The sequence below is a fragment of the Terrapene carolina genome, unplaced genomic scaffold, assembly GCF_002925995.2.
Source record: "Terrapene carolina triunguis isolate 2854851 unplaced genomic scaffold, T_m_triunguis-2.0 Scaffold33723, whole genome shotgun sequence".
Taxonomy (NCBI): Eukaryota; Metazoa; Chordata; order Testudines; family Emydidae; genus Terrapene; species Terrapene triunguis.
Window position 1 is genome coordinate 5,015,646 of NW_020698074.1, and position 72,089 is coordinate 5,087,734.

The window sequence follows — 72,089 nt, forward strand, 5'->3', positions numbered from 1 at the left end:
CACTCGTAGAGGTAGCAGAAACAATTGATGATGCTCAAGCAAAAAGTGAAGCTGAATCGCTGGCTATTCAAATGAAGGATTATAAATTTTTGGTTTCTCTAGTTTTCTGGCATGATTTACTTTTTCAAGTGAATTTTGTGAGCAAAGAGCTACAGAGTGATACAATGGATATTTCTGCAGGAATTTCTTCATTCGAAAAGCTTTGTATCTGGTTAAAAATGTACAGAGAGAAGGGTTTTCAAGAAGTGTTAACTGGTGCCAATGAACTTGCCAAAGATCTAGATGTGACTCCAGTATACCAGACTAAACGCTTGCGCAAACGAAAAATACAATTTGAGTACGAGTCTGCAGACGAGCCTTTTTCTGATCCAAAAGAAGCTTACAGAGTGCAATGCTTCAATCAAGTGTTAGACAAAGCTTTACAGTCACTTGAACCAAGGTTTGAACAGTTACAAAAGCATGAGAGTTTATTTGGATTTTTATGCAAATTCAAAAATCTTCCCAAGGAGACCATACGAAAATCTGCTGCAGACCTGGAACTCGCATTGACAGATGTGAAACTAGTGCAGGAAAACGAACAAGTTTCAACTGTAAAATCAGTTGACATAAATGGCTACATGTTTTGTGAAGAACTGGAAGCGTTAAAGCCAATTCTTTCATCTGATTGTAGAAACCCCGTAAAAATGGTTCAATTTCTTGCATATAATAACCGATCAACAGCATTCCCAAATTTATTTATAGCAATTCGAATCTTCCTGACTATTCCGGTAACTGTAGCCTCAGGAGAGAGGAGCGTCTCGAAGCTAAATCTAATTAAAACATATCTGCAATCAACAATGCAGGAAGACCGACTAAACAAATTGGCAATCATGTCAATTGAATGCGAAGTAATGAAGAGCTTAGAGTTAGGCAATATACTGAAAGATTTTGTCGAACAAAAAGCAAGGAAGATAAAGTTTTAAAAACATATAGGTGAGGTGTACAATAAAGTTCCTCTTAATGAACTTGATATTTATAATATATGACACAATGTATGTAATATATAATGTTGTTATTATTTATATAACCATGGAAAGTAAATACATGGAAGAAATGAGAGGGGTTTTTTTAAGTGTTTTTTTTTTTTTAGTCATCCCAGCCGGGGCCCCGTCGAAACTGTTCGAATTGGGCCCCACACTTCCTAAAGCCGACCCTGGCTGTGGGCTCATGCAGGGCCAGCTCTAGGCACCAGCATCCCAAGCATGTGCTTGGGGCGGCACTTTTCAAGGGGCGGCACTCTGGCTTTTTTTTTTTTTTTTTTTTTGCTTCGGGTGGCAAAAAACCTGGAGCTGGGCTCATGCTAGGCGGAGTGGGTGTGCCTCTGCAGACAAGATCAGCCCCTGAAGTTCTTTTCCACAACTTGCCATAATTCACCACCAGATGTCAGGGTAGAGATCATCCTGACTCTGCTTACATGAAGATGAATGGAAAAATGCTAGTGGACAGGTAATGGTGCAAAATGCTGTATTATTTGCAACATTGGTAGTAAGTTTTTGTTTTGTACTAACATATTAGGAAAGTTAACATCACTAGTGTTCAAATTTTTTAAATGTATTTGCATCAGAAGGTGGATATGAAAGCATCCCTTCTGTTTTCTGTGTCTATATAGTAATGACCCATGTCAACAATCCAGGGGAGGTTTAACTGTATATTGTCCTTTTTTTGTTTGTTTGTTTGTTGTTGTTTTTTAGTTGTTGGTTGACTTAAAGTCAAAGTGGAATGTTTTGGATCAATCACAATTCAAAATGCAAAATGCCCAAACAGGCTTAAATGTCAGCTATTGTATTTTTCAGTATTCCACTTCCACAGTAATTATCATTTAATTCCACTGTAAATGGCAGCAGTCATATCTTTTAAATGGTATCACTGAGAGGAACAATTTCAACAGTTTCACTGCTCACCAATTTCATGTTTTGAGTAGTGGAAAATGCCATGTTTTAACTTTTCAGTGAAAAGTCACCATAGTGCTAGGAAACTATTGGTGCCAACAGTGCTCAGAGGAGCAGCCTTTAATCTGTGCTGAATTACTCTGAGGCAGAAATGGCCCCCAGATGGCTCCAGGCTGGGGTAGTGGAAAGGTGGCTTGGAGCCATCTCTTCTTCCATACTTTGGGTACTGTGCCAAGCAGAGCTCAGCTGGACCAAATACCTGACCTTTGTACAGTAAAGCTTTATAGGCTGAAGTCTTTAAGGTTGAAAACCTTAAGATCATAGAGTGTGCTCTAAGGCCTAGATTTTCAAAGGGACAATTTTCAGTCTCTCAATTTTTGAGTGCCCACCATGAGATACCTTAAGGGGCATCTGATTTTCAGAGGGCAACTACTCAGCAGATACAGATACCCTGTAAGGTAGCTCAAGCTGACCATCCAGAATCACAAGTCACTCTTGAAAATCTTGGCCTACATTTTATCAAACATTTAATACACAGTTGCTGAAGGACTTTTAAGCACTGCACATATTCTTGTGGGGATTAGATTCTGCATGTGCAGAGCTTGCTTTGTAGCTAAAGGTGTTATGTGCTTGATGTACTTTACGTGGCTTTCTTTTCCCCTCTCTTAATTTCCTTTTTTCCTTTTTGAAAATTTTGCCTTTTCTTTTAAAAACTAGGATAATTACAGTACAAAATATCCATTAATATTGCAATTTTAAAAGGTTCTCAGGGTTACATGAATCTGTCTCCTGTCCACACAAAGAGACAGCTCCTCACTAGCATCCATCAGCAAAACTGTACTGAAATCAATGGAGCTACATTGATTTGCACTGGCTAAGGAGCTGGCCTATGTAATTTTTTCTTCTTTTTTTTAAAACGATGCATCTTGCTTATTACACTGCTGTGTTAAGAGGTTAGATGGATATCTTAAAAAAGTGGTTTTCAACCTTTTTTCATTTGTGGACCCCTAAAAAAATGTGCATGGAGGTGCGGACCCCTTTGGAAATCTTAGAAATAGTTTGCTACGGGCCATGGAACAAAGGTTGAAAACACTGTCTTAAAATATGCAGGATGTCCAACTTGGCTGAGTTGACATTACTGTGGAGACTGTAACTTTTTACTCCCACTGAGGATCTGACCGTTAATTTTCTGATTTCTTAGGCTATGTCTACACTTTCTTAAAATGCTACAGTGGTGCATCTGTTGTCTACACCGGGGTTAGGCATGGTCGTGGTTTGGGAGCGTGCGCGGGGGCATTGTCCCCCCAAACAGAGGCAAGGTGTGTGGAGAGGGGTTACACAGGGTCATGTGCCACTTCCTCTCCCTCTCCTGCCCTGATTTCTGTGAGCACTGAGCTGCCCTGCAGGGCTTGCATTGCTTGGCCTGCTGGTGTGTGTGTGGGGGGGGACTCTGTCCTTCCCGTGCTGTGCCTCCCGCACCCCGGCATGTTTCCTCCTGGGTCCTAGTGCCTGCCCATTTCCTATACAACAGGGAGTGCCAGCAGGGGGGCAGGGCAATGGTTGGGGTGGGGGGAAGAGATAGTGGGCAGTGGGAGGGGGCAGGGTGAAGAGAAGGGAATGGGGCAGAGGACAATGGGCAGAGGAAAGCGGAGGGGATGGGGAAGGGAAGGGGATGCAGGAATGGGCAGGGAGGAAACAGGCCTGGCATGTGGCATCCTCTCCGCAGCAGCGGCCGCAGAGGCAGCAGAGCAGCGACATCACTGCAGCAGCTGGTGCCAGAGTAACCACCAGCCAGCCAGCAGCAGCTGGGGCTCCCCTGTTAAGCCGTCCCATCCCCCTCCCCAGCACCAGCAGCCCAGGTATCCAGCCCAGGTGGGGGAGAGAGCCAGTGAGCCATGGCTACATGGTGCACATGTGTGCATGGGCACACCTGTACTTTGCACCCTCCCCCCCAAAAATATAGCAGTCAAACGACACCTATGGGGTTTAGTCCATAATTTTTCACCCCCGAGTGATGTAGCTGCGACAACCTAGCTTTTTAGTGTAGACCTGGCCTTAGTGTTTAAACTCCTAAACTTAGCATGACATTACTACAAGATTTTGTATTTTAATAAGAGTATCTCTGCTTACTTTTTCTTTGTGAATAATGGCAATGCTGTAATGGCATTCTAAGCCCCATACATGGAAAAAAATTAGCCCTGTTCTGTGTGACTTGCATTCTTTAACAAGTGTGGACCTGTAATACTCTCAAGAGAGAAGCAACCTTTTTCGTGCAGCCACTTAATTGTAAATAGCAAGATAGGATTCTGGATACTTGCGAGTCTATGGCCACTTATTGTGTTTTCTTTTTTACCTCAGCACAGCCCTTTGAAAGAATAACAGCCTTTTATTTGTTATTGAGCCATGTATTATTCTCCACGCTGGAACAGAGTATACAATGTGAAGAGTTCAAAGTTCTAATCTAGTAGTGGTATAGTGCTTTTAGCTTAGCCCTCCATAGTCATTTATACTGAAAATGCATTGAAATGTCAACTGCATGGAGCACATACTGGCATCACCAAACATAAGAATCATTGACCTCAGCGACCCCTTGATATAAGTGTATAGCAGAGAAATCATTGTGGGGTTTGGTTTTGTTTTTTTCCAATATGTGGTGTTGCTGTTGAACTAACAGCATTGTCTTGACTTACTGCAATGTACAGTTCTATTGGTGAAATTAAAAGCAACGCCTGTGAGTCGGAAGACTTGTCACTGTCAACTTTGCCAGTGGTTCTTAATGGAAACTTGAACAAGTCACTTCACCTTTCTGGTTCCTTAGTTTCCCCATCTGAAAAATGGACATAATGAGGTTATTTATCTGCCTTTGTAAAATGTTCCAAGAATCTCAGATGAAAGGCATTATATCATCTATACAGTCAAAGCAGAGATAAGCCTAAACTACAAAATTCAGATCTGGTTCTAGATGTGAACTTTCCCCAAGTTTGGAGGTATTCTGGATCCAGAATTTTGTTTCTGCACTGATAAAGACAGCTCTCAAGTTAGGATCCTGATTAGAATTCTCACAAAGATCAGGATTATTTTAGATACCTGGTTTTGGTTCACGCTCATCTTTAGCACAATCTAGTGGAATCTCTATATAAAGCACTTTTTCCTACGTCTCTGATGCTATGATGTTCTATTAAATATCTGCAAGTATGACTAACATGTCCTAGAGATAAAGGATTGCATTATGGTTTTAAAAAATGTAATTAAAATGGCATATCTTTAATCCTAATCCTGTGATCTTTATCAATCACGTGTGTGTTTTTTTTTAACTGCCTTTCAGCAACCCAGTGTAAACATGGTGCAGTGTATGATACCTGTGGCCCTGGATGTGTCAAAACATGTGACAACTGGAATGAGATTGGTCCATGCAATAAGCCATGTGTTGCAGGTTGCCACTGTCCAGCAAACTTAGTTCATCACAAAGGAAGATGCATCAAGCCAGTCCTCTGTCCACAACGGTGACATTAGTTCTATCTCCAAGGACTATAATGTTGGTATCTTTGATACCTTTGAAGCTCACAGCCAATGAAGGACTGCGCTGTTTGTATGCAGATTCTGCATACTACACACATACTCAATGTTTGTGTATATATGTGTGTGTATGTATATGTATATTTATGTGTCTATATATACACACACAGGCACATATATACATTTATTTATATATACACACACAAATTTATATACATTTATTTATATATAAATGTATACTGTGTGTGTGTAAATACACATCTGTACATCAACTATAAATACAGCATATATATATATATATATACACACAGAGAAATATACATCATTTATGTAAACAATAGAAGGATGAATTATTTTATGTATATTTTTTGCTATAAAGTTTATGTATTATTTGTAGGATCCTAATCTGTAAGCCATTTAAGTCATTGTACAAATAAAACAGGTGTTTTTAATACAATATAGTGGCATGAAAACATTGGATGACTTTGCCATTGCATAAACTTGTAGTTTCCCAGGAAACTTTTCTAGGGCCATAGCATTGCCAGACTGGATTATCTTCAACAGAGAACCTGGATTTACAGTTGTACAGGAAACATGTTTCTTTGGAGATGGAGGATTTATCTAGGAATATTTCATGTGTACCTCAGAGCTGTCTAGTGATTGGTGACAGTGTTTAATGGTGCAGAGAAAGCTAGGGATTGGATTTTATGCTTAATTGAATCACTGTATAAAATGACATCCAAAACTGGATGGGCCAACTGCCAATAAAGAGAGATTTGGTTTTGGAACAGAACCAAAGAATCAATGGCCAGATTCTCAAAAGTGTTCAACATGCAGCAGCTCCTATTGAAAAACTGACCTCTTATCATTTAATAAATTAAATATCCTATATATGTTGTTATATTTGGCATTAACTGGGAATGAACAGTAAAGAACCAGGAAAAAAAACTTTAGCCCCCTTACCATGTTTTAAGCCACTGGTTTTGTTTCATACATTCTTAGAAATATTATTGGATAAACAAAACTTAAATATTGTGAAGTAAGATGCAATTTGATTTTTCTGCAGCTTGATACTTAAAATAACATTGGCTCCCATTCTTAGTAACGCATTTCATTGGTCAGCATGTTTAGAACCCAAAGGCAAATTCTCCCAAAGAATAGTGTAGAAAATGTTAAATGATAAATGCCGGCAGCTCACCAGTTTCATCTATCTTCATGAACAAAGGGTATGTATTCACTACCGGCAGGATCGGCGGGCAGCGATCGATACAGCGGGGATCGATTTATCGCGTCTAGTCTAGACGAGTGGGGATCGATTTATTGCGTCTAGACTAGACGCGATAAATCGATCCCTGAGCCCTCTCCCATTGACTCCTGTACTCCAGCTTGGCAAGAGGCGCAGGCAGAGTCGACGGAGGAGCGGCAGCAGTCAACTCACCATAGTGAAGACACCGCAGTAAGTAGATCTAAGTATGTCGACTTCAGCTACGTTAGTCACATAGCTGAAGTTGCGTAACTTAGATCAATTTCCACCCCCCGCCCCACCCCCCCAGTGTAGACCAGGCCTTATAGATTTGTGAAGTTTGCTTGACTGCTGAAATCTTCCCAATGGAGATGTGTATTCCACCAGACATCATAATTTATGCTGTACAGCTCTCTCAAGCTGGGGGGTATGGGGGTGGGGAGTTACACTTCCCTTGCCATGGAAACCTCCAGTAGGGTCTGATCAATGGGAATCTTCAGTAGGCATTCGATGTGAACTTATAATGAAGTCACCTTTTTTCCCCACAGCGTTACTTCACTATAATTGAAACTTCTCTAACTTGAATTGAAATTGCACTTCATAATGTCTGGGGAAAAAAATCAGGACTTTACTCTACTTCTCTTCAACAGAAACTTCACTGTGTCTGAATTCACCCCGAGTAAAAGGGCGTAACAGTTTCTAGTTATATATGGTTATGATGGTGTCATGGGTGGAGCTATTTGGTAAGCAGATCTAACACAGCATAATCATATGCAAAATTCTATATACACTAGTGTTAAACACAGCTGGGTCAATAATTCCAAAAGTTTTCCATGAATGTTTGTCTAAAACTTTTTAAATTTGACGGTCACTTCATGAGCACTCCATGTTTGTTTTTTCTGTGAACATTCAAGTGATTCAGTTTTATGGGCAAAAAAGGTTTATGGAAAGCAAATTTTAAAGTCTCACATACAAGTATTTGTGGAAAACCAAACTGTAAATGTGCAAGTGCTCATCCAATCAGGACACAGAAACAATACTGTGTGACTTATCTAACCAATCACACATTGTAGCAATGCTGCTGAAATCCAGAATGTTTGCAATCAGTCTATAGAGTAAAAAGATGAAATGACAGTTGCTAACAAATTTCAAATATCAATTAAATCTGAGGAAATAGCAATCTGTTTGGGATATTCCACAGCGGGGTGGGAGTGGGGCTAAATCCATTGAACATGTTATTTGCCCCGCTTTAGTATTAAGTGTTTTTTTTTTAATTTTTACATATCCATCAATAAAACTTACTTAAAAATGAACAAAGGTTAAGCAGAACACACACAAACTGCTCATGGTGAATATTGTGCATCTCCTGAGATTTTTCACCAGGTTTTTGTTCTGAATGATCATGATGAATGAAAGGTAAAGAGACATGTCCTCAGTTGCTATATGTCAGTATAGCTCCACCGGTAAATAAAGCCAGGCCTGTTTACACCAGATGAAGCCTAGGTGTGGCCCAAAGTTTCTGTGAAAAAACGAACTCTTAGGCTAGACTGTTTCAGTTTGGACCCTGAGCTGGGTATCAGCTCAGATACATCGTAGCTTAGCTTTGCTTTGTTATAGCTTCCTAGTTCATTACACTCTGGGGCTGTAGGGTACCAATGGTTCCTTTGCCTAGCACTCAAGGGAATGGTAGGGCTGTACTGTGCCCTGCTCATGGGGGTAAAGAGGCTGCCTCCTCCTCCCCTGAGACCCATGCATGATTGGACAGAGTATCACTGCTAAGGTTCTATTCAGCAGAAATTCCACATAAACATTTGTAATGCCCTGCGCCCAGCTGAGGAATTCAGCATAAATATCAGCTGGGAATTCAGAAGCTATTTACCTGTCCCCTTCCTCCCAAAATATTATAGGGTTGCAGTCTTGACTCGCTTGAAGTCAATAGCAGAACTCCCATTACTTTCACTGGAGCAAGGATTTCATCACAGATGCCTCCTTAATAGAGCTACTCAGAGGTGCTGAATTAATTTTACTCCTGCCATCCTTCCGCTGTGAAATATTAATCCTGATACACTAGAGCTGGAAACTTCTGGTATATGGCTATAGATATTATTTTTGTAATTTGCCAAACAGATCTAGCTTTAATATGCCATGATTCATAGATTCTAGGACTGAAAGGGACCTCGAGAGGTCATCAAGTCCAGTCCCCTGCCCTCATGGCAGGACCAAATACTGTCTAGACCATCCTGGATAGACATTTAATCTAACCTACTCTTAAATAGCTCCAGAGATGGAGATTCCACAACCTCCCTAGGCAGTTTATTCCAGTGTTAGGAACTTTTTCCTAATGTCCAACCTAAACCTCCCTTGCTGCAGTTTAAGCCCATTGCTTCTTGTTCTATCCTTAGAGGCTAAGGTGAATAAGTTTTCTCCCTCCTCCTTATGACACCCTTTTAGATACCTGAAAACTGCTATCATGTCCCCTTCTCAGTCTTCTCAACTAAACAAACCCAATTCTTTCAGCCTTCCTTCATATCTTTTCATAGAATATCAGGGTTGGAAGGAACCTCAGGAGGTCATCTAGTCCAACCCCCTGCTCAAAGCAAGACCAATCCCTAGACAGATTTTTGCCCTAGATCCCTAAGTGGCCCCCTCAAGGATTGAACTCACAACCCTGGGTTTAGCAGGGCAATGCTCAAACCACTGAGCTAGCTGCCTGCCCGTGCTCCCTCCTATTTCCGACCCATCTCCCAGGTCTCCATGTTCCCCACTTACCTGTGGGCTTTGCTCACCTGTCCCCGTCAAACCTAGTTTAAAGCCCTCCTCACTAGGTTAGCCAGTCTGTGTCCAATAGGGTCTTTCCCCTCCTCGAAAGGTGAATGCCATCTCTGCCTAGCAGTCCTTCCTGGAATAGCTGATGGTAGTGTATTTTTAACCATTGGCTCAGGAGCAATGTACTGGTGGCTGTTTTGGTATTCTTGGATGGAAATCATACTCTGATACCTGCATCAAGTTTGTGCATTAAAACGTCGATATTGCTTATGCCTATCTGTTAGTGTGACTTTGTGCAAATTCAAAGGGTGATGCCTGTTTCACAAGAGCACAGGTTCTAACCAAACAATGGTCTAAAAGAAAAGCCCATAGAGAGGTACTGTAGTCCAATGGGTGAAATAGAGGACTGGGAGTCAAGAGACCAGAGTTGTATTTTTAGCTCTGCTACTAACCTGTCGTGTGACCATTGGCAAGTCATTTAATCTCTGTGCCTCCATTTCCAGCTCAAGAAAATGGAATTGATATTTACTCATCTTTGTAAAGTGCTTTGAGGTAAATTGATTAAAAACATAAATATAATATAAATTGGTAGAATGCAGAGTGTTATTTTACCAGTGTATGAAGATCTGCCTTGGGTTCAAGCAATCCCAAATTGTTGCCATTGCCTTTATTCCAAAGGGTCTCAATGTATTGACAAATTTGAAGACAAAATACATTAGTATCATTGTATTTTCTTTCTGCTCTTCTTTTATCTAATCGGTGTCACTGGTGGGAGTTGTGAACCATGGAGAGGTAATACTATTGAAAATGAATAATTTGGGTGTATCATACACCTCTGTAGATGCTTTAGTATTTCCTGGAAGGTCTTTCTCATGGAAAAAAGGTTATGAATCTGCTAAAAGTGAAAAGATGGAAATGAGAGGGTTCTTAATATCCTACCCACATGTAGCTATTTCCTTGCAGAAGATGAGACATTTCCAGCAGCAACCCTAGAAGATATAACTTGCTTCTCTGGTGCAGGAGAAGTACAAACACTGGAGAGCACCAGCTGGCCTCTCACTGACAACACTTTAGTGTTACTAAAATGGACTTTGGGTGCCTGGATAGAAACCTTCTATTTGCCCTTCTTCAAAGTACGCTAGGGGTCCATTGCATTGCATCACAGAACAATGACAGAACAATGTGCCAGAAATATGCAGAGCCAGAAGAGTAGAAGGGTCAGATTTAAGCAACCGAATTTGGCAATGCAGTGGTAAGGTAGTCAAGCCTTGGGAGCTCCTTGCAGCCTTATTAGTCTCAGACACTGTAGTGGGGTGGACACCCACTCCTGCCTGGGAGGGCTGGAAAGCAGCCCTGGAGAGGGCTGCAGCTCTAAAAGCTGGGCTGATTGGGGAAGTGGCTGCAGCTGGGCCACACCCCAATCAGGCCACAGCTGGCCTGTATAAAAAGGCTGGCAGCCAGGAGCTCAGCAGTCTCTTTCTGTGCTCAGAGAGAGGAGGGCCTGGCTGCAGGGAGGTTAACTAGGTATCTGGAGTGGAGCAGGGCTGGGGAAAGGCCAAGGGAGCTGGGGAGCTCTGGCCTAGGAAAGCCCCAGGCCTGGTAAGGCCTATTAGGTACTGGGTTGCAGTGGCAGCCCATGGGTAGCCAGAGGCAGCCAGTCCAAACCCCTTTGCCTGTTATGAGTGGCTTATACTGCAGTCTGTCCCAGGGAATGGGGGCTAAGTGGATACTGGGCAGTAGCCAAGACTGAGGCGAAGTGGGGATAGTGGGTGAGGGTTCCCCTGGGAGGGGGAGACCCAGAGCTGTGAGGGGTTACTGCCAGGGGGCAGCACCCCAGACAATGGGGCACTGGGTCTGCGAGGGCCACGGGGGCCAAGAGGTAGCGGGACACTGGCCTGCAGAGGGCGCTCCCATGGCTGGAGAGCTAATTCCCGAGACAACCAGCAGGAGGCGCTGCAGGGATGAGTGTGCACGCTTACAGACACCCTTACCTAAGGATGTATTTTTGACAAAGTCTCTACATTTGGGAGATGAGTTCTTTACGGGGACACAGAGTTAGGACACATTTCTCCTGTGTTCCCTGATTCCACTGTTACAGGAAGCCTTGTGTTGAGAGAAGAATGCTTCAGAGGGTATGCAAGGTAAGCCCATGCTGGAGCCCTGGCTCAAGGCTGACCCATCGTATGGCCACACTGCAATTGCGCTAACCCAGGGCTCAGACCCAGGACCCTGGAGGGTCCAAACTTGAGTCAAGCTGGAAGCCAGGGTTCAAGCCCTATTGCTTTGCAGTGTAGCTGCAGCCCGCTTGACTGAGGTCCTGGGAGTCATCCAGAAGTATCCCACAATTCCATGTGACAACTTTCCTTAGTCCTGTCTATCCCAACAATCTGCAATCCACTCTATTGAAAATGGAAGCACACACACCTTGCCCCACCCTTTGGTGAATGGCAGCAACTCAGGTCAGCGTTAACCCATTAAGTTCTGATCACCGATCTACAAGCACGCTGTCAGAGAGCCTCCTGGGTTTGCAAACCCATCTAGCCTTTTGCAAAGCGAGCTACTTCCTGGTAATGTGCAGGACAAGCAGTAAAGATGTCCCATAGCGCACCTCATTCCTAGGACTAGAGCGGTCACATTTCGGGGGGAAGGGAGGTGCTAGGGACTCTGGGATATGGTTACTTTGACGTGGGTCTGCACACGTGTGGATGCCTAGCCCAGAGCATGGGTCAGAAAAGTCTTAACCTAGGGTCAAAAAGACAATGTAGATGCTCAAGTCCAGGGTTCCCTAACATGGATCAGATGATTTGAGTCCCACTAACACTGGGCTTACATTGCAGTGTAGACATACCCAGAGAGACATTCTCCTGTGCAATTTTTTTTTTTCCTGGAAAAAGGCATACACCTGTATGGACACTACACAATGCTTTTGTTCTCATCTTCCTGTCCCTAGCCAGTGAAGATAGTTGTACATATTAGGAATTTCTAGTGCCTTTGTCACTCTGGTATTTGAGCTCCAAATACCATATTTAAGAATTGCATAGAATTATGCATAGTAGACTGTAAAATCCAGACCTTACCTGGGTGCCTGAAATGGCCTTGACTCTGTTCAGAAGATGGTGCAATAACATAAGGCAACGAGAGAAGCAGCAGAGCAAACTGAAGCGAGGGGCAGAGAAGAGTGGGGGGGGGGGGGAGGAAAGAACCTAGTAATTGTAATCAAAGAATTTTCCTCATCAAGGTTACACTGTCATTCTCAGAGAATGTGTTCAATTCAGATGTGATTTCCTTCTCCATAAATGATAAGTGACATACTTATGTTCTGCTGTGAGCTGGGTTGTGACCAAACATAGGAATGAGATCTGAAGCTAGGAAAGGGGTTTTATTTCCTGGATCAGGATTAGGCATACGCCTGCAGAATTCAAAGAGGGCTGCCTGGTGCTCCCACTATATAACAAGCATGTCTTGGTTCTCTGTGGATATATATTTTAATGAACATAAAACAATCCCCAAGCGTACAACAGTGACGAAAGGGTTGCAACTGTTCAATTATAATTAGTACTAGACTTTTTTTCCCCTCTGTATTAAGAGCTCACAAGTTTTCAGCAACGCAGATCTTACTTTGCAGCTGTTACATTGTACATAAAGCTGCATTTTAAAAATTGTAAGAGATTTTAAGCGTGGAATTATCAATCTGCATAGTCATTCATTTGTTTTTAAAAAAAATTGTTTTATGCAGATCCATGTGAAGGGGATCGGTGGCTTTCAGGGAGAGCAGGGGTCAATATCTAAAGAATATTTTATGGATAGATATGATTTACTATGCCCCCCCCCATTTGATTCCTAACACCATAGGATATCATTCCAGCAGCATCGGTATAATTCCTTTTTTGCGCGTCCAAGTGAAATTATTGGAATATAAGAATTGCCAGACCTGACAAGCCAATGATAGTCCCATATTTCAGAAAAAGGTGTGTGAAACCTCAGGATGGACACCCTAACTCCAGGTAAGTAGCTGGTATTTTAAGGACCCAATCCTACAAAGCACATTTAAGGATGCTCAGTTTTGAGCATATAAGTAATCCCATTGATGCCAATCTGGATCAAGGCCAGAGTGTTCAGCACCTGGCAGGATCGAGTCCTAAACTCTTGGGCTCAATAATACCATGATATCTTGGTATAGGGTTACCAGATAGCAAATGTGGAAAAAAATGGAACAGGGGATGGGGGGTAATAGGTGCCTATATAAGGAAAAAGTCCCCCAAAAATGGGATTGTCCCTTTAAGAACGGGACATCTGGTTACCCTAGCTTGGTATCTCATTATTATTTCTATAATGAGAGCTTTTATAGGAGCATGTCACTGAGATCTGCTAGAGTATTACAGCTCTGCATGTGTTTTCTAGCATTAGTTGGCATTAAAGTTTTAAAGGGTTGGAGAGATTGCACCTGATGATTTTGTGCTTGAAGGTTTCAGACTGCCTAATTTCCAGCTTTATTTTTGTACTTTTTGTTGATGAAAAGTAAAAATATAGTGGGCCTGATTCTGCTCTTGCCTGGGTGTAAATCAGGAATAACTTCACTGAAGTCACTGTAATTACACCATCGTAAAACTGGTTTGAGTTGAGAATAACACTACCATGGCTCTCCGCTATCCAGGTCTTTGTAGTAGTGCAAGTAATTCACACTACTGACCTGACTGCTATAAACCGATTGTCTTTTAAGAAATCACTTGGCTTTGGCTTTAAGCATAACTGGCTTTGGCTTCTTGCCAAGACTGAATCTCTGGTACTGTTCTATTGGAATAAAAATATCTCCCAGTCCAACTCCGTGTATAGTTTACCATCATTCTTGTTGTGGCTGAATTCCTATGTGTGAGTGAAAGAAAATATTTTGAAAGCAATTTGCTATATTTAACCTATTTTCATGAAAGTGAAATGGGACCTCAATGAATATAATAAGGAAGAAATAAGTGATATGTGTAACTTTAAGAAGGAAAGAGGATTTTTGAAACAGGAAATTAATTGTTTTCATTTAGTTCCAGTATTCATCATCTTCATGGGCCTGATCCAATGCCCATGGAAGCCAATGGAAATACTCCCATTGACTTCAATGAATGCTGGCCCAGGCCCTAAATGGATGTGTAGTAGTGCAGACGCACTGTTACAACATCAAACTATCGGGGAAGGTGAAGCAAAAAAATGGGTGTGGAAGAGAAACTGTCTCCTCATATGAAGGGTTTCAGCTGCAGGTTAAGATCCCAAGGGGACTTAGGCACCTAAATACACTTGAAAATCTGAGCCTAAGTGTATATAAGAATCTGAACTCCACCAAATTGAACTTTGGTCCTGATTGTCCTTGCACTTACACAGATGTAAATGAGGAGTCACTCCACAGGAGGCCATGGAATTACACTGGTGTCAAATCCGGGGACTGAAGCTCTTTCTGTCTCTCTGTTGGTTTAGAGTAACTGTTTATTACCCTGAGAATGGCTAACAGAAAGAGAAAATGGAGGGATAATTACAGTGTGTATCATATGTGGTGATGTATCCCATAATGCTTTATGGGAATATGACATAACTGGAATATGTTTTATGCTACATGTGCCATGTAACTTATCTCTGTAAAGGTTATGGTCTACTGAATCTATTGATCCTATTTGTACACATATATCATTTTGTACTTGAAGTTATGAATATTGGCTGTATACTTGCTTGATTTCTAAGTAAGCTTTGTAAGCCATTTGGTCAACTTCTTTAGAAAGGAATTTGCAAAGTTAAGTGCTCAATCAAGAAGCACTTAAGGAACAATGCATCTTGGATGCTCCAATCCACATAAGAAGTCTTCCTGGAGACATTCAAGATACCATGTGGGCAGTGGCTTCTGCCTGTAAAAACTTGGGTCATGCATGGACATGTGACTTGCCCAGGTGACTCCAGAACTCCATCTTGGAGCTGGACTTTGCATAGAGGTGAGGAGGAGGTCTCCACCCACAAGAGAGTCTTTTTAAGCCCATGGGAGATCTCTCCATTTGGTCTTCAGCTGGCTAAAGAGAGAGCCTCTCCACCTCCCCAGGATACCTGAAAAACTGGAACAAAGGGCAACAACTACAGGGGGTGTGAGTGATTGCTGGACCCAGACTAGAAGGAGATTAGTCTGTAAAAGGAAGCTTACTGGAACTGGTGAGGTTTTTATCTGTATTCAGTTTCTTACTGTATTAGACATAGACTTGCATGTTTTGTTTTATTTTATTTTGCTTGGTAATTCACTTTGCTCTGTCTGTTACTACTTGGCACCAGTTAAATCCTACTTTCTGTATTTAATAAAATCACTTTTTACTTATTAATTAATCCAGAGTATATATTAATACGGGGGGGGGGCAAACAGCTGTGCATATCTCTGTCAGTATTATATAGGGCAAACAATTTATGAGTTTACCTTGTATAAAGCTTATAAAGGGTAAACGGATTTATTTGGGTTTGGACCCCACTGGGAGTTGGGCATCTAAGTGTTAAAGACAAGTACACTTCTGTAAGCTGTTTTCAGTTAAGTCTGCAGCTTTGGGTCGAGTAATTGAGACCCTGGGTCTGTGCTGGAGCAGATGAGTGTGTCTGGCTCCGCAAGACAGAGTGCTGGGGTCCCGAGCTGGCAGGGAGAGTAGGGGCAGAAGTAGTCTTGGCAGCTCCCAGGGGGTTTCTGTGATTCAACCCGTCACATCATACATCTTAGATGTCTGAAGCCATTAATGGATATATTGGTTACTTGAAATATTTTATATGCAGTTTAAGGTTAATGCCCAATAATGTAAACATCCCAGAAAAATGTTCTTTGACAATTGCATGTTTAAAGTCGCTTATTTTTCTTTTTCTAGAATCTTAGTGGTATCTCCTGAGGTTCATATAAAATATATTTAAAATTCTACTAAATCTCCTTCTACAGGTTGTCAGAATTTATCTCTGTTGAATTCTATGTCATTGTGTAAATTAATGTACCTGATATGTTACTGTACAGCTTTCAAATGTAACTTGATATTAGTTCTAAGGCTTGTTTATAAGTGTCTACGCAGTTTTGGCAGAATATTGTACTAATGTAATTTTGTAAGAACAGGATTATGAGAGCATGTTTGCAAAAACATTATTTATCCCCTTATAAATGTCATATTTAGTATCTTTACACTGCTAAAAATTGTTGCTTGATTATTTCCTACCTACAACAGCTTTTCCTATTTGTCTCCATAAAAGCCCTGATTCAGCAAAAACAACAACCCCCAAGCAATGAATGATACTGTTTTCCATCAAGGATTTACAAGAAATTCTAATATATCTGTGATGAGGTTTATGTATCCATCACCTGTGACAGAAGACAGCGTGATCCACTGGTTCAAACACTGGACTGGGAGTTGGGACCTCAGGGTCCTATTCACAGCTCTGTTATTGGACTGCTTGGGTTAAGTCACTCTCTACCCTTCTGTTCCTTCATTTCCCCACCTGCAAAATGGGGAATAATTATACTTTTGTAAAGTGCTTTGAGATCTAAGAATGAAAAGTCTTATATGGACATGATCTAAATCTCATGGAAGTCAATGAAAAGATGCTATTGACTTTAGTGGGTTTTGGATTAGGGCTTGTTATTGCTATGTTTTCTTTAAAAAGAAGGGGAAATACCTGCCCTGTCCCAAAGGGAGTGTAGGAGTCATAAGTCTTGAAGGCCAGAGCTGACAGCTGAGCCTCATTAGGGAAGCAGGCCTTTGAAAGGAAACGTTATGAAAGGAACAGACTCCACCTGCACTACGAGGGACTTTACCAACAGAGTTTAAGGCTGGATGGCATAGAAGGTAAGAGACTCACCGCTTCGAACTCATGTGACTGTTGGTATAGCATGTCCTGTAGAATTAGGGACATTTTTATTAGATAAAACCTCCAGAGAGCTTGGAATCATTGTCATGCCTGGGAGTGTTAACCCCAGCGTTAGATGAGCCCCATACCCTGTTGGGGCTGCTTCAATATCCTATGAAATATTGTATATGTTATGGGGAAGCTTGGATTATGTTACCTTATCTTATTTTCCCCTTTATCTGCTATTGTATCTAAAAAACCCTATGTTAAAAAAATAAGGCTGCAAAATCAGGCACTCAGATTTGGGAAATGCAGCCATAATTTGTCCCCCCTAGTGAGTAGTCATTAGGCTGGTACACTCTTTAATTGCATGATCACTTTCTTCCCCCTTGTCCCCTCGCCCCTCCCCCACCCCAGAATCCCTGCCTCATTCAGCAAATGAGTTATTCAATATTCCTTTTTATCCTTATTCAGTGTGTGTGGTCCCTGCCCTGAATACAGATTAATTTGCCCTGGGTGTTTCTGTGGCTCTCAATGTAGTACCTGCTGGCTTCACAAACGGTAATGAATTCATCTTCACAACACTCCTTTGTTGTGATATTATTTCCATTTTACAGCTGGGAAGCTAAGGCATGGTGAGATTAAGGCCAAAATTGTCAGGAGGGTCTGATTTTAGGGGCCCACTTTGACACATCTAGGGCCTAACTTTTCAGAGTACTTACAGTTTTATAGCTCATCATTCAAAGCACCGTTGCAATCAATTTCAATAGCAGCTGTGAGTGCTCAGCGCTTCTGAAATCAGACCTCAGGTGTCTCAGGGTCAGGGGCGGCTCTATGTATTTTGTTGCCCCAAGCACAGCTGTGAGGCAGCCTTTGGCGGCGCGCCTGCGGGAGGTCCCCTGGTAACGTGGATTCGGCAGCATACCCACGGGAGGGCCGCCGGTCTTGCGCCTTCAGTGTACCCGCCGCTGAATTGCCGCCGAAGCCGTGGGACCGGCGGACCTCCTGCAGGCATGCCGCCGAAGGCTGCCTGACTGCCGCCCTCGCGGTGACCGGCAGGCCGCGGCTTGCTGTCCCAGGCATGCTCTTGGTGCGCTGGTGCCTGGAGCCACCCCTGCTCATGGCAGGCTTCCAGAAAATTAGGAAGACCCACTTGATGGCCACCTGTGAACATTTTGGTTTAAATGACTTGCCCAGCATCACACAGGGATTCTGTGGGCAGAGGCAGAGATAGAATCCAGGTCTCCAGGGCCACATTCAACTGCCTTAGCCATGAGACCGTCCTTTCTCTTCCAGCAAGCCACTGCCTCATTCATGACACACCTTCCAACTTCTGCACAAATGAGGCAGGGTTCTACAGCCACCAGTTTCCTCTATTACACAACCCTCATACATCCCCAGAGCAGATGCATTCAGTGCACTCAATTCCTGATCAGTTTTGGAAACTGGGGGACAAGAAGGAGCAATTCACTGCTGAAGCCAGTGTGGGCAGGGGAGTTGGCAGGTGATCCAGAAATGGCAACTGGGCTCCCTGCTGACTTCTAGTCCCTGCCATACACCAGGCTCCAGCTCTGCTGCCTGGTTCAGTTTACGGGACCCCATGCTGAATTTGGCTTAATGGTCCCAGTTCTAGTCCCATCCAACCCAGCCCCATTTCCTCTATCTGGGAAGAGCCTCATGGAGGCAGGCTGGAGAGCTCCACAGGGAGCAGGTTAGCCTCCTGGGGATGTCTAGAAATAAGGCCTGAAAGAAACAGGGAGGTTCTTAGGAGAAGCTGCCAGGGTCCTTGGAGAGGGGAGGCAGTGTGGTAACCTGCTAGGAAGAATGACCTAGAAGGAAAAGCCCTGTGAGGCAGCATTCAGTCAATGGAGCAAAGAAGGAACTCTGCAGTGCCCAGAAGTGGGGGGTGAACAGGGACCTTCAATGCAGCCCAAGAGGGGTAGACAGAATGTTTGTTTGGATGATTATCTGGATCTCTTAGTTGGACTCTGTTAGCCTGGAAGGGGACAGAACTGGAAGGAGGTGACTTGGCTGGAGGGTATAGCCAAAACAGGCCATCACAGGGCCAAAGAAGAAGTCAACAGGGAGTGCTAGATCTAAAGACCCTGCAATGCCACACTCTGACACCAAGGTTTGCTATGGTGGTGAGTGGAACCTCTTACATAGGGCAGATAATTTGCCTGTTTGTTTTTATGGTGCTTTTCTTGCCAATCAGTGTGTGGTGTCTATATTGAGTAAAAAGATTTGCCTTTTAACTGTTCTTTATGTGTATTTATTCTTGAAATTATTAGGTCACTCAGACTAATAAATATGTATAATTGGTTTTATTTTTCTGAAGCACCTACAATTCCTAGTCAATAGGATCTGTGATTACTCATTATTTTTTGACAATAAGCCAGGCCAGCAGGGTTGTAGGAAAGATCTTTATTAAGCATGCTGAGAGGCGAGTCTTATGTGCTTAGACTTTAGAATCTGCATGCTAGCAGCTTGGCCTCCGCTTGTATTCCTGAGCCCTGGTGTCACAACAAATTAGGTCCCTCCTGAAAGCTGGCCCACGTTCCCCAGTTCTTTTAGTCACATTGCACTCAGAAATGCTGGGCTTGGTTGTCAGAGGTACTGATATTTATCTCTTGTCTTCTGCTACAGCACATGGAATTGTGTAGCATTGCTTCCTTCTGTCAGTGCACCAAGGCTATCCATTCCCATTCATTTAGATGTCTTTCTTTTTCTATCTTTCTTTTATTTAAATGAATAAAGTAACGCCAAAAGAGGGTTGTATAAATAGATAATGTTTTCACCCCTCAGCTCACAGACACTTTCAAGATGTGCAGGTAATGTATTGGATAGTATGAAGGAGACTTTAAATTATTTTATTTTAAATTAATAAAACACATGGTATAGAATGTGAACATTATGGTAACTTGGATTTTTAATCATTATTTGTTACTTTCCATCACTGTTTAGTATATACAAGTGCCATCTAGCGTACACTTCTGAAATAGCAAACGAAGGTCTCTGAACTCAATGGGACTACTCTGCATAAAGGAACACAACACGTGTAAGTGTGTGCAAGCTCAGGGCCTAACCATGGACCGTCCAAAATACCATCTTGTGTGACTGATAGGTCAATTTGCTGTTTGTTGCTATTATCAACCTTTAGGAAGAAATTAATCCATACGGAGAATGTATCTCCCCTAATTTTGCTTGTTTCTCCAAAATCTATTAATCAAGGTTAACTAGTATTATCCCTGGAGCCCCAGATAAGTAGATGATGGGTCATGCATTGAAAATGCAAATAAATGATGCACACAAACTCATTCAAGCAATATAGCTAAGTAGTTTCAAATATCAGTTCCATTTTACTTCACTAAATTAACTGGAAGCAATATGGCTGATGCCTGGGTGTACATAGAGCCCCTTCTGGATTGTGGGTGGGGGTGTCTTTGGTACACAACGAGTGGATCACATTCCTACACAATCACTTTCCTTTCTCTGATTCCCATTAGCAAGTTAAGGATGGAGCTGCAATTTTGAGAGATTATTTACATTCAACAAGGTCAAAAACTTGAGATACATCTTAAGATATAGCAGCTGCCATTACATATTAACATATGTTGCCTTGAGCCAGAGCCAAAAGAATGTTGTTAGGAAAGGCAGAGAGTTGGACGGTTAATGAGACTTTAATGACACTTTTAGTTTTCGTACAAGTTTTATTGATTCTGTTTTAAAAATGAAAGTTCCTCGGCATTTTTAACTGAATTTATTTTTATGAGAACTTACTGCTGATGAAAGGAACCAAATTGACCATCTTGGAGAGAGAGAGCGAGAGAGATTATCCATCACAGAATCTGAATCAGCAGTGGCAGCAGTGCGAGCATCCTCGTGTATTCTTCTGCCATTGGGCCTCAACCCTGACCTGCAAGGATCACCTATTTCATTAGTGGTGAACTGCTTAGCAGTTGGTTTCTCTGCAGCATCTGCCACCATGGTTGCTAGTTCTGATGGTGGTATTTGTGAAACATAGACCTGCTCACGGACCATCACGTTCATTTCACATAAGCCACCCAGCAGCCTGATTCTCCTCTAGATTGTTAAATGCCAGTGGAATTCCATATGTTTAAACACTCTCTACATACACGTTAACTAGTCAGTAATACTCCAGTATTAAGCCGCCTTTAACTACAATAATAAAATCTAAGTGTTCCTTCTGCGTTATAGCAGTTTATCTGTTATTTAGGGCCAGATTCTGGTTCCTTATGCAAGGGCTGAGCAAATGGGCTTTGCACAGAGGATCTCCCTAGGGGTGCTAATAGATGGAGCACAAACACAGCTCCTGGGCAGTAGCAGCAGATGCTATCTCTTTCCTACCCTTATGCAGTATTGGGTTTGGGAAGTCCCTAAAGATACAACTTGACAACAGTGAATAGATCAGTGATGACAGAAGCTTTAGTAGCCTTCTGCCGGTTTTTGTTACAATGATATATGAGAGCCTCTGAATTTGAACCTGTAATTCTTGCATGTGAGATCACTTCTAGAAAGAAATGGCACCTGCATGCAGGTAACGTAATCTTACCTGATTTACACGCACAAGTACTACTTGCATGAACAAATCTAGGGTCTGCTACTGTGGCAGGGTGGACTATGTCCGGAGGCCTTCTGCTTGAGGCCTCACGGCCCTGCATCACCCTGTCCCAGAGCAGAGAGAAATCCTCCAGGCAGCCTAAATGGCTGCAGAGGAGTGGCCAATCAGAGGGGCTAATGGAGCAGCCAATCTGGGACCAGAAGGGCCCTATATAAGATGAGCAGCAGAGCAAAGAAGTTCAGTTGTTGTGTGGTGCTTGAGGAGTGAGGCTTGGGTGACTGGCTGAAAGAACAGCAGTACTGTAGACAGCTCACTGTAGACAAGACTGAAGCCTAGGGATGGCTGCTGAAGATTTGGTGCCTGGCTGGTGGGAAGAGCAGCAGGACCAGTGGAAGGTCAGTGTGGGCAGGCTGAAGCCCAGGGGGACTGAGCACAGAACCTGTGCAGGCTAGTGAGGGTACCGAGATGATCTGGTTGAAGACTGAGCCCAGTGAGGCCTGCTGAAACCCCACCAGTTGTGGGTACTGAGATGGGTTCTGACTGAGTGGTTGAATAAGGTAGTGCCTCTGGGAGAAGCGTAAGAGCTACGGCCCCATACCAGGGCTGTGATAAGACCTTGGGACTGTATACCCCGGAAGAGGGGACTGTGTGTGCAGCTCGGCCGGAGGTCTAAGCTGCTGAAGATCAGGCAAGAAAACCATCAGCTGTGGGGTGCTCACAAGAGGCGGGTGCCACCCTGATATAAGAACAAAAAAGAAAAGTAGGCTCATACCCAACCAACCAAAGGGGGCCGCCTGTGAGAAGAGGGTGCCACCCTGGTAAAAAAAGACCCAGGTATATCGGCCAGAGAAAAACGGGTGCTCATGAGAGGTGGATGCTGACCCTGTTACAGATACATACATACAAATGATTGTATTGCAGATGCAGATCTAGTGGCTGGGTTAAGATCTCTTTAAGAAGTAGAGTCTATAAACTCTGCTTAAAATCTACCTTATTTACACTTCCTATATATTAATGAGAAGTGTGCTACAATTAGATTTTTTTTTTTTTTTTTTTGCCATATCTGCCTACAGATATGCATGATGACTTACCAGTTAGACTTCTAAATCCAAATCCAACGTCTGCAATATATTGATGTTCAGAAAATGAAGGATTTGAAATACAATCCAAAAACTAGGGATCAAATCCCTTAGTCATTACTCAGTTTTTACTCAGGCAAAACTCCTAGTGGCTTCAGTGAGTGTTTTGCATCAGTAACAACCAGGGAGAGGGTGTGGGGGAAGGAGGGAGCATGAGCAACTACTTAAAGATATACCTGATCAGACCAATTTTGAAAATAGGACTTAAAGCATCTCTATCTAGATAGGGGAAGGGGGGGAGACAGGATTTAGAGCAGCAGCAGACTAGTCCATTGAAGCCCTAGACTCTAAGATTTTATTGGAAAATCTGCCCCAGATCCAGCAGACAGGCTGGGTATCTACTGGATCGGTATGGTACAGCTGTATGGAGGGGACCTGGTGCTTGATCTGGAGTTGGAGACAGAGAACTGTGCTTGTGGTCAATATGCTGCTAGCATCTCTGCAGCATGCCAGGGGATGAATGGCTTAGATGAATGCGAAGATAAGACAAAACATATTAACATCTCAGCTGGATCCAAACAAAGGCCAAATTTTCTGCTTGTGTAGATTTGTAAAATGACACACAGGTTCACAGAGCTCCAGCCACTCTCCCCAGTAGAGAACTAAAAGCACCTCTTATTCTCAGAAATGTTAATCACTTGGGCAAACCTCTTAATGCTTATTTTTCACTTGATTGCAAATGAACACACATCCAATCACCATTTGCAATTGCTGGCCAATCTTGCCTCTTTGTTTAAATCATGTTCTCCTCAGGTAACAAAACAGCACACAAGGGTCCCTGGTGGGTGAATCACAGCACTGTTAGGCAATAATCAATAATGCTCTACTTCACTTCACTGTCAGCTTGTCACTGCCAAAGCCAAGTCTAATCCTCTTGACTTTTTGATAGATGAAAGTATCAAAATGAAATCGGGCAACACATTGTGTCATTTAAATTGCAGATTTCCTGTGGCTATAAAGCTGTGCAAAAAAATTTACTGATGTGCCTATCTGCAATTTGCCATTCCAACATCACACACATTCCCTTTTTTTTTTTTTAACCCCACTTTATAAAACTCTGGATGAATTCCAGACCTGACTGTGACAGGACCTTTTTACCAGCTGCAATTAAAAAACATTATTGGTGTCATAAGGTTTCTCTGTGTGCTCTCTTTGGTGTGTATGTGGTGCATGGAGAAGGGGAAGAAGTAACTTTAGCTCAGGCACTTAACTGGGAACTAGTGCTAAGAGCCAAATATCAATCAGTCTATTTCTATCCCAGCTGAAATAAATAAATACCTGTTGTGATCTCAGCACAGGTGTAACTCTGGTTCTTTACAGAATCTGATGGCCAAGGCGAATGCTGCTGTGGTTAAGGCCAAAGCAGCATTAAAAGATTATCTGATCATGACTGTCATGAATCAGTAAAAAAAGCCACTCTTTTCAGTTGTCTGTCAATAATTTATAGGATGGTAGAAAGGGGTAAACTTCAACATTAAAGTTGCCCCCCACCATGCTGGTGTTTCTACTGTGCCACAGTTCCTGTTATCTATGTGTGGGTAGCAGCGGAAGTCGGGAACCAGTTGCAGAGACACGCTGAGAATACAGCCAGGCTAGATTATACATTCACTAGTCCTACTGCTGTAAAGTAAACCGTCTTTTGTTAGTTAAGTAAGTTATCCTAAAACCTGCCTCAGTCATTGCTGAAATACTAATTAAATCCATTCTGTAGTAATGTGGGGGCAGGGTTAGATTTTTTTTTTTTTCTGGTTTAGATTTTCAAAGGTATTTAGGTGCAGACTGGTGCCTAATGTGACTCCTCTCCTCCCTCCCCCCATCACCTATCTCTATCTTTAGTCGTAGCTTTAAAAATCTCTTTGTATAGCCTGCATATTTTCACAGAAAACAGTCTTGACCTGACAGCAGACCAGATGAGCCCAAAAAGGAGCCTGCCTCTGGCAGCATCATTAGGATCTTTGCTAAACTTGTCTTGTCTGGTAGCATCTGTAACCCCTTTGGGGTTTAGAGAGTATGGCCCCTTTAATTTTTTTTCCTAGGGGGGAGTGAGAAAAAGGAGGAAAACTCCAGGGGGCACTCTGGAGCTCGGAGGGAGAGAGGCGGCAGCAAGGAGGCCCTCGCAAAGTGAAGCAGCAGAGAGGGCCTGAAGCCTGGGAAGGACAGGGCGGCCGATCGGGGACACCCCAGGACAGGAGCCAGGAGGAGCACTGTGCCAGGGAGGAATCGCCCGAGAAGGACAGGCCAGAGCTGGACCCAGTATCACAGCTGCCCAGAGCTGTATGGGGCCATGAGCACTGGGGCTTGTGACTTTGCACTGGGAATAAGGAGGGAGGCTGTTAGCTAGTTAAGTGGGGAGGTGGTCGCTCTGTGTGGTTTTGCAGAAAGCTGTAGAAGAGGGCACCGGAGGGGTTTGTTGGGGAAAGTTCCCTAGCGCTGAAGATGACCAGGAGCACCCAAGACTCACCACTGGACTGGAACTTTGCTCAGGACTCCTGAACTCTGTGTGCAGACACATTGCTCAGTGTCTGCCCTTCCAGACTGTGGTACCACTGGGCCTGTGGGGCCTTGTGTGTTGAATGCAACCCGGTTTTACTGCTCCCCCTGTATTTCCCCTTGTTGTTTTTCTCCTCATCCCTGTGTAAATAAATATTTCCCTTTCTTATATCCATTGTACTTTTCCTGTGTGTGTGGGTGTTCACTCTGGGGGGTTTGGAACAGGTGCCCCTTGGGTGGAAGGGATTTCTCCTGCTGCATTTCTGCACGTGCCTTCTCTTGGCCAGAGCTGCCTGCCAAGCAGACTCCATCTTGGCCACGAGGGTGCTAAAGTTACACATACAAGAGCTAGCATACCAACTAACATTACAAATTGTATGGCTGAAGCCTGTAGGTGAAACTTGGAAGGGAGGTATTGAAATAACACTGTTTCTATTCCACCTGTGCAAATATTTGCAAGTGGAGTAGATACAATATGTATTTTCATGGCATACTGATAGCATTTCTGCTTTGGAGAAAAATGGTAACAGGAGTAGGCTAGAGTAGGGGAGTTTGATTCTGAGCCAAAGGGGCCTCTTCCTTTGCAGCTTGATCCTGCAAACATTTATGTACATGCTTTGCTTTACCTCTGTTGTTTATTTCAGTGGGACTACTCCCAGTGGTAAAGTTGTGTGTGTGTGTGCTTGCAGGATGGGGGACATGTGGCCCTAGTAGGAATTTAATATGTATTTTGTTTAAATGCTGAATGGGGCTCCTGTACTGGATACACTTTAGTGACTGCTCTAAGGTATATCTGGCTTAGGGGATAGATCAATATTGTTGGGCTAGAGGGTGTTAATGACTGCTACTGCCAGCAAATGCCCTTTTAATCAATGGGCAATTACAGGCTTCCTTGAAACTGCTGGGTGTGCTACCTTTCATTCAGGCTAAATGAGGGTGCAATTAAATACCCCTGTTTAGTATTAATGGAAACAATAAAGGCCCCCACCTCAGGCAGACCAGCATGGCCAGGCCTGATTAGAAGCTGAGCCATCACCCAATGTGTTTCTCTGGAGACTGGTTGCAAGAACAGGAGCTGGGGCATTGATTTGGTTACAAGTGTGAGTGTGAAAGGAACCAGAATGTGAGTAGGTGGCAATAAAACCAGTCTGGGCATGGCCCTGAGAGGGAGCAGAAACAGAGCTCCTTGGGGCACAGAACTGGCTGGGTGGCAGGCTTGGCTTTGTGAACAAGGAAATTGTCCACGAAATTTCACAGGAATAGGTCTAGGCCCCAATGTCCCCCAAGGGGGGAGGGGGTCCCTATAACGTATTGAGTGGAAAATAAAAGCTGAGCTGCTGCTAATAGACATTTTAGTTGATAACACCAACATGGCTAGCACCCAAACACTGAAGAGTAATTCTCTTGTCAAATTGTGACGTGCAATAGTAACTGAACACATTAAAAAAGCTTTTCCCTATGAATGAAAGGGAAAGGTGTATTTATAAATGTCATACATCAGCTGTAAACATCTTAAGGCTTTTTGATTTGATATAAAACAAAAGTTGCACTTTTAATAAACTGCCTGCATTGGCTGGAAACAAATCACAACTATTTTTACTTTGACTGTTACAAGGCAAAGGTGCTTTTCTTGACTGTTGTATCCAGTCACTGTAAACAAATTATCAGGACTCTTCTTTGAATGTTTTAAGGCAAAAGTGCATTTCTTTGTAAATTACATCCATTAGCTGTAAACAAGTCATAAGGAGTTTTACTTACAGATTTTAAAAGTATAATGATGCTTTTATCAGTTGCATCCATTTAGATGTAAACAAATAAGAGTGAATACATGTAAGGCAAAAATGCATTTATAGTAAATTTTTTGTTTGGTTGTAAGTGCCTCTATTCATTAGGAACAAATATTATTTATTTCAATGTGAGAGTGGTTTACTTGAATGTTGCAAGGTAAAGGGTGCATTTCTTTGTAAGTCTCATCCATTAGCTTTAACCAATTCATACAGATTTTACTTTGAACATTGTAAAGCAAAACTGAATTTCTTGTAAGTTCATAAGCTGTAAACCAGTCATAACAATTTTTACTTTGAATGCAGGAAGAAGCCACTAACGTAATAGTCTTGGTGTTTTGTAACTTGACGTGAATGAATAAGGATCCTTTAAATGTTATATGTGAAAACTGCATGTCTAAGACGTTCTAGCTGGACTGTGAACTCCTTCATTCATTAGTAGCAAATTATAAGATTTATTTTACTATGAATGTTGCAAGGCAGAGGTCCAATTGGTTGCAAACAATTTGAATGTTACTCTTACATTTTGTAAGACAAATTTGCACATACGTATCCATTAACTAAAATATTTCATAGTGTATATCTGCATGTTTATCAAGTTGGAGTGGTTCAATCTGTTTGATTGTAAGATCCTTCCTATACCAATACTGAACCAAATTAATAGTATTCAGGTTGAATATTAGAAAGCAAAGTTACACTTGTAGGCTTCATCCTTTAGGTATAAACAAACCATAAGGATTTTGACTTTAAATATTGTAGAGTACACTTTATGCAGGAAAAACTTGTGCATATTAGTTGCCAACCTATTTTAAAATTCCATCTTGTAATGCAAACCTTCATTTCTTGTAGGTTGCACGCGTTAGCTGTCAACAAAACACGGTTGGGCATTGGTAAAGTTAGAAATGTAGCGCAATCCCCCCTTTATATCAGTTTCAACTTGACTGGAAGAGCCTTCCCAATTAGCTGGTTTGCAGGTCCAATAACGGCCGCTGAAGCTGCAGGTCTTGCAAAGAGTCACTTCAGGCCAGCAGAGGCGCTACGAGGGCAAGGCAGAGCTGCGTTGAGGTGTCAGTCAGCAGCTACAAGCCAATCAGAGCCTGGCCCTGATGGGGCTGCGGCCGCTTCGGGAAGCAGCCGCGACGTTAAACCAGCCACGTGTGGTTGGTGCAGACCGCTGCCGCCCGTGTGGGAGCGGCTCGGGTGAGAAGAAGGCGGGGCCGGCCGGGCAGATGGGAGCGGTGCAGGCGGCGGGTCTCTCCGGCCCGGCCGCTCAGCGGGAGTGCTGCAGGGCGAAGGCGCACTTCTTGTAGGCGGCGTAGAGCAGCAGGATGGCCCGCAGCATCTGCCGGCACATGGCCACGGCCATGCGGACCTGCGGCTCGCGGAGCCCGCGGGGCCAGCGCTGCCGGGGGCTGATCACTTGGCAGAAAGCCGAGCGCTCCGACACCCGGAACGAGCCGGTCCAGCGAGGGGGCTGCGCCGTCACCAGCCGCCCGAAGACCGAGTCCAGCCCGCTGAGCCGCACCGCCTGGGGCTTGCGCAGCGCCGCGCTCCGCCGCGGCTCCCCCGCCGGCAGGCCGGGCCCCTTGGCGCCCGGCTCCAGCACCAGGCTGAGCCCCTGGAAGCACAGCTGCACCTCCAGGTCCGCGGCCGCGCTCTGCGGGCAGCAGCCGCGCGGCGCCGCCCGGAACGGGTGCTTGGTGCACGGCCGGGGGGTGGCGCCCCGCAGCCACTGCAGGGACTCGTCCAGCGGCGACCAGGGCGCCCACAGCTGGTACCCGCCGGCCATAGCCCCCGCCAGCCACCCCGCAGCGGCTAGCGCCGCCCGCCCAGCTGCATCTTTCCTCCGCCGGGCGCCTGGCAACCCATTGTGACACCGCGTTCGGCGTGGAACCCGCGCTCCCACCCACCCGCCCCTCCAGCTTCCCTGTCCCCTCATACTCTGCGCAGCCCCCCAGGTCTCCCCTGCCCCTAGCTGCCACCCCTGAGGACTCCCGTTTGATTTCTGCCCGCTTTCAAACACCTGCCTGCTCTAGGTGCTTCCTTATAGGAAGCATCCTCACTGTAGTACCCGGTGCTTACAGCTTATCAGCTGAGATCTTGGAGGGTTGTGCTCCTACTTGTTCTGGCTAAGAGGGTTTGTTTGTTTTTAAATGTGATGGGGGTTTTTTAAGCCAGAAGAGCAATTTAAACTTCCTGCCTGCCTCTGCCTAGTCAGGTACAGGTCCTGGAGCCTGCTGCACTCTGCAAAGATGGTGCATGTGGTCAAAGGCAGCCAGCATCCTCTTTGGGGCCTCTGCATCACACCTTGGTCCGAACGTGCCAGGGGCAGAATCTTGCCCAGTTACATGGTACCCATTTCTTGACCACAGAGACCAGGGGTTGTGTGAAAAATCATGCATACAAATTCTGCACTTATGTGTAATTATTGCAATTTTCTATGTCATTAGCAGCATCTTTGAGGTCTCAGCCACTTGCCCAGTTTCAACTACCATTTTCACACTGGTGACTTAAGAATTTACTTGACAGTTCCTGACTGGTCTCTATCTATTTCTGCATCTCAGTATCTCTTCAACATATCATCATGGATAACTTGCTGCTAATTTAATATGGCCAAAACTGGCCTTACTCTCCCTCCCAAGTCCTCATTTCCACTTATCCTCTGACAAGCTTGTGTAAGTAAGACAGATGTTTTCTGTCAACTAGGGATCATCTTTGGTTTGTCACATCCAAATGTTCTCTAAATACTGCAGATTCTTCCTCCGGAATATCTCTCATATCCATTCTCTTTCTATTCCTACAGCTAAAATTCACCATGTCCTGGCTTGATTATTGTAACTTCCTCTTCTTTAGTCTCCCTGATACCCATATTGCCTTCCTCCAGTCCATACAAAATATAGCCACTAAGGGCTTGTCTACACTGGTAATGTACAGCGCTGCCACTTTCTTGCCCCTGAGTGCAGCAAGTTTCAGTGCTGTAAAGCGCCAGTGTAGACAGTGCATCAGTGCTGGTCGCCATGCTCCCAGTGCTGGTCACTACACCCCTCATGGAGGTGTGTGTGTGTGTATGTGTTTAGAGCACTGGGAGAGCTCTCTCCCAGGGCTCTGCCGTGACCACACAAGCCACGTTAAAGCGCTGCCAGTTTAGTAGACTAGCTCTACGATCATCTTCAGCAATGCTCAGCTTTTTTGCCCCAACTTCCTAAAGTTAGTCTTCTGCATCAAGCTTAAACTTCTTTCTCATGCCTTAAAGGCCCTTGCAAAGTATTGAATCGCTACCAAAACATTTTTCCCCAAGCGTTTTAGCTAAACAGGTATTACTTGTTATTCAGAGTCCTAAAAACTTTCCCCCCAAATCAGATTTCATTTCCTGCATGTTTATGGGAAGTGTAAACTTTAAAGTTTTTCTTGTATAAAGAGGCAAAAGGTATAAACCAGGTTGTTGTTTTTTGTTTTGTTGTTTTTTTTTCTTTTCCTTTACTGCCAATCAGATGTGCCTAATATCTGTAGGGTCAAATGTTTCTATTATAAACGGTTCCAGGCCTTGCGTGTGTACAGTAAAAGCACTGGCGTTCTGGGCCTTGGAAGAAAGATGCGTTATGGATTTATGCTGTAGTTGAGACGTGATGCAAATGGAGTTGAAATTTGGTGTAACCATACATGCTCATTTGGAGGAGGTAGCAAAAAAAGCAACTAACAGGAAGAATGCGCTTTTAATTAAAAAAAAAAAGTGTCCATTAGCTTTTCACACTACTTCATTTTGCATCTGTTAATTGCTATCACTGCTGAACCCCTCTCTTCTGTCCCTTCAGTGTGTAACAGCACCCTACACTTAGTCACCTTAGCTTACCATTGTGGGACACCCGATGTCACTTCTGAATGTGACCCAGTCTTCTGTGTTTTTTGCTTTGAATGAAGGACATCCTGATAAATACAAGAATCACCTCCGTCTTCACCAACGTTGGTCCTAGTACTAAACCTTCTCTTGGGAAAAATTCCCTCTGCCTCCAGTGGCTGCTTTGCCTGAATAAGAATTGCCAGATGTGGGTGTGGTTCCCTCCCCCCGCATCTCACTAGGGTTGGAGTGCTTTGACTAAAATGTTCTTTCACAGCAGATATTCTCCTTTTCATCCATATTACTGCAGATAAATCATGGGAGTTGTAGAATGTCCTTGAAAACGCCTACTATACAGATGGCTACATTCCATGGTTCTGTACAGGTGGACAAATGTTACAGTAGTTGCTGTAGAAATCAACAAAAAAGGTAGCCGTGAACAACAAAATGGTTTGAAAATAACACAAACTCAGAAATAAGACATGAGGTTTCAAGAATGAATCAGCTCTCAAATGCTTATCTGGCAAATGCACAAACCCAGATAATGTGGTGCCCAGGGAAGTTTGAATTAGTGCTGTACATGATGTGTCTCAATTCATAGTCAAGAGGGAATGTTAGATGTCTATTTGGATGTGACTGGATGGCCAGAACCATGCTATGACACTGGGCGGTCACAAAACTAGTATCGGTCTTAGCTGGCAGCTGAGCTCACAAAGGATAACTTTAAAAGTTTCCAGGGAATAGTTTGCTTAATTTAGTCAGGTTTGTTTTGATTCGGTGATGGCTGGCTTACTCACCACCATAAACCAGAACTATTTCAAACCTTCTTTTCGAAGATCTTGTAATCTATTGCTGTCTGACACACAAATGCTTGTAACTATCATGGCATTTTAGCTACATCAAAAATATTCATGCCATTGAAAGCATCCATTGGAAACACAAGCACAGGAACATCTGAAATACTGTAAGTCTATGAGAATATAAGAGACAAAGTGAGTGAGCTAATATCTTTTATTGTTGGTGAAAGAGAAGCTCGAGCAACACAGAGCTCTTTCACCATCAGTCGTCGGTCCAATAAAAGATATTAGCTCACCCACCTTCTCTCTCATATTCTGGGATCAACATGGCTATGTGTAGCAAGGTCACAAGACTCACCAGCGTGGCACCTCCTGCTGGCTGTCTTGGGGAATTAGCTCTTGTCCAGCCCAGAGTGCCCTTTGCAGGCCGGTGTCTCACGTGCCGCTGGCCTCCGTGTCCCTCCTGGGCCCCGGTGCCCTTTATCTCAGGGTTCTGCCCTCTGCAGAAAATATATTTTTATATATTTAACCCTCTATCCCCACCTTGCCTTAGTGGCTACTTCCAGTTGTCATCTAGCCCCCTTCCCTGGGGCACTCTGTAGGAGCAGGATTTTATAATTGTACTATGAGAATTAATGTATGATTTGATTTCATCCTGTCCGCTACCCTTTTTGAATAGCAGAAAGGAATGACAGACCAAAAAAATCCTTATGACTGATTATGGTCACCCTTTTGTTTTAGGCTAAGTTATAATGTCTAGTATGGTTTCCTATATGTATTGCAAATTAGGCACTCTAGTTAACTATACATTTCTTTGTTTTAAGGTTTAGAAAGTAAGAGGATCTTGTATTGCGTCTAGGTTGAGGGCCTGAAGCCCCAGTGTGAATTGTTTTAGTTATAAGATTTCGCAAGGCTTGATTTACAACGTATTCTGCTGAATATAAAATACTGCTGTCTGTATACCTTTGAAGGTTTCTGTAAGAGATTGTTTGTGTGAATGAGGAATGTATGTATCAGGAAAAGATAAGGTCTGAAGGCCATTGTTACAGCCAAATGGTCAAGGAAGAAGGAGTGAAGAGATTTAACTTGACACCATCAATGTGCATCCATAATGAAGAGAGGGCAGATTGACGACCCTGAGGTGAAGGCTGGCACCCTAAGGACAATTGATTAAATCTAAACCAGGACAGGATGACCATCTCGGAGGTGTATTGGAATGTTAACATCAAAAGATACACCAATTAAGAAGTAACCCGGTGACAAACTGACACAGCAAAATCCATAGACTTCAACAGAGGGGAAAAAAAACCTATAAGAAGAGGGTGCTCTGCCATGGGGCTTTGGGTTCACTCCTGCAAAGCCTCGGAGCATCGGATCGCGACTGACAAGAGCCCAGTTCCTCATTCGTGCTCAGTCTAACTGGCTATTAGAGCTACAACAGACTGGTAACTATAAACAACAACTGGCAGGGGTGTGTGTGTGTGTGAGACTAAAAAGCATATGCTCTCTGTTGTATTTTCAATAAATGTGGCATATTTGCCTTTTTTTCCCCCGTGAAAAAATCCTGTGTGCTTTGTACAGCATAACAACTCAACTCATCTTTTGCAAAGGGGTCGGACCAGCTGCCTCTGCGTATTCCTGGGCTGTGCCTCCCAGCCCCAGTACTTGCATAGGCCTTTATCAAGGCCTCAGCCTGGGGCGTTGCCAGGCTGGAGCTCCCCAGCTCCTCTTGCCCTTCCCTAGCACTGCTCTGCTTCAAGTACCCTATTCCCAGGCAGCTGAGTCCTTCTCCCTCCAAGGCTGGAGCTAGACTGACCCAGCTCTTCCCTAAGCCCTTGGAACAGGGCCAGGTGTGGCCTGATTGGGGCATGGCCCCAGCTGTGGCTGCTTCCCCAAGCAGCCTAGCCTTTTTTCTAGGAGCGGGGTAACTGCCCCACTACACTACAACAAACTGAGTATATAATGGATTCACATTCCCAAGCTATATTTTACCTTTCATGTAAGATCAAAACAGAACTGAACTACTTGACAGCAACTCTAGGATATTCTACTCTTACGTATTTGGCCACTTTTTGCAGAAAATATTGTAATTATGAGTAAAAGGCGGGTTATGACTAATACTTTATCAGTGTCTGACTAATCAACCAAGAATAAGCTAATATGGGCCTTCTTAATTTAGTTTGAATACATTCATTTTGGATTAATTTCTCAGGGGAGAAATTAATGTATTGTAATAAGATGTAATTTAGCATTCAATATATCTGCAGATCAGTGCAAGTAGGGCTTTCTGTAAAAGCAATTGTGATACTCTTCAAAATGTTCATTTTTCTGATGTCAAGCATAATATGAATACTTTTTAAGTATGAGCAGTACACTTTCATGACCCACAATTTAAAATATTAAATACTTCAACTTTTACATCAAGATCTTTAGCAGGGGTAGGCAACCTATGGCATGCATGCCAAAGGTGGCACGCAAGCTGATTTTCAGTGGCACTCGCACTGCCTGGGCCCTGGCTACCAGTCCGGGGGGCTCTGCATTTTAATTTAATTTTAAATGAAGCTTTTTAAACGTCTTAAAAACCGTATTTACTTTACATACAACAATAGTTTAGTTCTATATTACAGACTTATAGAAAGAGACCTTCTAAAAACGTTAAAATTTATCACTGGCATGCGAAACCTTAAATTAGAGTGAATAAATGAAGACTCGGCACACCACTTCTGAAAGTGCCGACCCCTGATATATAGTATACACATGGCAAATAATTTTTTAATGTTTCGTTTTGCCTGTTTTCAGACACATGTACACTCTTTGCTTAGATATCCGTTGGTTTCCCCATGATGAAATATAGGTCACCAAAACATGTTCTACATGCTTCATATGTTTACTTAACTGCTTCCTGTTTCTCCATGCTGACTGCTACACACATGGCCTCTTCACCTAACATTCAGTCTTTTTAAACCTTTCCCACTGGAGAGACTTGCACAGTCAGACTCACAAGAGTATCTCATCATAACCTGATGGGAAGCCTTCTTTCTCATCCTTATCTCTCCTGTATATATCCTATGAAATAGAAAAGACTCTTTTATTGCTGCAAAGTAGTCTTTTAATACGTCCCACATTTTTCAGTGAAATGAGGAACAAGGTGCAACCTAAAAGTGATATTAGGAATCAAATGCATGGAGGCTGGATAGATCAAGAAACTGGTAATAGGACATGAAACTTTTAATATCTAGGCCATGCTTGCTTCTACATCCAAGTCAATAGTAACTTAAGCCCAGATCAACAAAGGTACTTTGGCATTGCAACACTGAGCATCACAGCACCTAGAAAATCACAGGAACAACACTGATCCGCTAAGGCAGTGTTTCCCAAACTTGGGATGCTGCTTTTTTAGGGAAAGCCCCTGGCGGGCCGGGCCGGTTTGTTTACCTGCCGCGTCCACAGGTCCGGCCGATGGCGGCTCTCACGGGCCGCGGTTCGCTGTTCCAGGCCAATGGGGGCGGCGGGAAGCAGCGGCCAGTATGTCCCTCGGCCTGCGCTGCTTCCAGCAGCTCCCATTGGCCTGGAGCAGCGAACCGCGGCCAGTGGGAGTCGCGATTGGCCGGACCTGCGGATGCGACAGGTAAACAAACCGGCCCGGCCCACCAGGGGCTTTTCCTACACAAGCGGCGTCCCAAGTTTGGGAAACACTATGCTAAGGCACTTAAGCTTCCTATACAATGGACGGGGAGAGATGAATGACTTAAACTGATCTACAAAAGCCAGCACACTAAGTGGGAAGCCACCTAAACCAGTCAATGAGAGGTGTTGACGAGATGGGTGTGTGCTAAGTCCATCCCTTCTCTTGAAATAGGAGCCAAAGTCTGGGCTTCAGGGAGGCACCACTTGGAGGTGGCTTAGGTGTGAAAGGTGTTTCTTGTGGAAATGAGTTACAAGCCTGCCTCACTCCACAAAACAGCCAGAGGAGGAAGAATGGTGTAACCACCAGGTTTCAGAGTCAATCTCTGTCTCTCTGATGCAATGACTCTTCCATTGTGGGTAAACAAATAGTCACTGGTCCAGAGAGAGAGAGAGAGAGACTCTGTAGTCCAGTAGTTAGGGCATCTACTGGGAGGTTGGAGGCCTCCCACCTCTTTCTCTCCTGCTGGCTGATTTGGGGGTGGAGGGGAGGAAATTAAACCTGGGTCTTTCACATCTCAGGCAAGTGTGCTAACAGCACCAATGGTAGCATTACAGCCATCTCCTCCTGTGGCTAGGATTTTTTTTTTTTTTTTGAATGGGACCTAATCTGGTAGGTAGCCTCTGAGCACTCCTACTAGAATGGGCCCCTCGCTTGACATAAGCAAACACCTATCTTCCCCTGGTTCCTGAATCTTTCTCTGGAGTTCACGTAGGAGACAGTACCCTCAAACCTAGCGGGAGACAGCAATGTTCATGCCCAGAGGCAGAAACATAGATGTCTAGAGAACATTTACTCTGAAAACATAGGCACTGGGTGAGTTTAGGTGCCTACAAGATTCAGTTGAAACTCTGTGGCTCGCAGTGGAGCCAAAAGAGGGACTTGGGCTTCTAAACCTGACACTCGTGCTTTAGCACCTTTGTGGATCTCCACCTTAGTCACTACCATCTGATGGTTGTCCATTGGTATGAAAGTAGCCCACGAAAGCTTATGCTCTAATAAATTTGTTAGTCTCTAAGGTGCCACAAGGTACTCCTGTTCTTTTTGCGGATACAGACTAACACGGCTGCTACTCTGAAACCTGTCATTGGTATGAAAGGTGTTCACATGAACCACTGCCAAATTTGGCAGTAACTGGCACCCTTGCTAGTAGCCTCAGCAGAGAGACCAAAGACAGAATGGGCTAGAAAACTGAACTATTACCCCAGGAGATGGTCCCTAGAGCAGGACTGAGGAATAATGGTCATCTGAGGGGAAGATCACCCTTCTGTGGCTCAGGGTCTACCTGCTGTGTGGCTAAATAGAGGTGTTCAGAGCTGATCCCTTTCATGAGCACTAAATACACAGATTTAAAAGACAACATGCAAGAGAAATGAAACAAAAAGCAGGTGGCATTGCTAAACCTGAGTCTATCAAGCTTTCCATTTAACAAGTTTTCTAAGTATTAATTATATTAAAAATTTAATCATAGTGAAATCCTTGGGTAGTTGAAGGGGGTATCCAGGAAAAGAGGGGGTGGGCCAAGTGCCACTGTGCTCCAGCTGTCCCCAGCTGCTGGAACTGTCTTTTGAGGTCATAGGCAACTGGGCACCAATTAGTTCATCCCTTAGCAAGCAAATTAATTTTGCCAGGGGCTGATCTGTTCAGCCTCTGGATCAGCAGACCATAAAGGTGGTGCAACGCTACCTTTGTCCTTAGCCCCTTGATTCGATGCTGAGCATGTGTGGCCAGCCAAGAATATAGCTACTGTTCAGAAGCTAACAGAGCTGACCATGAAATCACTCAAAAGTTTGGTGGATCTTCACAGGAAAGTGCATAAGTGCTGGAACTAGGGATGCTGCAGCATCCCCTGAATTGAAGTGGTTTCCATTAGATCCAGGGTTTAAAGTTTGGTTCAATGGCTCTCAGCACCCCCACTATACAAATTGTTCCAGCACGTCTGGGAAAGTGCGACAGTTCAGATGTGTGTCTGGATTTCTTCCAAACCTTTTAAGGTGTCATCAAAGCTTCCTCCCTTCAGTCCTTTTTAGATTCCCATATAGCCACCAGGTCCTCTCTCCTTCATTCCCATTTTCTTTCTCCCCAAATCTCTCTGTTGCTCTTATTACCAAATCAGGAAAACTCCATCTTCATAAACATCTGAAGCACAGCCCTTTGAAATAACAGGGTTGTCTAAGTGTATGATCTCATGAGCTTGAGGACATGCAAATAAATGTATGCAGTTGTTTCTTGAATCTATAGGACTGTCAAAACAGTGTTTTGTACTGATGTAACTAGATCAATTTAGAAATAGATACATTGATGCAAAGACTGCCTGGACAGCCTTTGACTTTCATGGTTAAATTAGCACCATCCATGTCTTTTTCTTTTAACAAAGAAAATTACACCAATAGATATTGTTTCAGTTTTAAAAGCTGATACATAGCTAGTGACATGGGCTAGGAGGCTGAATTTCCTCCCCTCTCCCCCACATGCACACATTGATCAGCTCTGAGCAACTGTCCACCTATTACTAAGTATTCCAGGGCTTGGCTTATTGTCATCAGCTAGGTCAATGTATTTTGCTTCCCATTTAATTCTATACAGGCAGTCAAATTATGGTGTTTGTCTTTTTTTTTTTCCACACTAGATTCTTAGGTCCTTATTCATCTTTCAGTTAGTCCTTATTTCAAAAGGCAAAATACCTGTTGACTTCAATGAGTTTTGCTTGATTAAAGTGTGACTAGAAACTGGGTAAGGTCTTCAGGTTTTGGCCCAGTGTAAATATCATATTCACATGAATTATTGGAGGTTCACACATCTGTTTCCTTTCACAAATGTCCACTTTATTTCAGTTATTCATGTCCCTCACTCTTTTCACTGCCTTTTGTGTGATGGGAATCCTTCCAAGACATACTCCTCAGATATCAACATATGTAGTCACTTTGTGCATTGATGTAGGTTGCCAGGTCACAGAGATGAATTCAGACACAAGAGCCAAATGACTTTGTGGAAATTAAAATGGCAGCTGTGGGCGTCTATGAATCCCAGTTCTGTTCCATCTCATTAGTTTTCCTTGGATCTTATCTGTCTAACCAGAAGGGTTTTTGGACCTATTTGGTTAGTTCAAAAGCTGTATTTGAGATTGTATCAATCTTGCATAGCTCTTTGTAATTATTTTATTGATTCTATTTGCTTTGACAAGGCTCAAGCTCATGATGTCCTTGTTGTTTCTCCTACTTAGGTTACATGAAAGAGCCTTGTGTACTGTAATTAACTAGCTTTATTGTATTTACCACTTTGCCAACAAAATAAGTCTATTCATATTTGATTCTTGACATTCAGGCTTATATTGCTGAAATCTCTCATTAACTTAACATCTTGTCTGTGCAACCTAAAAAGCAAATGTTTTCATAGCTATAAGCTTCACTCTATTGTAAAAAATGTTTATCTTGATGTTCTGTCATGTTGTTTTGCTCCTTAATGGTTTACCCTTAAATTGTTCCATTTGCTTTGATTATTTTGACTTGGCTCAAGCTTACATATCTGTATCTTAGCACTGCTGTTTCTTGGATTCAATTAGTAGTAACCAATCTGTTTGTTACTTCAGTTCCCTAATTGTCACACTGTCTGGAGTGGTTCATGACCGTGAGAGCCAACCTCAGGCAGACTGTCAAAAAACCAGGGCAGACATCCCAAATTGGTGGTGTGTTCTATAATTAGATTTCACCAATTCAGTAACAAATGTGAACTCCTGGATCACTAACAGTTTTACCATGAAGTCTCAGATTGGAGTTCCCAAGGGGACTAGCTTGCCACCCAGGCAAGCTGACCTTAGTAATAAATGGTCACTTACACCAAAGATCACAAAATATTCAGGTTGTGCCCAGTCTCAAGAGACCAGCCACTCACCCGAGGTCAATTTGTACCTTAGATCTCACACCAAAGACAACACATGTAGCCAATCCTGCAATAAACTCACTAAAGGAAAAAGAAATGAGTTACAGGTTAAAGCAAGCAAACATATTAAATAAATATAATATATATATATATTACATACACAAATGAGTTTGTGATTCAAAAGGTGCTAGAGTGGTTGTAATCTGTCAATTCAAAATGTCTTTCAGGGCTAACCCAGGGGATCTCTTTGCTTATGTATGGGAATCTTTGCCCTTCAGAGTATAGACAGCATAAAAAAGATTCATGGCAGGTCTACACTATAGATGCTGCATTGGCACAGCTGCACCACTTCTGATGATGACGCTCTAAGCCGACGGGAGAGAGCTCCCCTGTTGGCTTAGCAGCTCCACCTCTGGGAGAGACAGTAGATATGTCAGAGGAGAAGCTCTCCCACTGACATTGTGCTGCCTACATGGGGAGATAGGGTTGGTATAAAAATCCACACCCATGAGCAACATAATTATACCAAAATAAGTGTGTAGTGTAGCCCTGGCCTCAGTTTCTTCTTGTCAGGGATTTTTATCCCCTCCTCTCCAAAGTCCAAACTGATGAGTTCATTTGTATGTCCCTTCTTCCTGAAGGGAGTTAGGAATGCAATCTACAGGGCCTCTCTCCTCTGTTGCTCCACTGGCCTTCAATGGGCCATCTTGTACACAGGATGAGCCCTTTACCTCAATTCATAATTCTTTTCCTCTTTGAGTAACACAATTACAGAGGTTTACAGAACAAACACTCATAACTTTACACCATGGGCTATAGAGGTTATAAGCAAGATCAATACATGCAGCCCCCTACAAGCATTTTATAAAGTCTAAATACTAGACATATTATCAGCTTAACATCTAATATCTATTTTTATAATGGTAACATAACGGGCTTCCAACTATGCATGAGCTGGCACTGGTTTCCTGTCTTGGCATGAGCTGGCACCTGGAATGTCAGCATCAGTTGTTTCTTGGATTCCATTAGTAGTAACCAATCTGTTTGATCATTCACTCCAATTCCCTGTGCCAAGTGTAGAATTGCCCTTTATAATATATTTCTAGTGCTTCATCTAGTTTAAACATTTTTTTAAACATTTATTTTGGATTGCATGTGCTCAGCTTTACATGTGCAAACACTTGTGTAATATTACTTTTCAAGCACTATCCCCTGTACAAGGAGATGATAGCTTTGATCACTTGCAGGTGTAAATGGTAGTGCTTGAAAAGCAGGCATGCATAGGTTTGCACAACCAAAGCTGCATGTGCAAAATAGAGTCTAAGAAAATTAGTCCTAAAATGTCAAGCTGTAGGTCTTCCAGCACATCCCTAGTCCCCGCACTGAGCAGCCTTCAGCTGAGGGGCAAGATAATACACGAGACAATAGCTACAAGAAGAGAGAATCGTGGTTCTAATCTGTGAGGACCAATGTAAGAACGATTCTGGAAATGAGAGAACTAATGAAAGGAAGGCACTGGGGTAGGTGTTTGAGATGTAAAGATGGCATGTAGGGTTAGTTGAAAATCTTCAGCTGAAATGATTTTCCACAGAAAATGTTTGTGTAAACTGAAACAACTCAAAAAAAAAATCCCCTTCAATTTTCTTTAAAACTGTTGGGTTTTTTGTCAGTGAATCTTTGTTTCTGGCAACTGAATTTTGGTTCAGACTTTTTTTTGGGGTGGTGGGGGAGGGGGAACAAAAAAAAAATCCTGAAAAATGCTGATTGAAAATTAAGAGAATTTATTTTGTTGAGATCTTCCTCCTCCCCCCCACCTCTGCACAATTACCCAGTCAGCTTCAGTGATATGGAAATAAGGTGCAAAGCCAAAAGTGGGAGGAGAGAGAGTGAATACAATTGAAATACCTCTATGGCCCTAAATATTTTTGTACCTCCTTGGCACTTACCCCTTTGAAATACTTGTAGATTATGTCACCCTTAGTCATCATTTAACCAAGGAGTACTTTTAGTTAATTATTCCTTCACAAGTCAGCCTCTCCAGTTCCTTAACCACTTCTATTGTTTCTCTTAGAACTCACTCCAAATTATCTACATCTCTCCAGCAATGGTCCCCCCAGAAAAGCATTCCATATTCTAGGTGATCTCCCTCCTGAGCCACATACCAGAGAGAATTATTTTAACCTCTCTCCTTTGTCAAGACCCAATTCTCTCTTCTCTGCACCTTGTGCAGTCACTTGTACCAGTGCAAATGATAATGGTAACTTGTTTTTAAACCAGCAAAAAGTAGGTGTATGTCCACTCAAGTTGCAAGGCAATGATGGATGACTGTCTCTTTTCCAGGCTGTCATGTTGCAAGCCTTAGTGGTGGTGGCTACAGTGAATCTTTATGGGCCAGATCCTCAACTGGCGCAAGTCATCATAGCTCCAGTGAAGTGAGCTTTGACTTCAATGAAGCAATGCCAGTTTACACCAGCTGAATAATGTAGTTTTTAGTTGGAAAACAGTTTTAAAGGGGACAAATACCTCCCTGTTAAAAGGCCGGGGAACAGCCAGCCCTGTTCTGGAGAGAAGCCCAGCAGGTAGGTGCTAGGAATCGCCTAACCCAGCTGTACAGCATCTAGTGACTGGGTCTGAGTCCCAGTCTGGGGATATAAATGAGGGCCTCAGCTCCATGAGGGAGATTGGCACCAGGAGGTAGAAGAGTAAGCACCCCGGAGGCCTCATCAGAAGGCTACAAGGGGTAAGCAAGCTCTATGGACCCCCCTCACCCCTGCCAGGCTTTGGAAGGTCCAGACTCTATAGCTCTCAGAGGGTCCACAATCTCAGTTGAGAATGGGACTGTTTTTGTTTATGTGCCAAATAAAGGGCTATAGAGGGAACTGGCAGTGTTTATTGTTTATTCCAGGCTGTTGCTTGGGTCCACCATGTCTACAGCAAGACATAACTTGCTTGGTCAACTCCCCCTCCCCCTCACTGTTTTGACCAAGTGTGTTTTTTCTAAACTTCACATCATGTTTCATGCAAATAGGAGCATAACAAGATGATAAAGAACTTGAATATCTCTTAATCCATTGGTGCTGGAAAGCTGGCCTGTAAACTGCACACTTGACTGATTAGGGAAAAATACAGCAATTCTAGGGTATCCTTGTAATAGAAAATGAAACTGTCGGTTACCTCCGTGTCAAATAAAATTAAGCTGTTTGCTTCTTTCCACAAAACTGTGTGGAAGTTTGAATCAAATAATGATTATGAAAACTGCTTTCTATCATTTCTTTCATAACCTAATCTCTTAACTGAAGGGAAAAAATAATTGGAAAAAGTAAACAATAATGGAGGCAGAATCTGTTATAGAATAATCAGAATCTTCCAGAAGGTTATACAGTCCTATTCCTGTATCTATAGGTACTGGTTAATTATAGAATATTAACACCATCCCTGAACAAGGTTATAGTTACTCATAGAATATCAGGGTTGGAAGGGACCTCAGGAGGTCATCTAGTCCAACCCCCTGCTTAAAGCAGGACCAATCCCCAGACAGATTTTTACCCCAATTCCCTAAATGGCCCCCTCAAGGATTGAACTCACAACCTTGGGTTTAGCAGGCCAATGCTCAAACCACTGAGATATCCTTCCCCCAGGAAGCCTAAAGGAGACCCTTAAAAATGTAGTAATTCCAAAGCAGTTTTGTTGTAGCTCATAAAATACTCATAGATTGAATCCCCTCTAGGCTTGATTAAAATCACTACATGAGCAATTGGGTGTAATTCATGCCAGGGAGGAAAGATGTGGACCATTTAAGAGTGACACATCTATGGGAGACAAAAGGCCTTGCAGACTTCACTGCAACAATGCCATTGAACTAGTCTTAAAGACTGACCAAACTAAATGAATTGCTGAATTTGTGGGGTTGGATTTAAATCTCAAAATTGTTTTATTGAATCTATTTCCCAGTGCCATAATACTGATGATTTTCTTCTCCACTGGTAATAGCATACAGAGCTCTTCAGATTTATTTGTGCTATTCAGTTTAATCCTAAAATCCCTGCTTGTCACTTTGATAGTCCAGTGCAAGGAACAAAGTCAGGAAACTTCTGATATGTGGAGATGACCTTCATGTAAATTGTCAAAATCCCCACTAAATCTATATCTAAAGACCTGGATTTAGTGATTTAAAATTTGGCAGTTTCTCAAACAAAACGGGTCTAAATCTGTTTACCAAATGGTGCCCCTCTGATCTCTACAACAACTGAAATATCAATTGGAGAATTAAGTACATGTTCTACTTGAGGATATACAATGAACTCCAGATTGTGGAATAGAACATACAAAAGGCATGATAATTATCATCTTAGTGAACTGCTGAACCTCACACTGTGGGGACACAGTAAGAGCAATCAAGATTATTATGGTTTCATAATTAAATGATATATTTGAAATGTCACCGATGCATATTCCAGCAATGTATTTTAAGCAATTAGAAAAAATTATGTTCAGCTTGTTGTGGACTATAAGAAGGCCAGAAGTTTATATTTTGAAAAGCTATGCCATCGTATGGTTTTAAAATGTATGTAACCTAAACGATACCAAATGTCCTTTAATCTTACACAGGTTTACTGTTTATCCTGCCCCTTATGTTCTGGAAAGGCACAGGAGAAAGGGAGAGCAGAATGGTATTAACTACAGGTATTTGGAACCATCCTGCAGGGGTATTACAGGGTAGTTCATGTTGACTTTAGGGGAATATGTGATGGATGAAATCATGGAAGTACAGTTTTCCAGTACTGGACTGTAGATGGGAAATTAATGGAGTTCATTGGCATAAAACTGGTACAACAGGATGAAGAATTGGACCCATATAGACGAAAGGTGGAAGCTGGTTAAATTGCCAGTCTAAACAATCTCAGAAATCATGAATAAAATCACTATTTTTTGGTGGAATGTTAATGTTTAAAAGGGCTTATGATACTGGCATATCAGGCGCCAGCTCATGCCATGGTCTCCATGCTTTAGTTGAATATTGACAGATACATAGCCAGAATCAATCTATTGAAATAGGTCTTAGAATTATAAGAATTTGTTCAGTGTTTAGACTTTATTGAATGCTTTTGAGTTTCTGGATGCATTTATCTCACTTATAACATCGGTCTCCCATATTGTAAAGTAATATTTGAGCCTTCACATCGTAAGCCTCAGCGTAAATCAACAGATAGAAGAGAGACATTAACTAGTGTGAAATGCTGGCCTCCAAAAGAAGGTATTATGTGCTGCCTGACAAGGAAAGTTCATTGACACTAGATTGGAACACTAAAGAAGACCAAAGACTTTGGCCAGGTCTACACTATAAACTTACATTGGTATAACTGTCGCTCAGGGGTGTGAAAAATCCACACCCCTGAGTGATGCAGTTATACTGACCTAACCCCTGTATGTAGACAGGGGGGCTTCTCCCATTGACATAGCTGTCACCTCTTGGGGAGGTGGATTAATTATGCCTATGGGAGAAGCTCTCCTATCGGCATAGCAGGGTCTTCACTGAAGTGCTACAGTGGCATTTTAAGTGTAGACCAACCCTTAGTTGTTTACTCTCTCTTCCCCCCCTGCCCCCACATGAAGATGAGTCTTGCAAGTGAATTCCTCCCATCAGCTGAGTTTGCAGCTCAAAGAATTGGGGATGGGAATAAAAACCCCTAACAAGGAGGAACTCTTTTTGCTGCCTGAACTCTGGGAGCAAGCTTTCTAGGCATAAGTGAGGGAACTCCAGCTGTTAGCCTGGGTTAGCCCTAAAGAACACAGACGCTTCTATAATAAGCAAAATCCATATTACAATCTTAAATTTCAAAAGGGAACTCATTTGTGTGTGTTTACCTGTTTTAACCTCATAAATAACTCTTGTTTTCATTTTCCCATTTAAAAAAATCTTTAAATCATTTTTTTTTTTTTAAATAGGCTCAGCTAGAAGTGTTGTCTTTTTGGTGTGAGATCTAAAGTGCAATTGATCTGGGTCCTGGAGTAAGTGACAAGACCACTGGGACTGAGACTAACCTGAATATTGCTGTGATCCGTGGTGTAAGGCAGTGGTTCTCAACCAGGAGTACGCAGAGGTCTTCCGGTCATCTAGATATTTTCCTAGTTTTACAACAGGCTATATAAAAAGCACCAGCGAAGTCAGTACAAACTAAAATGTCATACAGACAATGACTTGTTTATAGTGTTCATTATTATACACTGAAATGTAAGTAGAATATTTATTAGGGCTGTCGGTTAATTGTGGTTAACTTGTGTGATTAATTGAATTAATCACTTGACAGCCCTAGTATTTAAATTCCAATTGACTTATTTTATAATTATGATAAAATGAGAAAGTAAGCAATTTTTCAGTAAGTGTGCTGTGATATTTTTGTGAGGTGAAACTTGGGGTATGCAAGACAAATCAGACTCCTAAAAGGGGTACAGTAATCTAGAAAGGCTGAGAACCACTGGTGTAAGGAGCCATTTATCAGAAAGATAAACTCAAAATAAGACAGATCAGACTACCTAAGGGGACTCCAGGTTAAGGCTCTTGTAGTGCCTGAGGAGTTTACACTTGATTGGTTGGTGAAATCTAATTATAGAATTCACAATCAATTTGGGATTTGTGCCTTGGAGTTTAACAGTCTGCCCTAAGGTTGGTACCTGTGCTCTCCAGCTTGACAGGGCCCTGTTATAAGAACCCCCTTTAGTCCCCAGCAGCCATATCACATCGATTTTTTTTTTTTCTTTCTGTTAATGCTCCATAGCTTTTCTTTGGGACACCCACTTAGATTCTCTTGAATCTAAGAACCTTCCGGAAATGCCTACTTCACCCCTCCACCCTCACACATACACTGTTAGCTCAAGCAGCTGATACTGAAGATAGATGGGTAGAAGATGATGATATTGTAGGGGAGCTTCTCGCCCTCAAGAGAAACATGGGAAGGAATTCCAAGAAGCAAATGTGGCAGGTTAAGCAGGTTTTTCTCACCTTTTTTAGACCTTCTTTCTCTGAAGAGAGCAATCAGGCTCCATGCTCCCAGTTGACAACCCCTAAATGGACACTGCTCAGCACCAGTATTTGGGGAACAAAACTAAAGAGGTGGGTAGAGCATTGATCAAGGAAAAAAAATCATTCCAAAATTATACCACCTGCTGAAGTACAACAGATAGACTATTGTCGAAACAACTCCTTAATATTGAGTCCTGTTGCCTATTACCCTAGAATACTGAGGAAAAACAAATTAGTCATATTGGAGGGAAGAAAACACCCAGTTGGAAGGTTTTTAATTCATTCAAATGGTGTTTCCTCCATATACATACACAGTATGTTTCTGTTTATTGCTATTTTAATTTCCTGTTTACCACTCTCCAGGTTATAAATGCAGCACTTCTCTTCAATCACTTCCCATAAATCTCAATATTCTTTTTTCCTGTAAGTGCCTGGTTCATAATCATACAGGCTCCTCCTCTGCCTCTTCACCCCCCCCCCTCCTTTTCTTGATGCTGAAGCTGTCTGGAGAAGAACAGTATTAATTGGTTTGTTTGTTTTGCACCCCCCGTTTTCCCCATATATCAGAACACAGAGGTATTTGGTCTGGTAAATTAGATTTTGGCTTTAAAGACTGCTTTGCCTACATGTGGTTTATGGGGGAGAAATCACTCCATGTCACAAGTGTTTACACTGCCAAATTACTATAAGGTTTCTGTGATGGGATCCCTGGGTACAGCCTGGGACCACTTGTGCCCCCTTAACTCTCCAGCCTGGACAGTCTCTCACAATGCTTTGCTCCTGACAAGCCCCACCCCCCCCCCCCCCCTCTGGGCACTGTTATCACTCAGTACAACTGCATGTGGAGTCCCACACCTGGCTAGATTGCATGAATGCTCCCAGAGCCACTCATGAGTCACACAGAGAAAGGCACCAGTTGAATCGCCCCAGCCTTGCACCTCAGGAATATACCATCTTGCACTGCTCAAGACGAGCAGTGCAAGTTTATTAATTGGTTCACCACTTCATCAATGGAAAGTGGATATATACCATCCTTTGTAAACCTGAGCAGATTTACCAACCCCATCAGGCAAACTCACTGGTAAAGAGAAACAGGTAAACAAACTTATCTTTACCAGTGATGAAGTGGTGAACCAATTAATAAACTTGCACTGCTCAATCTTGAGATGGTTACCAAAATAAAAGAAGCAATATAAGCATGCACAGGGCTGACTTTAAGCCGATTCGGCCGATTCCCCGGAATGGGGCCCCGCGCCTAAGAGGGCCCCGCAACGTCCGGGGCTGCTGGCGGAGCGGGAAAAAAAAAAAAGCCGCGTCCTGCTTCTCCCCCATCCCTCCAGTGCTTGTGCTGCCATACAGCTGATCAGCGCAAGCCTGGGAGGGAGGGGTGAGGAGGAATGCGGTGTGCTTGGGGAAGACGCGGGGCCAGGGCGGGGATTTGGGGAGAGATCCAATGGGGCAGTGAGGGGGCGGGGTTGGGGCGGGGCCAGGGCGGGGATTTGGGGAGGGATCCAATGGGGCAGGGAGAGGGCGGGGCTGGGGGCGGGGATTTGGGGGGGATCCAATGGGGCAGGGAGGGGTCGGAGTCGGGGCAGGGCCGGGGGGGGGGAGGCGCGAGACAATTCGCGTCCCGGCGTGGGGCCCCGCACCTGCTAAAGCCAGCCCTGAGCATGCAGTCTAAACACTCAACCCTGTTAGACTAGGCAACGTCTAGATTAAGCAGTTTTTCTCACCCCACTGGATATGGCAGATCCTAGGACCCTGAAACCTGGGCCAGTCTCCTCTGTTGGAGTCTTCAGTCTTCTGAATTGCCTTGTTGCTTGCAGCATAGGTGGGGGGGAGGAGAAAAGGCCAAGCATGGGGACGCTCTGTTCTGTTTTATGCCCTTCGTCCATGTGCTTAGAGAACACAAGTCTAGGCATGTCTGGTGGGTATTGCTGAGTCCCCAGGGAAGGTGGAGCAATTCCAGTGTTTTCCCCAGGAATTGAAATGGGGGTGTGTGTCGGGGCCAATGAGGGGTGAGACCTTGAGGGTGAAGGTGGGCTGTATGGCACCATAGTAAAAACTGAAAAATGTTTCATAACCATTTTATTAGATTTAACTCATGTTTTAAAATCACCACACAAATTAATGTTGGCTATTCAAGCCTTCTATGAAGCACTACATCTACATCCTTCTTGGTTTCTTGTTATAATTTTGCACAACTCTGTTAATGAACGTCTTGAATGCAATGCGTTCATCTTTGGTGGCTTCTCGTGAGTCCGGTACTTCCATTCCTTCAATTGATATGCTCATTAGTTAATTCACATTATCAGGCAGAAGGTGACTTCTTTCAGAACACAAAATTCTATTCAATGATGAAAAAGAACGCTCACCTGTAGCTGTTGTGACTAGGAGTAGCAAGAGATGAATGCCTACTTCTTTCATCCAGGAAACATAGCACAAAGATCAGGTCAAGCCACTAGTGATGATAAAAAAAGAAGTTGAAGTCAAATCTTCATTCATTCGTTGTCTGTATTCAAATTCTCTGTTTTGTCCTGAGCACATGGCAGCCCCATTGCTGGTAGTGCCTCACTCCACTCAACTGTCTGTGTTTTATAGGAGAGGGATCTGTAAAAGCTACATAGAGGTTGAGTAGAATCTAGAAGTCACCGTTGTAGATTTTTAAGAATCAAGTCTGTGTACTTTTTCAGTTGTCTTAACAAACACTTCTTGTCCTCTTCACTTAATGATGCAATATAAATGTCTTCAGTAGTCAACTTCTGGACTGAAGTCTTTGCTTCTTCCAGTACTTTTTCAATGGATAGCTCTCTGATCCAAATGTAGCTTCTATTGCTCAACAAAGATCTACTACTGTTGTAGCAGATGCCTGGATGGCATTGTTAATGACACAAGTGGTTTCAACAGTAGATTTACAAGAGAGAGAATGGCAATAGTCTTCTCTGAACATAGTAGTAGTAAAAGTAATCCACCAGCCTCACTACTTAGATCCATCCCATCTTGGTAGATACTTTCCAAAGCCAATAATAACGGCTGGAGTAACGTTAAGACAACAGCCAAGGATTGCTCATGAGAAGGCCAGAGGGTTTTCCCAGGTTGGACTAATTTGAACTTCAGACCCAGTATGTCTTTTATATTTTCCAAGATATTCAGTCTTTTTGGACTCTGGCTGAAAAAAGTCTATAATGAAGACATTAAATGTATAGCTTTTTAAATGTCTTTTGAAGAGTCTGCAGCTCGTCCTAGCGCTAGTTGGAGTAGATAGCCTCTGCAATGTGTATAGGAGAGATTAGGGTTACACTTTTCTCTGAACAAATCTTGTACTCCACCAGGTCTTCCAGAGAAGTCTGCAGCTCCATCAAAGCTCCATCAAGCAGCCATCTGTTTGGGGTCCAATTGACAAGCATTTCACTCTTGAAAGATGTGGGTTGTCAGAGATGCAGCCGATGTGTCTTCTATAACTTGAACATCTAGAAATACATCTACAGGCCTACCACTGACATCAAGATAACGTACACAATGACTTAATACTTGATGCCCATTTGCATCGATGCATTCATCAGCCATGTATGCAAATTTTTTGAATGTGGTGAGAGACTTCTTCACTTTTTCAACCGTTGAGTCTTTCACTGTTGCACCACATGCTTCTAGCCAGTCAGCTGAGTTTCTTGAAGAAAGATAGTGAGCATTTGTCTTGTTCATCATGAAGTTGAACACTGGTTCTGAACAAGTGACAATGAACTTAACATTGGCCTCCAGTTTGGTGTGTGTGTGTGTGGTATCTCTTGCTTAAATAGAAAGTATGATGCCACAGCCATGTGTGCGTGTGTGTCATAAACAGATCGTTAAGGGTTAATGCCTCTTTTACCTGTAAAGGGTTAAGAAGTTCACCTAGCCTAGTTGACACCTGACCAGAGGAACCAATGGGGGGATAAGATGTTTCAAAAGGAAGGAGGGAAGTTTCCTTTGTTTAGAGTTCAGTTTAAGTTTTGACCGGAGTGGGAAAGCTCCAGAATTCAGTCTCTTATCAAGTAGTGAGTATTAGTGAAGGAAATAAATAGGGTTATGTTTATTTTCTTTGTAACTTGTCTTGGGCATTAGGGAATAATCAAACTGGGTATTTTTTGTGTAACTAAGTTTTTGCCCAGGGGAACATCCTCTGTGTTTTGAATCTGTTGTCTGTGAGATCAGCTTGTATGTTATCTCCCAGAGGGTTTCTTTTACCTTTCTTTTCTTTAATTAAAAGCCTTTTTTTAAAGAACCTGATTGATTTTTCCTTGTGTTAAGATCCAAGGGGATTGGATATGGACTCAATAGGAATTGGTGGGGGAAAGGAGGGGGGATGGTTAAATTCTCCTTGTGTTAAGATCCAAAGGTTTGGATCGGTGTTCACCAGGAAATTGGTGAAGAAGTCTCTCAAGGCTACCCAGGGAAAGGAGTTAGAACTTGGGAGTGGTGGCAGCAAAACCAGATCTAAACTGGTAATTCAGTTTAGGGGTTCACATGTAGGTCCCCATATCTGTACTCTAAAGTCCAGAGTGGGGGTGAAACCTATGACAGCGTGTCTCCAGCATTCTTAACAGCCTTATTAACACTCACCGGTGTTGTCCTTGGTCAGCGGAGACTCAGAGTTCAGAGGTGCTTTCACATGAGTTCACCTCCCAGGTGGGGGCAAGAAGGCACCTTGCTCGTTCCTCCAGCTGCTCACTGTTCGCTCTGGCCACTGTTGTTCATTGTGCCACCTTTCACTCCATCGCTCTGTTGCCAATGGCCCTGCGCCGTCACCTTCTGCTGCCACCTGCCACTGTGACCTCTGTGAGTTGGTCTCTTTGAGGTTCCACCAGCTCTGTGATTTCAGCTCTCAGTGGGGGAACCTCACTGCTAGTGCAGTCTGGGCTGTCTCTTCCACAGAAACACTGTCCCAAATCAGGTCTAAGTGCTTAGACCTGATTATCAGTGATTTCAGCTGTAGTGGTCACTTAACAAAACAAAAGACTATCTATGGAGCCTAATCAGTTCTGTCTTTAAACAGTGGAGAGGGTCAGGTCAAATAGTACTTGTGACTCAGGCAGACCATCAAGCAAAACACCTGTCCCCACCCTCTCTCTTGATGCCCTCAATCAGCACAGGCTAAGTACAGTTCTACTGCCCTTTACTCAGACAATAACAATAACAACATTTCGTTATCCCCCCGCCCCCGCATTCAAGTGATTTGTAACTCAACCCCACCCAAAGTCTATCACTTGGGAAACACAGCTCTGTTTGCTGGATACCTAGGTAGATTAGGTGTGAATGTAAATACAATCTGGCCCTGAAGCCTTTTCCCCCAGACACCAGCTCATCACGAGTTATCAGGGAGAGTTCATTTAGACTTTGCTTACAAATCATAATTTGAAATTATTAGGCTGGCCAACATCACCGACATAAATACACTGACATTGTCATAAAAAACAACAGCTGTATAAGGAAGCTAGTCTATGTTCATACTTTTCAAATCTATTATACTTTTTCAGATACACGTATTTTATCATACACGTTATATGCTTTTAAAATGTGTATTGTTTCAATTTCAATTCAAATTTCTAAATGATCACTAAATTGGCAACACTGCATGTAACTAGTTCACAAACTGGGGTGGGGGGGGTGTTGGGGAAATTCACAGGGGGTGTAGGGAAATCCCTGAGCAATTCCCCTGGTGTGGCCTCATGCAGGTGAGTCATTGAATTGTAGCTCCCTTGCTGGACAATGGCTGTTGACAGTTATTTGATACCTGCCTGGGCATTGGTTACTTTCCTTGCTGTTGTCTCTCGGGAGCTAATATCTAGCTGATTCCCCAACTTACAGCATGTTTTAGTGACAACCATACAACACAAGTCTCATAACTTCATATCATTAATGATATACATATTTAGATACAACAGTGACTTTCACCTGATCATAACCTTTCCCACTGATACCTTACATGGCATGCTTTAAATGCAAGATCACAATTATATATACATGAGGAATATGGGGGCTACAGGGTGCTCCCCCAAGGCATAGAATGTCAGTTTCATGTAAGTAGAGAGGATCTTTAGGCAGGTTTTCTGTCATACTTGTAAGAGATACAGTGAGGGAGAATTCCAAGTGCTTTTTAGATTCTTATCCCTAATGGCCTCTGTTTGGTAATGTGATTAACCATAGAACCACAGGGTTAGAAAGAACCACAGGGGTGATCTAGTCTAAATCCCAGTAGGATTTGTTGTGGCTGAACCATCCAAGAGACCTCTATCCAGCCTCCTTTTGAAAACCTCCAGAGAAGAAGCTTCCACAGCTTCCCTAGGCAGTCTGTTCCATTGTCCTACTGTTCTTACAGTATATACTGTGGTGGGAAGAGAGATACAAAACAACTGTTTTGGGGCCTCCGCTGGCAGTCTTGATGGAAGAATTCAGTTCTTTGTTTCTTGATCAGGAGCTTAAAATAAAAGTCCTGGGCTTTGTGGAAACTTTTTTTGTTTTTATTATAACCCACCTAAAAGTGGGTCTGGAAATGCTGATAGACTGCATCTGTGTGTACCGTTACCACAAGTGTTACTATCATGTAGTGACACTGCTAATGTTGAGCTGTGAAAGAACGGGGCTATAATCTTGATTGCCTGTTTGTTTGTTTATGTAGAGCATACTAATCCAATCCTAGAAGCATGTTTAAAATACTGTAAAATTGAGTCTTGTAGAGACACCGTTGCAAACTGGATTCTTCAGAGCGGCACACAGAAAGCCATTTGCCTGGCCTAGCAACAAGCTGTATTGGTCCTACAAAAACCAGGCATAATCTATTTTCTTGAATGCCAGCAGCTGGTGCCTTATCTATTTACATACAGACAGACCTCTCTCTTATAAACCACTCTTGTAACATCTCTTCCTATAACAAAAGTTAATCAAGATTCAGTTAACTAGTCTCTTAAATAACCAGACAAATATATACTGTCCTTCCACATTGTGGATATTATTTGTCACCCCTCCTTTCTCTTGCCATTTGCCCTCAGGAAATTTTCTGTTTGGTTAGATTTTTCTGGCATCACCATTGCCAACTCCTGAAGGTGACTAGTGAGTGAGCTCCTTTCAGTCATGGCCGGTTTCTTCTGTATCTGAAGTGGGGGGATGACTCACTGGGGTCATCCCCTCAGCACAGTAGTTCTTGGGAAATGACTGTTGCAGCAGTAGAGCTGTTCTTGTACATCTGCCATGTATGAGCTTGCTGCTATTCTTTGAATACACGTCCCTGCCCTCCACCATCTCTTGTGTCTGTTTATGTGCTGGCTGTTGATTTTTGTCCCCCTCGGTCAGTCAGACATAGGATATACAGTATACTGACCAGTGGGTTTCATACTTCCTATGGGCAGAGGAAGCTCATCCTACACATCTGAGGCCCACAGCAGATTGAATGCTGGGTAAACCCACCACACCTTGGCTAATACTGGGGATTGAATGGGCAACATCCAGAGCTAATAGCATGAATCTCTATAGTTTGAGCTAGAGCCAGGCACTCAAGCCAGGCACACTGTAACAGACCCATATCCTTTGTAGAACAGGTAGAGGGGGACAGAATAACATACCAACAAGATGTGAAACATTTTTGTTCATTTATGGGATGGCCAATTTAACTCGGACAGCTTGTTTAAAATGGGGTCATTATTCAAGATCAGATTTATGGGTGAAATATTGGCCCCATTCACTTCAATGGGGCCAGGATTTCACTCATGATCTATATCAATTAGAGCTGGTCAAACAAGGGGAACTGTCTGCCAAAACAAAAATGAGGGGAGGAGAATAAATCCGTTATCTTTTGAAAACTTCCACACTTTACCAAAACCAACAAAGGAAACCCCCCCACAATCTTTCCATCCTTTATTCCCCACCACCACCCTGTCTTCTGGAAGTGAAATGAGAAGAAAAACAAAACTCTGCTTTGGTTTTTTCATTGAAAATCCAGAAAGTTTCAACCAACATCAAACTTCCCCCAAAATTACTTTGTCCAGTTATAGGCCACTTTGATCAGCTCTGATAGCACTAGCTGAACCATAGTGACCTGAGCAATTTTTCGCCCATTATGGCTTCTGTCCACCATGGAAAGGTGTAACAAACAGCCACAGAGAGATCAAATAACGCCAAGGTGCCTAAGTGTGCTAGAGGCAGAGGGAGGCTAGGGATGATGATTAGTTCTTTCCATCTGAACGCATACTGCTTTCCAAAAGCGGGCGACCATTATTATCCTCATTTTGAAGATGCGGGGGGTGGGGTGGGGTGGGGAAACTGAGGCATACAGACATTAGTGACTTGCCCAGTCAGCCAGAAGCAGTCTGTTCATGGAATTCTATTCCTATCTGTTGGGGATGGCACTAGTTTTGCCTGTGGCTCCTCAGACTCTTCCTGCTAGCAGGGCCGCACCACCTTCCCCACTCCTGTGGCTACAATTTATTCTTTCAAAAGGGACAGTAATTATCGGGTGAGTGAGGAGAACATGGCGGCAGCTCTGAGTTGAGACCTGTGCAGTTTCCCAAACACTTCCCCCTTGTGCACGCTTCAGTAGAAGAGCGGACTAATTTAGAACTCAAGTCTCTGCTTTTTAAAGTTTCTAATGAAGGCAAGATGTTGAGAAGTGGTGTGAGCTACAGGAATTGGGAACTATCTCTTTGAATGGTTTGTGAGCCTGCTAGTGACCCTCACTGTGTTCTATGTTTTAGACCCTGCCAGAAATCAGCCATCGCAGCCTAGGGTATATAGATAGGCCTTGCATATTTGTGTATAGTTAGTAACCTCATTATTTGGAACCCACCTGTGTCTATATGATTTCTCTTCCAATTATGTAAAGAGAAAAAGACAGTGTGGTCACTCTTCTTTTTTTCAGTGCCTGTTTGAGAACTGGGTAAAACTTTTACAACCAAACCATAACCTAGGGAAAGTACACATGCTTTCAGATTTCAGGATAAACTCGAAACCCAACACAAACTTGCTAAAGTAAGGTTTCTGTTTTGTGAAACGTAGGACAAAGCTGGGCTAAATTATGATGGACTCAGGGTTGAGTTTCAATTAAATCTCTTCTTTCCTCCTTTCGTGTCAGGGAGGGATTTGTGTTTTCAGGTGCAAACTATAATGTAATGGATTTTGGCCTCCCCATTAGCTGGGTTGTAGGTGAGTGTGGTTTCAGAGCCGGGGTCTGGGGCACAGGAAGTGAAGCAAGTGTCCCAGACAGCAGGAGCCACGACGCTCTTCTCATGGACACCTGCCTGCAGCCATTGTACCCTCCTCCACCAGAGCTTTGAACTCCTTCCTGTCACGCTCCTCGAGGGAGTCCTCGAACTTGAGCAGAGAGCCCCACAGATTGAACTCATATCGGCCCAGGAGAGCCTGATGGTTTGCCACCCGTAACTGGAAGCTTGAGGATGAATAAATTTTTCTGCCAAATGAATCCAGCCTCCTTGAATCTTTATTTTCGGAGTAGGGGCTGGTTGGCCCTGCCACTCCCTGTGGTTGACTGACTCGACCACCAGGGAGTTAGGGCAGGATGGGTGTATAGGTATTCATGCCCCTTGGCGGGCACAAAATACTTGCGTTCCACTCTCTTAGAGATGGGGGGGGGCAAATTAGGCTGGGGTTTGGTACGGATGTGGACAAGACATTAAAAAGGGAGTCCGAGGGCTCCTCCACCTTCTCTGCCTGAAGGTTGAGGTTTGATGCCACCCTTTTCAATAGTTCCTGGTGGACTTTAGAGTCCTCCTGCGGGATGGAGGGAGGAGGGGCCGCAATCGCCTCATCTAGGGAGAGGGAGGAGGCAGGTGGGGTACTTTGTATGTCCACCTGCACCGGAGGATCCACCACCTGGTCGCTCTCTGGGCATGGTGCCGAAGATGCAGGTTCCACCGACTCCTTCCTCCGAGGCCAGGAGAGGGAGGCCAACAGCCATTCTGAGGCTCTGGCCACTGAGCGAGCCCCCACCACAGTGCCCACTGGTACCACTGTGCTGGCCATGGGACCAGGTGCCACTGCATCTGCTGTGGCACCGGCGGAGCAGGCTGTTCGGCCTGACCCATCGATGGACGACTATGAAGGGAGGCCAGGCTGACGTAGGACCTGCCACTGTCCCTGGAGGAGCGGCGGCACCGGGAGCATTGCCGACCACGAGACAGTGATCCCAACGTGGAGGAATGGTACTGCCGGCAGCAGTTGCTCCGCAATCGGCTCCGGCGGGCAGATCCGCGATAGCGAGGCACCAACGATCGATGCCCAGGACTGTGGGAGCGGTGCCATGGTGGGGTCCTGGAGCGAGACGAACGGGAATGGTGTCGACATTCATGTTGCGACTGGCTACAATAGCCCCTCTGAGATGAGGGCCTTTGGCGGCATCTCCCTCGGTCCCGTTGGTGTCAGTTCCTCGGAGCAGTGCCTGGAGTCTGTCCATCGGAACCCAGCCAGACAACCTGGTGGTGGAGATCAACGGCGACCTGCGTGAACTACGCATGGGACGGTCGCTGAGCAGTGAATGGTGTCGGGAACATTTTCTCGACCATGACCAGTACTGAGACGGAAGCGACTGCGGAGATCCCAGTGGCAGCTTGCCTCTGGAGTGGTGCTCCTGGTACTGGCATGGACATAACGTCCCGGGCCACTTGCAAGGCCTCCGGCGTGGAGGGCATCTGGACATCTGGGGAAGCCTGCTCCAAATGGGCCGGGCTACTCCACTTGACCTGAGTCGGAGGCTTAGAGGCTGATGGGGACCGAGGACTGTCCAACATGGGTCTAGCCTCTCCCTCAGTCTCGCTCTGGTGCCGCGGTGGAGAAGGCCTCTTCTTAGCCTTCTTGGCGTGCCTCATGGACGGGGAGCGGTGCCGATTGGTAGATGGCGCCGGGGGGGGGGGGGGCGCTGTGCACCGACACCGCGGTACCCAGTGCCAACTTGGAGCAGCACACTGGAGTCAGGGTCAACACCGACTCCATCAGGATGGCCCGGAGCCTAAATGTCTCTCTCTCTCTCTCTCTCTCTCTCTCAGTCCGAGGCTTGAACGACTTGCAAATCTTGCAGCGATCACTGAGATAAGCAGCATAAACAGTCCGTGTGCGGATCACTCACTGGCATTGGTCGCCTACAAGTGTTGCATGACTTAAAACCTGGGGCACAGGGCATGCCCCGGCCCGGGCGCACTAACTAAACTAAACTAAAACTAATCAAACTACTAACTACAGGTACCATACATTGTATGAACAAGAGTTCTGGGGAAGAGCTGCAGCAAAGCTGGAGCAGAGCAGTTCCAAAGCACCTTCACTGGCGGCAAGAAGGAACTGAGGGTGGGGGGAGTGCTCAGTGCCCCTTATACTGCGCCATGGAGGCACCACTCCAGAGGTCGCTAGGGGCGCTCCCCTACGGGTACTGCTAGGGGGAAAACTTCTGGCACCGGTGCACGTGGCGAGCACGCACACCTATTGTGGAATAGACATGAGCAATCATTCGAGAAGAAAAACTCAAGATGTTCAGATAAGTATCCAAATTTCTGGGGGCTAATCTGAATCAAATCCTGGGTTTTAAGATTTGCCCATTATTGTTTGAGTTATACATTTAACAAATCAAAACAGAGCTTCTATTTTTTCTGAGTTCATGTGTGGTGCTATAAACCACGTTTGCTAACTTAGTCTAACCTTTGCACATGGTGTAAAGACATTTGGTGACCAGACATTTTTAGACCACTCATTTCTCAAGGGTTCAGTAATAAAGATGCTAAAGTTATGAATTAAATAGATTTAGGAGAAATTTTATCTAAGTTTTGTGTTATAAGCCACTGCCTACACAGTCTCCCTCTGTCAGCTACAAAAGGGCAGCCAAGTAAAAATAAATGGCAAGCAGGTGTAGAATCTGTCCTGTGATTCAAATGCTGGTGTTACTCAGGTTCAGAAGAGTGGGCATTGTATTGACAAGAACATGTTATTGAGGTTTTGATTAAAAGTGAAAGAACAGTTGGTGCTCAAACCGAGCTGTTGCAAGTGGGCATCATACCCACACTTCTCTCCACTGCCAGGTGATAAAGGGAAGAGAGAAAAAAAGACAGGTGGATGGAAACGTTACTTCTCTGCAAACCATAACTAATTCCTCCTCCTCCCCTCACTGCAAGAGAGGAAAACTAGTCTAGTGAGTGTATCTGTAAGTGGGCCAGAGACTTGAAGCTTGTTTTCAAATACATGGCATGTACCCTGTTTATTTGAAGTAATTGTCTTGGTTGGCAGGAGAAGAGTTTGCAGTGAGCTGACAATATATAACTAAACTATTGTTTTTTGTAAAGTAAATAAGGTTTTTAAAATGTTAAGAAGCTTCATTTAAAATAAAATTAAAATGCAGAGCCCCCCGGACTGGTGGCCAGGACCCGGGCAGTGTGAGTGCCACTGAAAATCAGCTTGCATGCCATAGGTTGCCTACCCCTGGGCTATAGGGAGCACCACGTCCAAGGCAAAACTTGCAGCTCACAGCGACTCAGTAGTGGTACAGAATATGTCACTTCCGTATCTCATTTTGGGTCCTATCAGGATGCTTGCTAAAGTATGTGTGTGGGTGGAATTATGGTGTTAATCCATAAGGCAACATTGTCGTTTAAGTATGAAATTTTGATCAAGTACTTTAAAATGTAGGATGGAAAAGCTCTCTCTCTCTCCATCCCCCATTAGAAGTTTGTTAAAATGAAAACGTATGTGAACTCTCTGCTGTATAAATCACTGGAGTGGAGGAGAGTTTGTCTAAGAGGCAAAAGCCATCAGAGCCTAACCTTTTCTTCCATTTTGCCAATTTATGCAGGCAGCATGTCAATTACTATTCTGGGCCAGGTTCTTCCACCCTCACTCATCAGTAGTACCTTACTCCTCTAGCAAATCCACTGAAACCAATGGGACCACAAGGGGTGGTGGTGGTGGTGGTGATAGGTACAGTTTGAGGAAGTATGGCAAAATTCTGGCCAACCATCATTAAGACCTACCTTTGTCTCCCCCAATCCTGGAACAAGTGAAAACCAAGGTGTCCCCCATCACAAGCTAGAACAACTAGCTGGAAGAGTCCCCTAGGGACTGTTCAACCAGCTGAGAACTGTCAGGGGGCATAATGATCCAGTCCTGTCTCCACTGGTCCCTGTTGCACACAGGCTTCACCTCCAATTGGCACCAGTACACTCCCAGAATGGGCTAATATGAAACTGTCTAAGGCTCAACTGCCTTTTCAGGGCAGCTTTAAGATCACTTTGTGCCACTCTGGTGCCAAACAGTAGCCTTTGGGGGGGCCCAGCAGCTGGTCCATAATCAGACCAATATTCTCTAAATCAAATACTAAGTATTTTAATTAGTTTCTATGCATATCCTTTAACAGGATGCTTGATACACTTAAAAGAGTAGCTGGAGTAGCAGCAAAGGAATGTTTGTTATACACAGTGTTATGATAACTTGCCATTTTCAGAAATGTATTATTAATGTGGGCTGGCATTTAATTTAAAAGTGTTTCTAAACTTACTTGTAATGTAACAAGCAGAGAATGGCTGTTAGTGGTACACTTTCATAAGCACTTAAAAATTCTCCCCTTCCTTCTGCAAATATTTCTCATTTAAAAAAAAATAGAATTTTACAAGACAAATGAATGTGTCAAAAGTTGGATTTTTTTCACTACTAACAATGGAAATGTGGCAGTTGTCAGAAAGTCAAGCTTTTAACTGAGCCCTTAGCATCAAGTGCACAATCCCTGATTGACAAGCTGAACTGCAGCTGAGAAATACAGCTGTTAGATACAGCACTGTATCAGCAGGTATGTGCTAAAACAGACAGGGACATGTGCATAATGAAATGAGTGACTCTAAGCTGAGGCTGCTTTACTGCTAGCCACTTCAGATAAACTTTTTCAGTGCGGTGGCAGTACTTTACTTGCTACTTGCATGTTTGACTCCTGCCACGTTCATTCCTTTTCTTTCTGCAGTGCATTTTGATTGTGGATTGATTGTCGAAATAAGCAGGCTAGTCAGATTTGAGTTCTTGACAGAATGGGACAGCTCTGACAGAGGAAATGTCATGTGTGTATTTGACTTTTATGGATAGCCCCAGGTCTTGTCTTTTTATCACTGGTGAAACCGTAATTACCCACCTAACAAAACTTTTTATTTACCAAGTGTTAATTGTAACTCAATGTGGTGCAAATTCTTCGTGCATAAATAGAATTCTAATGTCCTTCGAAATTTAAATATCCACTGCTTACTAGAAATGTCACCATTATTATTGCATTTCTAGGAAGAAACGGCCACATTTCTGTACAATATTTTATTATGCATCTACTTTAGTGTACTCTAGTACTACCACAACTAAATTTTCACTTCACAAGATATCAAGATTAGTCATAACACTGCAGAATTTGTTCTTGAATCCTTCAAGCCCATAACTTATGAGCATCACTTTTATGAGAGAACCTTGGACTTCATTTTACATTCCTATAAAACTAAACTACCAAATACACTGAGACTATTAAGGTGGCACAGTTATGCACTCGAAAGTCAGGGGATGACTAAATGGAGGGTGCAGGCAGCCTTACCTCTGCCACTTTGCACATATATGTTGTGCTAAAGGGCCTGACTGCCCCCCAAATGTATACTGTTTTAGAGGACTTGGGAGAATAGATAGTCTTTATTTACATGATCATATGCATATTTCTTACATACAAAATAAGGCCATACCATTTTTCTACAAGTCTCTAGATACACAAGGTTAAATCCTCAGCTGATGTACATCGGTTTGTCCCGGACTTGAATCAAACTATGCCAGTGTACACCAGCTGAGTATCTATGCCATCTTATATATTTGAACTATTTTAATTTATCATGACCCAGTATAACTATATTGATGTAAACAATTGGGTTTGATCCTCCTCTTGCACAGGCTTTTTAGCTCTATATTTCCACTAACATCAATGAAATTTCTCTTGCTAGTGTAAATCGTAAGTGAGAGGCGACTTGGACTCGTCATGTGCTAAAGTCTTCTCACTGGTATGTATTTTAATAACTTAAGCAGTGCCCCATGTACTGTGGACTGTATTTTCAACCAGCAGCAGATGTTAAATGCAATTCAAGGAATAGGGAAGTTAATTTCCAAGCTAACATAGGTAACCTATATATTCCAGCATAACTTTCAATGTTACTCTTTCATTTCACATCACAGAATTAGTATAAAATCAAAGTTACACAGTAAACTCCTATGAATGGCCACTGTCGGAAGACAAGTTACTGAGCTAGATGGACTGTTGGCCATACTGGATAAGACCAATCTTAGTTCTTCTAAATGACTTCCACAGGCTCTATCTGAAAGCAATACACAGTATTAAAAGATGCTAACTGTTTATCTAAGGTTGTAGAGAAAATATGTATGATGTGTTATCTGATTAATTGTAAGTGAGCATGTATGTGGGCCAGATTCTCAGCTGCCTAGCACTCTGTGTTGGCATTTACACCTGAACAAAGTAAGTGTAAAACACTGCCATAACAGAAAGGGAGCATATTGCACCCACTCTGATCAAGTGTAAATGACTACACAAAGTGCAGGGCAATGAAGAATCTGGCCTTGGAAATCTGGCTCCATTCTGAAGTCAGTGTGAGAGCAGTCAGGCCATATACCATGTAATTAAGGGCTGTATTGTAACACGTGTGCCATGGGGGCAGAGCTAAGGTTGCATATGCATCTTTAATACAGACATTTTGAGTTTGCAATTGTCCAGTCTTCTCCCAACCTAGTTTTTTGACAGAATCTTCCTTTTGAAAGATAAAAGCTTTAAAATGAATTCTACTGGGCTAGGCATTATCAGAATGCTCAATTCCCTATAGAGCACAAAATCCACAGAGGAAACCCCTTCTTCTGCCCACCTAGAAAGTCCCGTGGCCCTTAGGAGCTGTGCAGCTTTTACATCACAAGATATGCAGTGAATGAGCCACATCTGATTAAACTCTTAGGGTATGTCTACACTACCCGCCGGATTGGCGGGCAGTGATCGATCCAGCGGGGATTGATTTATCGCGTCTAGTCTAGATGCGATAAATCGACCCCCGAGCGCTCTCCCATCAACTCCTGTACTCCTGCGCCACGAGAGGCGCAGGCAGAGTCGACATGGGACCAGCAGCAGTCGACTCACTGCAGTGAGTAGATCTAAGTACGTCAACTTCAGCTATGTTATTCACATAGCTGAAGTTGCGTAACTTAGATTGATCCCCCCTCCCCCCCCCAGTGTAGACCAGGGCTTAGAAGAAATCATCTGTGCCAAAAGACATAGCCTGGACAAAAAGGTGGAAGTTTCAGGAAGCTTATCAATGACTGAATTCTAAACCATGGGCCGGATCATCAGCTGAAGTAAACTTCACTCCATAGGAGCCAATAAAGCAACATCACTTCACAGCAGCTGAGGATCTGGTCCTATTTTGGAAGGGAAAAACTTGTATATTTGCTTGTCATCGTGCTAACTCTCTCTGATAGTGTGAAGTGAATTATTGTGTGTCTGTATCAGTTTAATATAGATCCAGCACCATCTTCAATTTAGTTGATCAATCAGGTTACATGGAGAGAACCTTTTGGGAGGCCTGTGAACCCAATAGACTGTAGCAACAGGCTGTGGTTTGAAATCTCTTCACAGCAGCTGCCTGACAAGTTGTTGAGAACATCTATCATTTCCTCCCCTTTATTTTGATGTCTTCCTGCTATACAAACTCCCTGAACTCTCTCTTAAGCTATGACTTGCTTGGAGCATGCTGGAAGGGATATGGGTATCATAATCAGTGCTGCACACACTCTCCAAATAACTAGGAGGGAAGAAAAATAGTGCAGTGCTCCCTGTGTATGTGTGTCTCTCTAATGAAACCCAGGTTAAGTAACATGAGCCAATGGCTCACCCCCACTCCCAAAAGCCCTGGGAGTAAAAAACAGTGAATCTGAGTGTGCAGGTGGGTGGCATGGAAGTGGGGAATATTGGCTCAGTGGCATGTTCCTGTATTGTCTCTGGCCCTTCAAAAGCACCTCCACTTGAGCTCTGCAGATGGGGGAAGGAGCAGAGTCCAGGGAGGTTCCCCCTGCATAATGAGCTCTTGCCCCCAAAGAGGGACTCACTCAAGGACCAGTTTATGCCACGTTTTCCTGCCCTAATTCTACATCTGAATTCTTTCAAAAGAGGGGAGGAAGGATGGTCCTATGGTTAAGGCAAGAGACTGGGACTCAGGAGCTCTTTTTAGTTGACAGCCTTGCCACAGGCTTCCTGTGTGACCTTGGGCAAGTCATTTAATATATCTGTGCCTCAGTTACTCATCTGCAAAATGAGGATTTTAGTGCATTTCTCCCACCTTCTGTCTATCTTATCTATTTGGAGCACACATCCAGAGCACTTAGCCCAATGTGCCCTGTTGCTGGTTGGGGTCTTTGTTAAAACAGCTTATTAACTCTTTGAAAACTTGACTATACACTTTTCTGCAATAACCATTTCCTTAATAAAAAGCAACAAAGGGTCCTGTGGCACCTTTAAGTCTAACAGAAGTATTGGAGCATAAGCAACCCTCTGTTGCTTTTTACAGATTCAGACTAACATGGCTACCCCTCTGTTACATTTCCTTAATGTTTTAAAATATGTATAATTACACTTATTTTGTAATGTTTTAATTAACTAGCATGAAAGTTATTAACCATTGGAGCAATTTATCAAGGGCCATGGTAGATTCTCCATCACTGACTACTTTTAAATCAAGATTGGGTGTTTTGTCTTAAAAAAAATCTGCCTAGGAATTATTTAGGGGAAATTCTATGACCTGTTACCCAGCAGGTCAGACTAGATCAGGGGTCGGTAACCTGCGGCACGCGTGCCAAAGGCGGCACGTGAGCTGATTTTTACAGGCACACTGGCTGGGGTCCTGGCCACCACACCCGCTGTCGGCCTGGGTGAACGGAACCCCAGGCCAGCAGCGGGCTGAGCGGGGCCGGCGGCCGGGACCCCAGCTGGCAAGAGCCGGCAGACGGAACCCCAGACTGGCGGCGGGCTGAGCCAGTCTGGGGTTCTGTCCGCCTGTAGTGTATTAAATTTTTCCCCATAGGAATGTGCTAATTGCGGAACACCAGGACTGGCAGCCTGTAGTATACTGTAAGTAGCACATTCCTACGGGGAGAAATTTAATACACTATACCCAGGTAGGGAAGGCTGTGCCTCCCCAAACAGCCCGCTCCCTATCTGCCCCCCACCCCCCCCCCCCCCCCCCCCCCCCGCCTCCTGACTGCCCCCGTCAGAATCCCCCCACCCATCCAACCCCCGCGCTCCTTGTCTCCTGACCACCCCCTCCCGGGACCCCCTGTCCCTGACTGCCCCCCTCACACATCCCCACCCATCCAACCCCCCCTGCTCCTTGTCTCCTGACTGCCCCCTCCCGGGACCCTCCACCCATCCAACCCCCACTCTGCTCCTTGTCCCCTGACTGCCCCCTCCCGGGACTCCCTGCCCCCTGACTGCCCTCCTCAGAACCCCCCACCCATCCAACCCTCGCTGCACCTTGTCTCCTGACCGCCCCCTCCTGGGACCCCCTCATCCGCCCCCCCCATCCAAGCCCCCCTGCTCCCTGTCCTCTGACTGGCCCGACACCTATCCACACACCTGACAGGCCCCCCAGGACTCCCACGCCTATCCAACCATGCTTGTTCCCTGTCCCCTTACCATGCCGCTCAGAGCATCAGGAGGACTGGCAGCCCTAAGTAGTACACCATAAGTAGCACATTCCTATGGGGAGCAATTTAATACACTACACCCGGCCCCGCTCAGCCCTCTGACGGTGTGGAGTTCTTAAAATATGTTCTCGCACCCCTTATAAAAAATTACACTACAATGAGCTTAAAAACTTGAAAACTTAAAAACTTGGTTTGTATAATACAGTAATCGTTAAAAAATGTATAGTGTTAATAAATACAAAGATTTGATGAAACAAAGTAGTTGTACTTATGTGCCTGTGCTTAGTTTGTGTTTTTGATGATTTACCTTCTAAAAAAATCTCGCATGTCTCGCACCCCCAGAAAGGGCATCTCGCACCCCCAGGGGGTGCATGCACCCCAGGTTAAGAACCACTGCACTAAACTGATAAGATCTGCATTTTAATTTAATTTTAAATGAAGCTTCTTAAACATTTAAAAAACCTTGTTTACTTTACATACAACAATAGTTTAGTTATCTAATATAGACTTAGAGAGAGAGACCTTCTAAAAACGTTAAAATGTATTACTGGCACGCAAAACCTTAAATTAGAATGAATAAATGAAGACTCACTTATGAAAGGTTGCCGACCCCTGGACTAGATGATCATAATTGTCCCCTCTGGCCCTAGGACCTGTGAAAATGTGCAGCCACTCTGGCCAGTGAGGCACAGAATACAAGCTATTTAAAAAAAGAGAGTAGTGTTTTATTGTGATGAATTGGAACATCCAGTTCTTAAAGGTAAATAATGGTACAATTATATAAATATAGGGCTGGAAGAGCCAACAAGAGGTCATCTGGTTGAGGCCATTGTATTGAGGCATTAAATATACCTAGACCATCCCTAACTAGTGTCTAACCTTTTCTTAACCTCCAGCAATGGGGATCCACAACCTCCCTGGATAATACTGCTCATAAATTCATATTCACACTTTTGAATTGAACATTGTTCGTAAAAATAAATAAATAAATGAAAAGCACACAGAGAAACTAAATGTCAAAGTAGCCAATAGGAGAGGGGCTTTGAGAAGTGGCCAATCAGGGTCAAGCAGGCCCATATAAAAAGAGCCTCAGGGCAGAGCAGGATTAGTCACTGCCTGAAGCTCAAAGACTGTGTCTGGAGTAGGTTGGTGTCTGTAGCACCTTGGACAGAGCTGTGCAGGCAGGAAGCGGAGAAGAGAAGGCGCTCAGGACAGGCTGCTGAGACTGTGGAGGGTGCTTTGGCTGCGGGAAGTGGCCCAGGGAAATACAGTGATAGTAGAGACAAAGGAATGCAGTTAGTGACTGTGGTTTGGAGGGTCCCGGGGTTGGGACCTGGAGTAGAGGGTGGGCCCAGGTCCCCCCCCCCTACTCGCCACTGGGGAAGTGGTTGGACTAGGAGCTAATCTCTCCCAGAAGGGGGGAACATGGATAGTGACACTGCCGGAGGGATGAGCCACGAAGAGGATGCTGCAGTTCCTGATGCTGCAAGAGGAGTTGTAGGTAGACTGTTGAGAAGGAGTGAGGTTGGCTCTCCAGAGTGACCAGGAGGAGGCACCTTATCAGCAGTGAGGGAAACCGAGGTCAGAATCTTATTTAGTTTATTAATTCAAGGCTTCCATCTAGGACAAACAAATTCAGCACAGGATAAGAGTGTGGTATGTAAACAATGAGCCCCTACATTGGCTCAGACCAGGGATCCTGTCTGGCAGTAGCCAGTACCAGATATGTTCGAAGAAGGTGCAGGATAGCTACAGTGGGTAATTATGGAATAATCTGCTCATTAGGGAAAATTCTTCCTCACTCCTCACAGATTAATGTGTTCTCTGAACCTAAATAGATATCTACTTTGAACTTTGGCACGCTTTCAGCACAGCTTAGCACCTGCATGGGAGAAATTAATTCTTCTCCTTCAATCCTCTTATATACGAATACACATTTGTTATATGCTAAGCCATTAGGTCAATTGCAAGTTTTGCACGTGTCAGTTACAGGCATTATAAAGCTAGCTGGGATGGAGGAATCCCCGGGCCAATATTTCTGCTCAATGAGTACAATTTTACACTGTTCTTTGATGTCCTGGTGAAATGGCACAGAAGTGTTTCTTACCGTTCTCAAAGATAATCTTGTTTTTAGTTTCACTGCTTCTGAATTTCGGCTAAGATGCCCCAAACCAAAGGAGGCTTTCCCACTGAAACTTGTATTCCTATAGCAGCTCCCTTGCAATGTTGAACCTCAAGTTGTAGTGCAAGTGGCACTTATGTGCTAAGTGCCTTCAAAGAGCAGTTCCAGTGTTCCTCATTAAAGATGGATACTATGGGTATGCCTACACTTAGGCCTGGTCTACACTGGGAGGGGTGGGGTGGGGAGCTAAGTCGGTCTAAGTTATGCAACTTCAGCTACGAAAATAGCGTAGCTGAAGTCGACTTACTTAGAGCTACTTACCGCGGTGTCTTCACCGCAGTGAGTCGACTGCTGATGCTCCCCCGTCGACTCCGCCTGCGCCTCTTGCTCTGGGGGAGTACCGGAGTCGACGGGAGAGCACACGGCAGTCGATTATCGTGTCTAAACTAGTTTCTAGGCTTCCCTTTCCCCATCCCACTCAAGGATTCTTAGCATTTAAGACCAGAGACCTCTCTTGGTGAGTGTTCTTCATCATACCAAAGCCACCAGCTTCCAGTCTCATGTGTGGAGACACTTCATGGACTAGAATGATGTGGTCTGCCTGTTCTACGAATTTTCAAGCAATGGCCTCATTTCTAGACTTTTGGTTTGAACTGTGAAACACTAGCCAGTTTTCCTTGCATTCTATCTGGTGGTTAATCTAGAAAAATAAAATAAAAATTCATGTGACCATTGTGTCAATTTCACACCAAAGAATGTTAAACTTAAAAATAAATGGGTATGCTGGGCATGTTCGACAAAATCCCTTCAGTGTTTACACTGAAGTGCTGAAGCATCACAGCTATACTGCTGTAGCGTTATCAGGGCATGTCTACACTTACCTCCGGAGCAATCGATCCAGCGGGGGTCGATTTTTATCACGTCTAGTCTAGACATGATAAATCGACCGCCAAGCGCTCTCCCATTGACTCCGGTACCCACTGGAGCGAGAGGCGCAGGTGGAGTCGACGGGGAAGCGTCAGCTGTTGACTCACTGCAGTGAAGACACCGCGGTGAGTAGATCTATGTACGTTGACTTCAGCTACATTATTCACGTAGCTGAAGTTGCGTAACTTAGATCGATTCTCCCCCCTCTCCCCTCCCAGTGTAGACCAGGCCTTAGACAGAAAGCAACTTGAGTTCTGCTTGTAAGATTTGGGGGCAGAAGGGGTGTACTCAGTGATGACAAAAGAAGTAACAACTAAAAGGTCAGCTGATGCATTTATTGACTTTCACCTAATTTGAGGGTTTTGTCTATTCATAATAGTATCTCTTTTTGAGCTTGAATCCTGACATTAAAGACAACCCTTGTCCCTTGGTGTCAATTCCAGATAATAATAAAAGAGCAGGCATGCAGGAAATGTGAAGGCAGATGGCAAGCGGTTGTTCATGTCTCAAGAGTTTCTGGAGACTTAGAAAACAATGAGGCACTCCACTGTGACATACCAGTTTTACATTGGTGTAATCCCACTGAGCCCAGTCGGTTTGCATTGACACAACTGGCATTATAGTGTGAAAGGTCGTGCCCAATCTGACTCTACTACAGTCTGGTTAAAATCCATTTCTTTTTATATTAATGGGGTATAATTTGTATAGTCCATTGGTACATTCTGCTGTTGTGCCAGTGATGGTTTTGTCTTGTACAGTAAAATTAAAATTTGGATGCTGTGTATTTTTATGTAGCATTGCATTTAGGGGTCTGGCAGCTTTTAGGAATTAGTTTAGCGATTCTGGAAAAAAATGGACTCTTGTGGCAGCACATTGCAATAAATCCTTTATACCTTCAGTGCAGGATCACAGTTTAGAGTAAGAGCTATTTTATCAAGATAAATTGTTCATAATCCAGTTGCACAGGCTGATCAGGGAATTCCCTGCTGGAGGAGAACTCCCTGCTGGTGCATTCTTGCCTGATGAGTCATATACCTATACCTATTCCTCCCCTTCCAATGCAGATGTTTATACCTGTCTTCCACTGCCTAAGGGCTCATTAAGATCAAGATGTCAGTGGTGCAATTTACTGCAGCAGCAGCTCTAAAGTCACATCATGGTCAGGGCTCGCCTTTGGAATCAGGAGCCATATTGATGCAGTGTTGCCAACTCCTATGATTTTTATCATGTCTTGTGATCTTTGGTGGGTTTTTTCTTAAAACACCAGCTCCTGGAGTCATGTGACTACATGACAAAGTTTTAAATGAATATTGAGATTCTTATGCAAGTTTCTAGCCCTCCTAGTTGTGGGGAAAAGCTTTAAAATGCGACGATAGGAATATCCTAATGACTCAGAAACGAAAAGGCAAATAAGATACCAACATGTACAGGATTTCAAAAAAACCCTCATGATTTTTTACATAAAGTATGGGGAGAGCTGGAGGTGGGGTGGAGAGGAGAGGAGGGGAGGGGAGGGGAAGCAGATTCAAGTATCTGAAAACTAGATGTTGGCATACTGCTGATGTCCCCCACCCTAATCTCATGCTCTGGTGGAAGAGACAATCAGTCTCAATATGCTTATTGCTCCCTCCAGCTTATTATGGCACACAAAATATTTGCATTAAATGGCACAAATATTTATTTGATCACTTATGCACCAACAGACCTGGGGGGGCGGAAACCACATACAAGGAAACAAACCTGTAGAACTAACAGGATGCGTGCCAGCCTGCTTTACTTTCAGCCAGGAGTTCTAATGACCCTGGGAAGAGCCCAGCATTCTAGTGGGGTAGTACCTTTGCACCTCCATACAGTCTGTGCCCAGGGGTGAGGTGTATGATGTGATTTGGCCCCCTGTCCTTGACAGCACCTTTGAAAATAGCATAACTGTTGTTGAGTGCGTACAGTTACCCATGAAATGCTTAGAAGTCAGAGATATGATGCATAGGCACCGACTTCCTGTGTTCCCAGGGCGGGTGCTTGACCTCCCACTCTGCCCCAGTCCCCACCCCTTCCCACCCCTGCTCTGCCCGGCCTTGCCTCTTCCTGCCCCATTCTAAACCTCCCCCCAGCACCTCCTGCACCCTGCTGAACAGCTGATCACAGTGGGGGGGAAGGAGAAGGAGCTGATACGTGGGGCTGCTGGTGGATGCTGAGCACCCACTTTTATTTTTCCAGCCCTGGAGCACCCCCAGAGTCCGCATCTATGATATGATGACTCACCTGCCACTTTTTTGAAAAGACAGTGTGGGTGAGGTAATATCTTTTATTGGACCAACTTTTCTGTTGGTGGAGAGGACAAGCTTTCGAGCCACACAGAGCTCTTCCTCAAGTCTGGGAAAATTAACCAGAGTATCCAAGCTAAATACCAGGTGTGACACATTCTTTAGCATACAAAGTTCACATATGTTGTAGGTGAGCATTTAAAATGAAGTGGGCAATTAACACCCCTGCAGTTGTAGGACAAAGGAGGGTATTAGGCAGCAGGTGTGTTACAAATTGTTGCAATAAGCCATAAAACCAGAGGCTTAAGTCCATGGTTTTTTAATGGCCAGTGGAGTTATCAATTTAACCTGCACAACTTCTTCAAAAAATGAGCTATAGGAACTTAATTATTTTTCTTTTCTTTTCGTATCCCATCACCAATTTTCTCTATTATGTTTCACAGCTTGCAAATGGAGAAGTTAGATAAATATAAAATACTACTTTGTGGAAGCTGCAACTTCATAACACTATGTTATAGCTTAGAGTTCAGAATAACACAAACTCCCACAGAGAGGGGAAAACATTCTGCTCTCTCGTGGAGGTGGAGTAATTATGCCGAAGGGCGAGCGCTCTCCCATCGGCATAGAGTGTCCACACCAGATGCGCCGCATTGGTGCAGCTGCCCCGATGTAGTGCTTCCAGTGTAGATCTGCCCTAGTGCAGAGAGGCACAGTTTACCCCATGTTTTAGACACTCTTTTCAGACTGGCTGTGATCGTGGACTTCCTTACACATCCCCTGAGTCTGCAAACAGAACCAGTAACCATCTTACACATTTAAGTGACAGCCTACAATTCCAACACAGCTTTTAATGCACCACAGACTTCTCCATAGTAACTCAGTGGTGCTTGGAGCTGGAGCTTTGGTTTCAGACCATGAACTCTGCTCTTGGAAAGGAAGTTAGCAGGGGCGTGTGCAGGATTTAAACTGAACATTTTTGGAGGGGCACATTAAACACACAAATGAGAGGTTCACCTGACACACCCACCTCCCAGATTTCTCAGGATACTTCTGGTGGGGATGCCCAGCAGCAAGGAGGCAGCGGCTCCCCCTGGCAGCGGCACTCTCCGTGTCCCTGCAGCCCAGGGGAGGGAGGAAGCAGCAGGGCGGCTGGCTGCCAGCTGAGCGCTTCCTCTCCCCACCCCTACAGCTGCTGCTTCTACTTCCCTGCTGCTGGAGTCCCAGTGCTGCTGCCTGCTTTGCAGACTGACAGGTGAGGTGAGTCGGGGGGTGGAGGCAGAGGCAACATGTGGGACTCCAGCAGTAGGCTGCAGCTGTAGGGGTGTAGGGTAGAGGAGCTCTGCTGTCACCCAGCTGCCCTGCTGCTTCCTCCCTCCCTCCCTGGGACACATGGATATTTTGGGGGGTGTCCCTGCTTGCCCCCCTTGTGCACACCACTGGAAGTTAGGGTATCAGTCTGGGCATCTAGCAACCTGGGTTCAATTCTCAGCTCTGGGAGAGACTTCCTGCATGATGTTGGGGAAGTCACTTAGGTCTGGTCAACACTACAGTCCTATAT

At 43.9% G+C, this 72,089-nt stretch overlaps 2 protein-coding genes across 2 annotated transcripts in view; one reads left to right on the forward strand and one right to left on the reverse strand.

The window, feature by feature from the left end:
- Positions 1-5,626, forward strand: part of LOC113405068 (BMP-binding endothelial regulator protein-like) — a 205,580-nt gene extending 199,954 nt beyond the window's left edge. Inside the window, exon 15 of the mRNA XM_026663556.1 lies at positions 5,254-5,626. Coding sequence (XP_026519341.1) covers positions 5,254-5,435 — 182 coding nt within the window. The 3' untranslated portion in view covers positions 5,436-5,626. The remainder of the gene's footprint in view (positions 1-5,253) is intronic.
- Positions 5,627-28,548: 22,922 nt separating this feature from the next.
- LOC113409514 (FANCD2 opposite strand protein-like) lies at positions 28,549-29,067 on the reverse strand. The gene has a single exon (XM_026663531.1). It carries the CDS (start codon positions 29,065-29,067, stop codon positions 28,549-28,551), a length of 519 nt encoding a protein of 172 aa, XP_026519316.1.
- Between the last annotated feature and the right edge of the window lie 43,022 nt (positions 29,068-72,089).

Bases quoted from the DNA above. Each gene is read 5' to 3' on its own strand.
- LOC113409514 (XM_026663531.1), bottom strand. From the start codon at position 29,067: ATGGCCGGCGGGTACCAGCTGTGGGCGCCCTGGTCGCCGCTGGACGAG.